Here is a 72,089-nt window from a genome sequence, read left to right as displayed (position 1 = left end):
TCCCCCCAAATGTAATAATTAACACCTAAGAATTTATACTTGAAACAAATCAGCATCTTTTCTCTAACAAAGTTACCGTCCCAGAGATAAAATATTTTACAGATATAGCCAAGCTGATACCTAATTAGCTCTTCGTTTTTTTTTGGTTCTAATAAATTATTTATTTTCTCCAAACTTATTAAGGTATGACTTACATAAAATAAAATTCACTGATTTTAAGAATGTTGTTTGATAAATTTTAGCAGTTGTATAAAATTGCATAACCTTCACCAAATGACACAAAATCTTTCTTTTGATGCTTTGCCATCAATCTCTTCTCTATTGCCTTTTAATAAATCTAATAAATTATGTATAAATGGAATAATATTATGTAGTCTTTGGGTTTGACCACTTTCACTTAGCATAATATTGTTGAGATTCAGCAATATTGTTGCTATATCAATAGTCCATCGTTTTATATTGCCAAGAAGCATTCCAGAATATGTGAATAGCACAGTTTATTTTGTTTATCTATTCACTACTTGATGAACATCACATTAATTTCAACTCTTAACAATTATGAGTATTGTTTCTACAAGCATTCACATAAAAGTCTCTGTGTTGAAATAGGCTTTAATTTCTCTTTGAAAATGTCCTAAGAGTGAGAATGCTGAGCTGTATAATAAATAATTGTTTAACATCAAAATACTCTGCCAAGGTACTTTCAAAGTGACTGTACGGGGAAGCCTGTGTGGCTCTGTTGGTTAAGTGTCTGACTCACTTTCAGCTCAGGTCATGATCTCACTTTTCTTGACACTGAGCCTCATGTTGGGCTCTGTAGTGACAGTGAGGAGTCTGTTTGGGATCCTCTCTCTCCCTGTCTCTTTATCCTTCTCTTGCTCATGCTCTCTTTCAAAATAAATAAATAAGGGGCACCTGGGTGGCTCAGTCCGTTAAGCGTCTGAGTTCAGCTCATGTCATGATCTTGCAGTTTGTGCGTCCGAGCTCCGTGTGGAGCTCAGTGCTGACAGCTCAGAACCTGGATCCTGCTTCAGATTCCGTACCTCGCTCTCTTTGACTCTCTCCCCCTCACCTTCTCTCTCTCTCTCTCAAAAATAAATAAGCATTAAAAAAATAATAATAAATAAACCAACATTTTTTTAAAAAATGGTTGTACAATTTTGCATTCCAAACAGCAACATATAATGACTCTGTTTGCCTCATATTAAAGAAAGTGAAAAGTGTTATGCCCAGAATTCGTGATCCCCAAAGACCACCAGGGAGCCGAGTCCAATGCAAAAGCAAAAGAGCCTTTATTCGAGCCAGCTCGAGCTCAATCCCCTACCTGCACCGACGCAGCGGTGAGATACCAGGGAGAGAGAGCGAGTTTCAAAAGGACAAAGGTTTTATTGGGGCCTAGGGGCAGTTGGTGAGGTAATGGCTATGGCCTCAGCCGATTGGCTGGGGAAGGGTCCGAGTCCTGTTAGGCAGGTTGGGGGGGGGGGGTTACTCAAGGGTAGGAGGTGTGGTCAAGGTGAAGGACACAGAACAAGACGGAGTCAGGCCGTAGGCCCGCCCTTTCAAAAAGACAACCTACATATTGGCAGGAACATTTGAAAATTATATATGTGATAGGGCTCTATTATCCAGAATATATAAAGAACTCTTACAACTCAACAGAAAATACACATAAAGCAATTAAAAAATGGGCAGAGAACTTGTACAGATATTTTTCAAAGAAAACATACAAATAGCCAACAAGAACAAGAAAAAGATTCTCGGCATCATTAATCATTAGTGAAATGAAAGTCAAAATGTCAGCGAGATACTCCTTTACATCCACTTGAGTAACTATTTAACAATAACAGTGATTTAAGTGAAAAATGACAAACATGGCAAGGATGTGGAGGCACTGATTGCAACCTAGTATGTACCAGTATAAAATGGTGTAAATGACGAGGGAGCATAATGCAAGCTGATAGGCCGCAAACACCCCCCATCCCCAGGTGGGATGTGTGATGTTCTTCCTGCACTCCTGGCTGCCCAAGAACAATGGAAAGGGGAAAAACAAAGGGTTAACTGACAGGGGTCATAGTCTTGTAGTACCTGAGTCTCCATCTACTTGCAAATATCCTAGTAAATTACAAGAAAAAGGCAATCTTATCAATAGCCTAATCTCCAGAAACCTGTAGACTCAGTTTCCAGGAGGCCCAACATCACCCCGCCATAGTGATGTTGGAAACAAAGGCAGAAGGAAATGGCAGATAAAATTAAATTTCCTTATTACCTGCAGTGCATTGACAAATACTTGAGGCAGGCAGAGTAAAACCTTTCTCCAGGAACTCCCTACTGTCTTAATGCTAATACTTTGCTAGAGGGAAAAATAACCTTAGCTTGACAATAGCTAGGCCTCCAGGATTCTGTGAGTCTCCTTCAGCATATGAAAATTTCATGGGAAATTTCCCCTGGACTTTACCTCCCCCAACTCCAGTGTCTGTAACCAGTCTCTCCTGATGGTCCAGAAGCAGCTCTTTCTGCCCATCAGTCCTGTCCCTTGTGCTTTAATAAAAATCACCATTCTGCACCAAAGACGTTTTCAGGAATTCTTCCTTGGGCTGTGAGCTTTGGACCCCATGAACTCCACTATCATCCCCAAAACCTCATCACAAACACTGTTGAAACAGTTCGACGGTACTTAAAAAAATTAAAATAAACATAGTATTACATCTACCTCTGCCATTCTACAGCTAAAAATGAATTAAAGGGGCATCTGGGTAGCTCAGTCTGTTAAGTGTTCGACTTCGGCTCAGGTCATGATCTCGCCGTTCATGAGTTCGAGCTCAGCGTGGGGCTCTGTGCTGACAGCTCCGAGCCTGGGGTCTGCTTCAGATTCTGTGTCTCCCTCTCTCTCTCTTCCTCCCCCACTGGCTCTCTGTCTGTCTGTCTCTCTCTCAAAAATTAATAAACATTAAAATATTAAGAAGAAGAATTAAAAACAAGTACACGAATGTTCATAGCAGCACTATTTGCTGTAGCCAAAAGGTGAATACAATGCAAATCTGCATCAACAAATAAACAGATAAAGAAAATGTGATAATTGGGGCACCTGGATGGCTGCGTTGGTTAAGCTTCCAACTTCAGCTCAGGTCATGATCTCTCCTTCTGTGAATTCGAGCCTTTCATCGGGCTCTGTGCAGACAGCTCAGAGCCTTGCGCCTGCTTTGCATTCTGTGTCTCCCTCTCTCTCTGCTCCTTGCCTGACCACACTCTGGTTCCCACCCCCTCTCAAAAATAAATAAACATTAAAAAAAAAAAAAAAAGAAAATGTGGTAAAGGCATGCCGCGAAATATCATTCACTGTAAAAAGGAATGAAGCATGGATACCTGCAAAAAATGTACACGAGTGCTGAAAACATTTTGTTAATCTCAAAAAAAAAGACATAAATGAGTACCTATCATACCATTATATAAATATTCAACATACTTAAATCTGTAGAGACAGAAAGCAGCATGTTGTCAGAAGCTCGGGAAAGGGGGAACTGGTGAGTGACTGTTTAATGGGTAAGATTTTCTCTGGAGGCCAGTGACAAAGTTTGGCAACTTGATAGAGGAGGTGATTGTACAATACTGTGAATACACTAAAGGCCACTGAATTGTGTACTTTAAAATGACTAGCTGGATTTGTTCACAGAGCGATGGTCTCAGAGTTTGCCACAGCAACAGAGGGCAAGTGCAATTGCTCAAGAACATTTGGGTCCCATGTTGGCACCGTCTTTGCCAACATCCTGCTGGAGAAAGCAAGCCACTTGAGCAGCTCACAGTCGAGAGATGAGGCTCCTTATCTTGATGGATCAAACTGTGAAGTCACTTTGCAAAGGGGCATGAATACATTTTTTAAAAATCCACCATTTTTTAAAAAAAATTTGTGGCCATTGTTAAAAAATCCACCCACCACAGTAAAATGGTTTTCCCAAAATAAATATCATAATTGCAATACAAATAAAATAAATGTTCATAGTATAATGTATAGAGAACTTGAATCACTATGTTGTACACCTGAAACTAATGGAAATTTGTGCGTCAGCTATACTCAGATTTTTAAAACTACAGGGCACCTAAATGACTCAGTTGGTTGAGCATCTGACTCTTGATTTCAGCTCAGGTCGTGATCTCCGGGTCCTGGGACTGAGCCCCGCATTGGGTCCATGCTGAGTGTGGAACCTGTTTGGGATTCTCTCTGCCTTTCCCTTGCTTACACAAACTCTCTCTCTCTCTCTCTCAATTAAAAAAATGCAATATTGCAAGGTAAATGTCTATAATATCTCCTATTTATATATTATTTTGCAGATCACACACAATCAATTTGGACAAATAACTGTTATTTGAGCAATTTTGCTCATGCATATTATATATAAACAAATCAAACAAATAGAATCTCCTCTTCATTTAAGCAATTTACTCAAGCCGATTCGTTATTAATTTCATTGCTCAACCTAGCTTCTCCTTTCTGCACATCATATATATCTATCCATACAGAAGTGGATCAATAACTGTAGAAAATAGTCAGAAGTTAGGTTAAGAGTATAATAGTTGTGATGGTTAATTTTATATGTCCACTCAACTAAGCCACATGGTGCTCAGATTATACATTATTTCTGTACATGTCTGTAAGGGTGTTTCCAAATGAGATTAGCATTTGAATTGCTAATGTAAATTATCTTCCCTGGCATAGATGGGCATCATCAAATTCCTTGAGGGCCTGAATAAAACAAAAAGAAAGGAAAAGGATTCTGCTTCCAGCTTGCCTACTTGAGCAGGGACATTGGTTTTCTGCCTTCGTCCTGGGACTTATGTACATATACATACCATGTATATTATGCTTATCAAAAATCAAATATATCATATATCTTCTATTCTGTTTCTCTGGGAAACCTTGACTAAGGCAGCAGTTGAGGTCATCTCTGCCTCTTCGCTTATGGAGTTCAAAAACCCTTCCTAGTAACGCTACAAATGAGAACTAAAGCACCTGAGAATCAACTAACTACTCAGATATTTTAGTATTTAATGGGTGGAACAGTTCCCTGAGAAGCCATGTGTGTCAGCCAGTTTATCTTTCTCTCCCAGACTTTTTTATGCTTTGAGTTTTTAAAATTTCTCTAGGCAGGCTCGTAAGAACTGAGTGAAGGTGGCATTTCCTGGAACTTCGTTTATTGCCAGAGATCTATTTTCAATCTTGCATCAAATAGAAGTTTGTTTGGGGTTTTGCATTGCTTGATTTTTACATAGTTTTTGTTTCTTGGGTTGGTTTCCAGTTTTTGTTTTGTTTTGGTTCACCTCGGTCTTTTGTTTGTTGGTTTGTTTTGCTTTCCCAAAAGCATTTTAGTGAGTTCTGAAAGGATTATGCATTGTTTAGAAAATTCAGCCTCAATGGGGGGATATTTATATGAATGAGCCCCCAAATACCTCCTTCTATGATTTCAGGGCCATTTTTGTTTTTTTTCCAAAAGCTCTCAAGGGAAAACAATACGATCATTGCAGAAAGAGGCTGAATGACTTGTAATTTTCTTCTCCATCTTCCTCACTGGGATCTTTGAATGAGTATGCAAATGGCAACAAACAAATAGTATTTTAAAAATTTCCTAATTGTAGACCTTTGTAGAGTACTCAATGACAACGTATGCTCTTGTATACAAGTAGAACTCCTTATCACCAATCTTTACATCATCCAGCCATATGGTTAGTTGCTGCTCATAGATGGACACATATCCATACCTCTTGTCTCTCCTTCTGGGCAAAGTAAACAGGAAGACACAAAGTTTTAGTAATTGGAATGATTTCCCTTTCTCCTTCAGACTGCTCCTGAGGGAGTTGTCTACCGCAGCAATCTTGGCAGGTGCCAACATATCTTGCCAAGCCAATTAAACTTGAGCTTTTCTTAGTCATTCAGGTTGTTCATTGGGAAATATGGAGACAGCCGTGGATGCCAGCTGAGAGCGAGGTGGCAATATCAGCAGAAGAAAGGTCACTGGCAAGGTCAGGCAAGGTACTGTGTATTCAGGAACCCTAGGAGCCCCACACTATATGTAGCTCTAGCACTTCTGCTTGATGATGGAAGGAATGTTGATGGGCACACATAACTTTATGGCTTAAAGGTCCAAAGAAATGCAGTTTATGAAGAGCAGCTCGGACGTTCAGGCCTTATAGAAAGCTGTCAAAGAGGAAGACAGTGATCCTCAAAGGGAAAATAGTTATTTGAGGTAAGGGGCAGGTTTGTGCTCCAAAACCATGGCAGTCTTCAGTGTAATTCTTTATTTTTTTTATTTTTTAATGTTTATTTATTTTTGAGAGAGAGAGAGTGAGCATGATCATGAGAGGGGCAGAGAGAAAGAAAGAGAATCTGAAGCAGGGTCTGCACTGTCAGCACAAAGCCTGACACGGGGCTCGAACCCACGAACGCTGAGATCATGACCTGACCCTGTAATTCTTTAATTAAACCTTGCTACCAACTATATAGAACATTGGATATTGCCACATGTTGACTCAAATGCCAAGTGACAGAGTTGCCGGTTATGCAGACGGGACAAATGGAGAGACTTTCTCAACTCTATGATCACTAAAAAAACCCAGGCAACCTTACTGTTTTCTACAATAAGTGGGCAGGGGAAGTAATTTCTAAATGCGCCAAATTATTTCTTGTGTTTCTTTGTAAAAGAAACCACTATATGTATATATACATATACACACACAGTACACACACACACACACACACACACACACACACAAGGCAAAACCTTGGATTGCAAGTAACTTGTTCTGAGAATGTTCTTCAAGGTGAGCAAACATTTCTAATAAATTTTAACTTGATAAATGAATGATGTCTTGCAATACATGAGTAGGACATGATGCCGAATATCACATGATCACAACTGAGCCAAGGGTTCTTGAAATTCACTTTGATATACAATTATTTGGATTACAAGCGTGTTTCTGGAACGAATTATGCTCACAAACCAAGGTTTTACTATATATTCTATCAACATCCACTTTCACATTTAAGAGATTCATCCATATTGATGAATATAACTTTGGTCATTTGTTTTAACCATTGTATTTTATTTTATTATACATGTATATACAATACTTTTGTTGTCAGGTAGACTGAGGCCACTTATCCAGGGCCCTGAGGCCTCTACCCAGCACATTCCCAGGATGTCACCAGATGTCCTTGGTCTTATTGCAAGAGAGGATTCAAGTACAGACCAGAAACAAGGGTTGAGTGGTGCAATAGGAAAGTTTATTAAAATGAGCGTACTCTTGAGATGTGAGAATGAGTGAGCCAAAGGGAGTACTGTCCCTGGGATTTGGGTCTCTATCTACTATTGACAGTTGTTAACTAAGGGGTGGAAGCTTTATGACATGGGGAGGGGATTTATCAGGAGGAGGGTTTCATACCTTTGTTACCTTACCTGGTCAGAGTCTCTGGCCCTCTTTCTCTTGGGTCTGGTTTGCTCTGGCTTCTTGTAGCTTTGTTTTGGAAGTGCCGTCAGGACAGGTCTCTAATTCTCCCTTATAGTGGGCCATGACTTCCCCACGGCTGGCCTCTAGGCATCCTGTTAAAGCCTAGCTAAGTGCCTAGTCTAACACTGTTATCCATTTTACGGTACATATATATCTGGACTTTTTCCCCACTTCTCTCTAAGCATGGCCGCTCTCCCATCTTTTGGTGAAGAAACAATCTAAGAATTTAATAGGATCATAGGATTCAACATTTTCAACCTTACTAGTTATTGCCAAAATGTGGATGCAATTTATAGTTATTCTACATCCTATACAGCTTCTATTGGTGTTGGAAATTATATTTACCTGTTTTATGGTTGTGAAATGGCATGACACTGTAGATTTGGTTTGTGTTTTCTCAGTATAAGTTTCAGTGAAATTCAAGTATTAATGAACAATTTGTTTTTTCTCTTCTGTCAAATGTCATATTAATCATTGTGCTTTTGTTTTATTATATATTCTGCTTATTACAAGAGGGATTTTCCCCCATATCTTATGCATGTTATCCCTAAAGTTATAGGCACAGATACTTTCATCCATCTCCCAGTGATGCTTGCTTTACTTTTGATCAGCATGAAATCTTATTTTAATAAATAATTTCTCTCATCATTTGCACTGTGTCTAGTTGAAGAAATTTTACTTTACAGTACAATCATAAAGATATCCCCCCACATTACCTTCCAAATGTTTTATAGATTTGAATTTTATATTTAAGACTATAATCCTCCTGGAATTGATTTTTGAGTATGGTATGATGTGGGGTTTCAATTTCATTTTTTTCATATTGTTAACCAAAATTCTAGAATCCTTTATTGAATATTTAGTCTACCCAAGGACCTGGGGTGCCCTCTTTCACAATTCAAGTTCCCATACATACCAGGACCAGGGAATGATTTTGGAATATTTATTATGTTTCATTTGTCTATTTGTTAATCCTGGAAAAAGAGCAACAGTCTTCACCACTAATTATTTGTGATGAGTTTTAATAGCTACAAGGAAAGCCTATCCATCTTCTTTAGGAATTTGTCAAAAAATATTCTTGATTTTGCTTTTCTGGATATGCTTTCAATGCTTATCTCTTTAATAATTCCTGTTGTGTTTCTGGGTGAAATTGCAATGATCTAAATTGTTTTCACAGACCAGACATTTAATAATATTGAAACTTCTAATCCAGAAATGGTATATTGCTGCCTTTGCAAAATTTTTAATGACCACGTTTTCCATAATAATTTTGCACGTGTTGAGTTACACTTTTTTATACATATTTAGTAACATTTTTTCTAAGGTTAAGATATAATATATATATATTTTTTTCTAATATATTTATATAATGTAAGTAGGTATGTATCTATCTAAATATGTCTTTCAAATGGTATTTTATAAAGTTTACTTACTAATGGTTACTGGCATATGGAATTGCAAGTGTACTCAATCTACTTTTTTAATAAAATGTTTATTTTTGAGAGAGAGCATGAGTGGGGAGGGGCAGAGAGAGGGGAACAGAGGATCTGAAGCCAACTCTCTGATGAGAGCAGTGAGCTGAATGTGGTGTTTGAACTCACAAACTGTGAGATCATGATCTGAGCCGAAGTAGGATGTTCAACCAACTGAGTGACCCAGGTGCCCCTACTCAATCTGTATTTAATTATAGATTTTGTATTCAGCAATTAGTTCCGGTTTTTTAAAGGTGTTTTTCTTTTTAGTTGTTTATGTAGTTTATCAAATGTAAATAATGAGTATATATTTATTTATCTTTTCAATTATTAACATTTTTATTCTATTATTACAGTGTACTGGCCAAAATTTGAGCCAAAACATAAATATGGGTGCTGACTTAATGAATCATTATCTTTTTTGAAATCTTAAGAATGTGTTTTGGACATTTCCTTTAAGTATGCTATTATGTAGGAGTTTTATAGATTAACTTTGATTGATTTTTGTTTATTAATAATAATTATTATGATAGGTTGCTGAATTTTGTCAAAAAATTTAATCCTATGTAACAAAATTAAAGATAATGTAGTGATTCTAATAATAGATTTTCTAGTGCTGAAATACCATTACATACTAGGAGAAAATCTATATATGTATAAGATATGCTATATTTTTGTATTGTTATTTTGGTTAAAAAGCTTGTTCAGGATTTGAACATCCGTGTTTAAGTACATTTAATTTTAAATATTTCTTTCCCATAATGTCCTCTAATGGCTTTGATACTAGGCATGCTACCCTCATAAAGTAACTTGAGAAGATGTATTGTTTTCCTTTGTAAGAGTTTGTATGCAACTAGAATTAGCGGTTCCCTAAATATTTGATGAAATATGCTTATAAATCCTTCTGGAACCTTGATTTTTTTTCATAGAGAGTTTTGAACTACTAATTCTATTTGTTTAATTATTTCAAGCTTGTTCAGATTCTGAAATTTTCTTAAGTTTATTAAATAGTAATATTAGCAATTTCCCCATCTATTTTACTTACATTTTAAAATTTGTTGCCCAGGGGCCCCTGGGTGGCTCAGTCAGTTGAACATCCAACTTTGGCTCAGGTCACGATCTCATGGTTCATGAGTTCAAGCCCCAGGTTTGGCACTGTGCTGACAGCTCATAGAGTGAAGCCTGCTTCAGATTCTGTTTCTCCCTCTCTTTCTGCCCCTCCCCTGCTTGTGTTCTGTCTCTCTCTCTCTCTCTCTCAAAAAGTAAATAAATAGTAAATAATAAAATGAAATAAAATTTGTTGCCTATATAATGGTTCATAATATTTGCTTTTCTATTTAGTTTTGGTAGCATCTGTAGTCATATCCCCTTTTTTGTTCATAAAAGTTGTATGTCTGTTTTCTCTCCTTCAAACACTTTGAGGGGTTTGCCTCTATAAATCCTTTAATAAAATTACTGAATTTTCACTTAATTTTTATTATTTTTTTCCTTTCCACTTTTTGTCAGCATATTCTGCCTTACTCATTTGAACTTTGTAACTCAGAGTTTTAGCTAGTTATCTTCATCCTTTCTTCTTTTAAAATTGAGTATTTAAGGTTATAAAACTCCATATATATAATGTTTCAGCTGCATCCCACAGGTTGTAATAACTATTGTGATTTTTAGCATTCAAATATAAATCAGTTACAATAATTGCTATAATTTATTTCTAAATCAATCACAGTAGATGTGAAAACATTTTGCTATCATGGTGAGTATGTCTAATTCATTCACCAAACATTTATAGTGCCTATAATGGACTAAGGTTCTGAGCTGCAACAATGAACCAACATTGGAGGACAATGATCCCTGCACTCATGGGATTATTATAATGAAGAGAGATATAAAATAAAAACACTACCAGGAATAAAATATATCTTGTTAGAAGATGATACCTTTTATGAGGTAAATAAACAGACAAGGTGAGCGGGTCAAGCATGTTGGCCAAGAAGATGGGTTATAATTACTGTACTCAGAGCAGACCTTGTTGAGAAGGTGATAAGATCTATGAAGATGACAGAATAAGCCATTTGGTTATATGAGCAAAAGTCTTCTCAATCAAATAAAAGCAGTGCATAGATCTTGAGGCTTGAGACGTATTTGAAGAATAATAAGGCCACCATGGATGAAAATAACAGCCAATATGGAAAATAATAAGGAACTTGCAGGTGAAGGTGGGGGGGGGCGGGTGGAGGGTGGGGGGAGAGGATAGTTGGCCCAAAATATTTGTGCATTATTTTTTTAGCATAAGACGGCACTAGATGACAAAATAGATGAAAAGCCCCATCATAGAACCTAACCAGAAACTTGAAGACAGAATACAGAACAGAGAATATAGAAAAAAATGGTCATTTGCAGGAAATTCTGGGATCTCCGAAGTTTTTAGCAATACAAAGCTTTTATTTTATTTTATTTTTTAAATAGGTCTGAAATGCTCAAAATTTTGAGAGCAGAGCTGGAGACAAAGTTATCTGAATCTTTTATTTAAAAGTTTTTTTTTTTTTTTTTTTTTTTTTTGGTATCATCAGGATCACATGTTGTCTTGCCCCAGGCAATCAGTATAAATTATTTTATTCAACTGGCCATTTATTGAGAATTTTTTGGGAGAGTTGAATTTCTCATCAGTTATATGCTCTGAGGAGAAGTATTAGCTTGTGCTATCTGGAATGGATGCGAAATCATACATAATTGTTAAATTATATAAGCTAAATCTCACCAATAGTGTAAACACGTCAAGTGACTGGTAGTTCTTAACTTTAGATTTCTCATTTTTCATTGGAATTTAAGTGATTTTAAGCTTACAAAACTGTTTAGGGGTCACTTAAATAATGTGAACGGGCCTTATTTTTTTTTTTAATTTTTCAAGTTTATTTATTTTTAGAGAGAGGGAGAGAGGGAGAGAGAGAGAGAGAGAGAGAGAGAGAGAGAGAAGGAGGGCAGATAGGAAAAGAGAGAGAATCCCAAGCAGGCTCCGTACTGTCAATGCAGAGACCCACTCAAGGGTCAAACCCACGAACTGTGGGATCATGACCTGAGCCAAAATCAAGAGTCAGACGCTTAACTGACTGAGTCACCCAGGTGCCCCAATGTGAAAGGGTTTTATTATTAATTATTACCATGTTATTTTTTTCCATGTTGGCAATATTTTTGTATAAAAACATTTTAAAATATGTATGAATCTGATCACCACTTTCAGCATCAATGTATGAGGTGTCTAGAACTTTATTGCTCTTATCAGATAATCACAGAATTTATAACACTCCTTTTTTCAGTTTTGATTTCAGATAATTACTGTGGTAGTTTTTAAAATAAATAAATGCTTCAAATTTTGCTTTGTAATACATATCTATAACTATATCTGTATCTATATCTATCTATATCATCTATATCTATATCTATATCTATCTATCTATCTCTGTCTTGTATAAAGACAGAGCATATTGTATGAAAATTTGAATGCAGGAAAGAACAAGGTGTAACACCAATATGAAATCATGACTAGAAAAAAAGAAAAGTTAAACTAAAAATTGAATTGAGGAGTCTTTCAAGTGCTTGATGTTTTCCATGATCACAGCCTAGTCTGTTTCCAACTGACTGCTCAGACCAGATTCTTAAGTTTGCTTGCCCTTGGATTTGCAGGTAGATTCTACTGAAGGGAGGCACTGGCCAGAGATTGCAAAGCAGATAAAGGGAGAGGAGAACCTTGATACCAATCCCTCTTTACCTCCATGCCCATGTCTTTCCTCCCAACATAGTCTTACTTTTTGATGTGGCTGTTTTCTTCACCCATGGCCAAGGTGTCTCTCTTAAAGGCCCTCTCCTGGCCTCAGTGCTTGCCAGGTGATATTAATAGCACTCCCTCCTCCTGCTCTGACAACTTGAGGGACTAACAATTTCCTGATGTTGCTGATCCCATCAGTTTTGATTTTCTGAACTCTGCACACATCTCTGTTAAAAGATCTCTGCTATTAAATGTTCCATTTCCCATCAGTATCCTGATGGATACTTGGATCAGTGATTCCCTAAATACAGCTGTTATTTGAAACACTTTAGAAGCTTTGAAATAATGCAGATCTTAAAAAAGATCCCTTCCCTAAAAAAAAGATTCCTTCCCTAAAAAATATTTCAGAAAAAAATTAGCAACAATACTTCTTACTCCCAGAGCAATTAAATCAGAATATCTAGGGGCGCCTGGGTGGCTCAGTCGGTTGAGTGTCCGACTTCAGCTCAGGTCATGACCTCACACTCCGTGAGTTCAAGCCCCGCGTGGGGCTCCGTGCTGACAGCTCAGAGCCTGGAGCCTGCCTCAGATTCTGTGTCTCCCTCTCTCTCTGCCCCTCTCCTACTCATGCTCTGTCTCTCTCTGTCTCAAAAATAAATAAAAACATTAAAAAAATTTAAAAAATAAATAAATCAGAATATCTAGAGCTACTTATACATAGATATATTTTTTAAGTTTCTCCATGCACTATCAGGAATGAGAAGAGTTGCTCTAAATTTTGGAATCTCAAGCTGACACAGATCCTTTGTGTATTAAACTCTGAAGAGAGACCTGAAATCAAATGTTCCTTCTCTTGCTACTCATTTTATCAGTTGAAAGGGGGCTGCTTTATTGTCGCTGAGTAAATATGAATGTGTGAATTGATTATCAGTGGATATACAGGGGATAAGAGTATAAAGATATATAAGTCAGACTTGGCCTCGTTTATCATGGAGTATTATAGCTTATTATTAGAATGATGAAAATTTTGCAGATTCTATGCTGCATAAAGTAGACTAGATGGATGCTGTCTGGGACAGCCAGCACTGAAATGTGTTTTTAAGAATGATTGAAAGCCAGAAGGCATGTGAGGATTAAAAGTTGTAGTCACTATTGGACCCCATATATTAAATGTATTTATATGATTACGCTCAGAAAGTTATCAAAACAGAACAGACAGGTAGTGTTTGGGGTTATCATTTTAACAGCAAATTCCTCTGGGCCCCTCATCCTTCAAATGCACAGCTTCCATGCTTAAACATGTACACAGATATTATGTGTGTATCTCTCCATGCAGTATTCCATTCATGTTTGTGTTTAACATGTGTGCTGCTATGGTACCCCCCTTTCTTTTTTATCTCTCAGTGTGGATGGTAAGATTTTGGATTATATATGCTCATTGAAGATAAAATCATGCTTATTTTTCTTGCTCTGTGCATTGCTTTGCCGTGTGTAAAATACATGAAATGGAAACATCAGTTGCTTATCAATCTTATTTTAACTGAATTATCTCCTGTCTCTGGAGTGAAATAAATGTAATGACTAGTATGTATACTAGCATAATATATAGCATAGCATGTATTATGTAGCATAATATATATTATATGTAGCATTAATATATATGTTTTATATATTATAGATTAGCAATAATTAGCATTAGCAACGATATACATATTTTAGGTACCCGAACCATAAAAATACATCCCACAAAGAAGTGTCTTTGAGTAAAATAGTAATTAAATTACCAATTTTTTATTTGCAGTATTTTAAACAGTTTCATAAAAGAAGACTACAGCAACCTTGAATTAGAAGTGCCCTTCAGAGAGTTTAGTATGTTTTAATGCCTGAAGTTTCATATTGTAGTTAAATGTGCTAAGAATCAAAAAAAAAAAAAAGATTTCTTCCCTAAAAAATATTTCAGAAAAAAAATAACAACATGTGTGTGGGATCTTCTCTGGCTGGTTCGAAATTAAATTTTCTGCATTTACAAAAGCGATTTAAACGTAAAAATAAATTGTCTGATGAGAGATTGATACTGTGAATGGAGAGATGAATTAATCAGGAGAATGTTTACGCGTGACTTTAAAATTCAGGGCACCATTTAGGGCTATAGGTTATAGAACGTTGTGTCCATTAGAGACAGACAGATAGAAAGATTCATATTTCATAATTCCGGATGAGATTACCAGGATAGAGAGTATAAAAATGCAAAATTACAAAAAAAAAAAAAAAAAAAGCAGCAGCATCCAAGGAACAATGAATCTCTGAGACATACTACATTTAGAAGTTAAAAAAAAGAAATAGAACCAAAAAATTTTGAATTCAGAAGGACATTCAGTAAGACAGAATTCAGTAAGACAGAATTCAGAATTCAGAATTCAGTAAGACAGAAGGAGCAACACGAGTCAATAAGCATCACAGAAGGACCAGAGAAGTTGAGGTTTGAAGAAGAGGCTGTTTGATTTTTTTAATGCTTCTGAGAGAGTCTGTAAGGTGAGGAGAGACTCAGGACCATTGTTCTTTAAAACAAAGAGGTCACTGATGGTGGATACATGAACAGCTTCACTGGAGGGCTGGCGCAGAAGTTCAGCACAAAAAGAGAAATTAAGAAAGGTAAAATAGACTATTACAAACTTTTTCTGTGTGAAAAAATAAATAGGACACGTACCTGAAGGTCGATATAATCAAGAGAAGTGGCGAGAGAGACAGAGAGAGAGAGAGAGAGAGAGAGGGAGAGAGAGAGATAAGTTAATAGGACATATGTCTTAGTTTCACAATAATTACACATTTTAAATCACATAAAACTGGAAGAAGTTAATTTTATTTAACCAAAATTAATTAATAAATGACATCAAATTCCTTTACTCTGTTATAAAAAGGAAAATGAGTATGTGGTGGAAAATGCCAGACACAAGTATAGATAGAAATGGAAAAACAAACGAACAAACATCACTTCACATATGTAAGTTAAAGGATACGCTGAAGACTTTCAATTTATTATCTTGCATAAGAACTACTTAAAGCCATTGGAATCAACATGGTAATGAATGAAGGTGACTAATCTAAAAATATTTTCCCTCTGAACGTGCTGTTGCACCTTCTATATCTCATCATGACAACATATACAGAGTTCTATGTCTGATTATGGTCCAACTATTTGTTTAATTCTTGACTTCTGCTACTATATTATGAGAATGTTTACATCAGGAGCATTAATTTTTAATGTAGTCTCTGGGGTTCTGGTTGAATTCAAATTGTGCTATGTCCCTGATTAGCTGTGTAACCCTACTTAAGTAAGTTATTTAACTTACTTAACACTGTTTTCTTTCCTTGACAGTAGGCCTAATATTAGCACATACCTCGTATGATTTTGCAAGCTATATCCTAACAAACAAGTGTCAGGCTTTTACTTCATTGCATATAGTAAGCACCGAATAAAACTGGTTGTTATTATCTGTGGGCCCTTGAATGTGTTTAGCACATAGTGGGCACTAAAATAGTTTTCTTAATTGAACAAGCAATGAATGAATGACATCAGACCTGAAACTCCAGCCCAGAAATCATTAAAGCATCAGACACTGAAGGTGAAGGTAATATTTCCTTCTTGAAGATCCATGCCAGTGTGTCCATTTTCCCAAGAGCAGCACCAAAGGTCTTTGTTGCCCAAAGCAGTGATTCCAAATTGAGAACAAATTCAGGAATATCATAATTTTGCTTACTCTGTTCTTTGATACCTGGTTCAGGACCAAGAAGGAATGTGTGCTCACGATAATTACAACGATTGTGAAATCTTGATCAAAAGAGGAGATGAAGGATAGCTTCTTGTCAAGGAAAGGAATACAGAGCTGAGCCTAGGGATCTAGTAAGGAGTATGTGGTTTTGTTCAGAATATAGCCAGACTTCTGGGATATAAAGACATAAATATTCTTGGGAGCGATTACATGAAATTTAGCCACCAAAGAAATGTAAGTGCATATTTATCATTGTGACAGTTCCTTTTTAAAGGGAATTTAACGTTGTCATTTGGTATCCATAATCTACAAATGATTGATCATAAATAGTAAAAACAGAATATCTGATTTAAAATGCATTTCAAGTCCTAGAGAAAAATAGAATTAATTTTCTTACAATACAATCTCCTTGCTTTCTTGTTCATATGAGTTTGGTGATTCATGATAATATTGCCCACATTTACCACCAATAGGTTTAACTTTTAAATCCATGGGGAGTTTTAAGTATATAAGGAGCACCATAATTCTCCAATGGTTACAAAATGTTAAGTAATGTTGGTACTGTCTTAAGATTTTTGATCCTCTGAGAGGCAATTAAGATTGGATTTTAAAATAAATTTTGCTCAGTCAGTTGAGTGTCCTACTCTTGATTTTGGCTCAGGGAATGATCTCACAGTTGCTGGGATTGAGCCCTGCATCCGTGTTGCCAGTGCAGCCAGTGCAGAGCCTGCTATCACTACCTCTCCTTCAAAAATAAATAAAAAAACATTTTAAAAAATAAAATAAAAAGTAAAATAAAATAAAATAAAATAAAATAAAATAAAATTTGCCAAAGTTGTGAGTACATGGAAAGAGAGTCCGTGGCCTTGACAGAATTACAAAGATGAATCCTGCAGAGGTGGGAAGGAGAGCTTACATTAAACAATAGATACCAATGGCAGTTAAGAAAATTTATTTTTTATTTTTCAATTTTTTTTATTTTAGAGAGAGAGTGTGCACATGCATTTGAGTGGGGGAGGGGCAAAGGGAAAGAGAGAGAGAGGGGGGAGAGAGAGAGACAGATAGAGAGAGAGAGAGAATCTTAAGCAGGTTCCAAGCACAGTGTGGAGCCCAACATGGGACTCAGTTCCACAACCCTGGGATCATGACATGAGCCGAAATCAAGAGTTGGAAACTCAACTGACTGAGCCACCCAGGCAGACCAAGAAACTTTGAAAACAAACCTACTTTTGCTAATTACAAAATGTATTTGATAGATTCACCTGAGAAAATAATACTGGTAAATTTCCCTCTGGGCTTATGCTTGAACAACAAACAAGGAGTGAATTTCCATTTCCACAGAAACACTACAAAATCTCCTTGTTATTTCCTTTTTTTTTCCCTATCATAGTAAATTATTCTTTGATCTTAGCCGCATAATATCTTTGTGGTTGTTATTAGTTCTTTTTTAAAATGTGCCTCTCCACACATGGGTAATTGAGTCTAAATATTTGGAGTCAGTTTGCACAGTTAAACTCTGTCAAAATACCTTGAGGAGTTAGTAAAGAAATTGCATCTTCTCTAAATTAGCGGAAAAAAGCACCGCCTTACTGCTATCATTGGTTGGCTCACAGAGATATAGGCATAAACTATTTCTAAGTAAATAACAGCACTCAGGGCACATAGTACTCACACAGGGTATGACATTGGATGACATTTTCTGGTTTCTATTGGTTTTCTTTTTAAGAGCTATAAAAGTCAGTTAGGGTTTGGTAAATGATTATTTGTCTCATACTGAGAAAATGTATATTCCTTCACGCTACTATTCCTATCATTTAGATGGAAATTACTGTTAAAAAAAAAAAACCCTACAATACCTAGTTCATCCGCCCCTTCTTTTTATTGTTGTTATTGTTCTTATTCCTACTTCTGTTCTTGGCTTTGGGGCAAGGGATGATTGTCGTTTGCTCGTTTGTTTAATTAGGTCAATACATCTTGAAATACAAGTTTTAGGAAAACAAATCAGAAATGAAATTGGAATAATACAAATATTAATTATGGATCTTGTATATTACTTACTTTATGAGAAAGCTTGCACTATGATATTGTAAATATTTGAATCTTTAATTATATGGCAGAATGGCAATGGATTATTTAGGTTTTAAAGTATTCAGCCATATAAGACACTATGTGAATGTCTTTTTATTTATTTATTTTTAATTAAAATTTTTTTATGTTTATTTATTTTGAGAGAGAGACAGAGCACGAGAGGGGGAGGGGGAGTAAGAGTGGGGGGTGCAGAATCTAAATCAGGCTCCAGGCTCTGAGCTGTCAGCACAGAGCCTGACTTGGGGCTCAGACCCACAAACCACAAGATGATGACCTGAGCTGAAGTCTGATGCTTCACCGACTGACCCACCCAGGCACCCCTTTGTGAGTTTCTTTTTAAATAATGCTTATGTAAAATAGAACTAGGATTACTTCAGTTACGGTATTTAAAAATGAAATCCATTGTGCATAGTATACTAGAAGTTTTTTAAATCTATTACAACTTTACAAAATAAATTAGTCTCTTGGATACATATTGAAGGAGGAAACACCCAAAGACAAAATATGTCTACTTTTACAGGAACAGATAAATCTCTTTCATCTTCATGGAATCTCTTTAATTTCTCATAAACAATCTGGAGCCCTTTAACTACTGCTTTTCCTGTTTAGTTTCATATCTCACCTTTGGGGTGTTGACACTTTATTTTGAGGCAGCAGATGTTCATTTAATTTTCCTTCTGTATCCAAACGTTCCATCTTCCTCCTTTATAACGTAAAGACCCAGCTCATTCTTCACCTGTCATATTATGTTATTCCTTGCCCTCTACCTCTCCCTATCTCTGAATTGCAGTGCCCTAATTGTTTCCTGCCTATCATGCTGCCCTAATTTTTAACAGCTTATTTTACTGTCCTGCTTCTTTGGATCTGAATCCTTTCGTCCTTCATCCATCTTTTCATTTGAAAGTGTAGGTGCATGGACAAATTTATTTTGGGATCCAAAATTGAAAAGAATATGAAATGTTTACAAGGACACAAGAAAACATAAGATAATGTGTCCCTTTCCTCTATTTTTATTCTCAACATTTTTTTTCAGTTTTACTTATTTAAATGAAATGCACTATTCTAGAGCTTTCAAATAAAATACAGTATCTTTAGAAATATATAGACTTATAAAGGCAAGATTGAAATACATAGGAAAAAAGATATGCTTTTTAATTATTTTATTGGTCAGGAGGCCACAGTTTCAAAAAATTTTCTGTTATTTCTGAAGGCAAACTCTGGCCAACTGAATTTAAAAGGTATAAGACCATTTTAAAGAGTTCAAGTGTGTGCTTTTTAAAACAAAACAAAGAAAAAAAGGCAGAAACCAGACTTTTTTATGTTTATTTATTTATTTTGAGAGAGGGAGAAAGAGAGAGAAAGAGCACATGAGCAGGGGAGGGGCGGAGAGAGAGGAGGTGGGAGGGGAGAGAGAGAATCCCAAGCAGGCTCCACACCATCAGTGTAGAGCGCAATGTGGGGCTCAAACCCACGAATGGTGAGATCATGACCTGAGCTGAAATTAAGAGTCGGATGCTTAACTGACTGAGCCACCATGTATCCCAAAAAACCAGACTCTTAAGTATAGACACCCAACTGGTGATGATGGAGAGGAAGTAGGTATAGGGTGGGTAAAATAGGTGAAGAGGATTAAGAGTACAGTTTCTGTCATGAGCACCGAGTCATGTATAGAATTGTTGAATCACTATGCTATACATGTGAGCCTAATATAACAATGTATACTATGTGGTTAATTTTTTTTAAAAAAGAGTGTGCTTTTCAAAAAAGTATTTATATACTGATTAACATACTTTTTTATTTTGGTATTAAATAAAATATTATCTTCAGGGGGGTAAGGGAACTTCTCATAAAGGGTAGTGAGTTTTAGAATCTTAGATGTGATTCAAGCTAGTGGTTATTTGATCATACATAGCAAACTTGTTTTCCTGGGCAGGAAAGTGAGTTGCAAAAGTGACAAGAGAAGCTTATGGGAAAAAACTAGGGCTTCTGAGCCTCCTGAGTTCAGAATGTGTTCTTTGCAATGAAGTATGTGGTTGGACTTTATTGCTCTATCTCTGTAATTCACGTCCAAGAAAATAAACAAACAATAAGCAACAATAAACAAAGCCATTGTGGACATTATTTAGTTCCATATTAAATTTTAATATCAGAGTTGATATTTTTTGGGCAGTGACTTACTCAGTGAAGTCGTTAGAACATACTGACACAATTTTACCTCATATTCCAGACCATGGGTGTGTAAACTTTATCTGTGGAAGGTGAGGTAGTATATATTTTAGTCTTTGCAGTCTATGTGATTTCTACTACAACTATTCAACCAGACCATTGTGGCACTAAACCAGCCATACACAATACCTAAACTCATGAGCATGTCTGTGCTCCAATTTTATTTAGGGACACTCAAATTTCAATTTCCTATCATTTCATGTGTCTTAAGGAGTTTATTATCCTTTAAAAAATCTGCATTAGAAAATGTAAAACTCATTCTACGGTCATGGGCCATAGAAAAGTAGTTCATGGATCAGATTGGTCCAAAACAATGTTCTTCCCTGAGTGAAAGACAGTCATATATTGGTGAAAATTGGGGTGTGGTTGGAAAACTCAGTGGCGTCTTCCATTAAAAATATAATCTTAAGGGAACACCTGGGTGGCTAAGTGGGTTAAGCGTCTGACTCTTGGGTTCGGCTCAGGTCATGATCTCATGGCTCGTGAATTTGAGCCCCGCATCCAGTTCTGTGCTGACAGTTCAGAGACTGCTTGGGATTCTTTCTCGCTCCCTCTCTCTCTGCCCCTCTCCTGCTCACATGTCATCTGTCTCTGTCTCTCTTTCTCAAAATAAATAAACTTAAAAAATCTTGTAAAAAAGTACAATCTTTTAAAAACATTTCAAAACTGATTTTATGGTGCAGAAGTATGCAGAGATATTGGATAAGAGAGACTCACTCACTAAACATGCACGATGTGCCAGGGGCTCCTTAGATACATTGCAGGCACATGAGCAGATGTGGTTTGCACAATCTGTGAGTGAGAATTAAGCATAATAGGGCTAATAGGAAGGGGCTGACTAACTTAGCTGGGGACACTCAAGTATTAGGGGGCTGAACTCAGGGCTGTAATCCAAGTCTGTTGGAATTGGAAACCTAGGTTCAATCCACTTACCATACTTAAATAAAGTAAATGTTAAGTAAGAAAACGTATGTGGTTTGACTCCCAAGTAGTACATAATAGTTCTTCACAAAAGTCTGAGATCGATCAGTGGTGACAGCATTTCAGGTATCATTATGCAGAAAAGGCTCCTGAGAATGTCCCCTGAAAAGCAAATACAAGCTTGGGAAAAAGGATAAAAGGATAAGCTTAGCCCAAATCTACTCAATAAAATTGACTTGCACTTTTATGTTGAAGCATCTGAAGGCCAGGCGGTGGTCTGAGTTCAAAACCGCCGCTTACCCCAAATGAAAAGCAGTCTTTGGAAATAGAGGGATCCTTTGCATTTCTATAAGGTCTTGTTTATGAAAGCAGGGAATCGCTGTTCTAGGAAACTGGCAAAAACTTACATTTCTTTAGTTTTGCTGGCTCTGCAAAACTGTGCGCACAGCTGTACTCAAACCCATTAGCTCAACCTTTCAGAAAATTCTCTCACAGAAATTGCTTAGAGGTACATAGCCTGACAGTTGCTGTGTGTTTTGAGAGCTTTACCTGTCAGAAGCCGGCTCAGCATTCTTTTGCTTAATTGGTCTGTAGAGACTGGTCATTTTAGAGAGAGAAGTTCCACACCTCAGAGAGAATGACATCTACCTCAGCCCATAATCAGCTAATTTAAAGAAAGGGAATACCACCAGCTCCAGGGGCTGCTTACCCTCCACTCTATGTTGAGATGGGGTGAGAGCTGCGGAAAGCACATCAAGCAAGTAAAATTAAGGGGAAATGGGGAATAGAGGAAAACAGTTTTCAAAATACATGAAGTCTATTCCTTCAAATTCCAGCCATATAGACCTCTGAACACGTCAACGTTTTAAAGTTTAAAACCGAAGATCTAATTTTGATTACAGACTACTGAATCCCGACATTTCACGTTAAGTTACAGCACTGTCTATCACACAGGGTGATTTTCCTAAGAGCAAGGGCTTTTAGTTGTGGGAAATGATCATAAGGATAGAGCGAATTGGACCTTGAACATATGAACACGCCAGATAATGCTCTAGCGAGTACAGGAGGGAAATGCATACTCACTTCCAAGCAGCTTAGTAAGGAGGGAGCTCTGCCTAGTGTTAGAAGCTTGGACCCCTGTGCACAGGGATGCTGAGTCAGGTCCTTGATATGCCACGGTCTAACATTGCAACTTTGGGGGCGCCTGGGTGGCTCAGTTGGTTAAGCATCCAACTTCAGCTCAGGTCGTGATCTCGCAGTCTGAGTTTGAGCCCTGCATCTGGGCCCTGTGCTGACAGCTCAGAGCCTGGAGCCTGCTTCGGATTCCGTGTCTCCCTCTCTCTCTGCCCCTCCTCTGCTTATGCTCTGTCTCTCTTACTCCCAAAAATGAATAAATGTTAAAATAAAATAAAATAAAACATTGCAACTTTGGGCAACTTACTTGACCTCCCTTTGCTCTTTAACCTAAGCATCAGACTTGATTGGGTTGTCATTTATGGCAAAAGACAGTTAAAATTCCTCATCCTACCTGTCTACTTTTTAAACCAAAACTTTTATTTTATTTGTGATAAACTTGGTACAGGTACATTGACAAGAGCTCATTGCCATGGATCAAACTACAGCTAGCTGGTGAATATGAAGGGAAAAGAAAAGAAAAAGATCAGAAAATTACATTAAATAATATAGTCTTAATGCTTTAAAATATGGCACTTAAATCTTACCATTTTGAAGTAAAAGTAAAAGATAGTCTTTAAAGCATTCTGGTGGCAAATCAGTAATATACGTTAAGATGATGAATACTCAATTGTAATTTTTCTTGATTATAAAAATCTATTATTCACTATGTGATTATGTCAGAGTCCATAATTATTATATAATTCTACTTTATTTTATAATGAATACTCTTTTTGAAAAATATAGCCAATAAAAATTATTAATTTTCACAAAGAAAAAAATATCAACAAGAAGTGTGTAAAATATATGGCTGACTCTTTTTTTTCCAATTCTCACTTTAGAAAATATTATAAAAGCAAGTAAAAATGTCAAAAAAACACTCAGAGAGTTAAGTCCTTATCATTTGAGCCAGGGCTGTTAAAAATTGAAACAGCCAGAGATATTTATAAAATTATAGCACAGAAGAGAATAATGATGGACGTCATTCCAGAAGACTTATATAGCAACGACTAATACAATATAATATGGCGAATGTGAAATGGAAAAAATCAGAACATTTTTATTAAGTGAATATAGAAAACGGAGAATAGGTGCTTGGAAAAATATCTGGAATATTGTTTGAATGGCATACAAATTTAATTATATTTCATCATGTGTATAGTAAGAAGCGTTGAGGTTATAAAATAATATTCTATAATTTGATATAAATTATTATGAAGAATATGTTTACTGTTATTTAAGTGATGCTGGATGGTCTGATATTATCAGACACAAAATAATATTACAACAGTATAAAATCAGCAATGATTTTAAGGAAAAGACATTTTTTAGTAATCCTTAAATTACTACTGGAATATCCTTTAGATGAACATTTGACAAAAATGTTAGTAGAATCAAAACAAAAATTGTTCAGGACGAAGTCAAACAGGCAAGGAAGACTTTATTCAAGCTATTGTAATGTGGTGGGTGGGTCATAGGCATTTATGTATGCTAATAGGTCTTATCCAAAGGAAAAGTAAACTTTCTTAAGATTGTTCCACAACTTGGATCACAGCACCCACTGAAGTTAGGCTCCTACCCTCCCACACAGCCTGGGAGATAGGGTGCCATCTTCCTTGATTACATTTCAAACAGATGGCTCAGAGGTCCTTGGAAAAGACAGTTCTGGGTTGTAAAACTGCCAAGAGACTTTTAAAAAGTTTTAAATCTCAAAGGGACAGAGAATTTTGCAACTACAAGCTTTCTAAAATAAATGCTCAGAGAAAAGGGGGATCAGAGCCCTGGAGATACACAGAAGGCTCTCTAAAGTTTAGTCAAGTTGAGCAGAAACTTGAGACCCCAGCTCCTGAGTGGCTCAGTTGGTTGAGCTCAGACACTTGATTTCAGCTTACGTCTTGATCTCATCATCTCATGGCTCATGAGATGGAGCCCCATGTCGGGCTGTGCTGAGAGCACAGAACCTGCTTGGGATTCTCTCTGTCCCCCTCTCTCTCTCTATCTGCCTCTCCCCACCCCTTTGAAAAAAAAAAAATAAACATTAATTTTTTTTTAAATAAAAAAGAAACTTAAGGCCTTCTTGGTGAGTCCAGAGAGTAAGAAAGTGTTAATTTTTTCTTCAGGAATCCCTTATTGTTGTACAGAGAGGTACATCTTTAGGAAAGTTGCAGGAAATCAACAGCAACTTTGACAGCGTATTAGAGAGTGTCAGCAGGCCAGAGGGCGGTTTGTGGCAAAGGCTCGACCAACTAGAACCAGCATGGTGACCGGCTCCAGAAATCAGTTTTGGTAGAAGAGATACCAATAACTCACTAAACCAGTGGCAGATATAGCTAAGATGGCAACGGTTAAGAACAAAAAATAAATAAATAAAACTAAAAGCAGTTTAGAGATACTAGAGGAAGCAGAGACAAAGAAACGTGGAACTGAAAGATTTGTAGTTTGTATCTGGAAGCATTCGATAATCTGCACACAAGCCTGCATCAATTTTTATATTTAAATATAGTAGCTCTTACTACAATCTATGGAGAATTTTATGGGCCACAGTCATGTATATGGTCGCCCGAAACTTCAAATCCTTCTACACACAGAAGAACTAAATCTGGTTGGCATGCCACTATTTTCGCTACATCTGGGCATTCCAATGTCTTTTTACACCCAAATCCTCTTCGTGATTATGAAGGCCAGCTTGAGAAAAGGTGCCTTGTGCCAAATCATCCTACTGATCAAAAGGTTCATCCAATGGTGAATTAGTTTACCAAAATTACTACCTATCAGAATGGCATTGGGGATTTGTAGTGACGCAAAACTCAGCTCTGTTTCAGATTCTTGAACTAGGATGGTTTTGTGTGATGTCTAAGGAATGTAGTTTATATATGAACTGTGTACATTTATATATTTTATCTATATATTTCATATATCCCACAAAAAGTGAGTTAACTCACATGCTGCAATCCAGAATTTAGAAACCAATGAGGTAACCATCTAACTCCTCTGATTCACGGCAAGAGAATTAGGCAAGGCTAAGGACTGGCCACAAATCAAATTCTGGCAAGACACTGAGGATTCTGACATTAAGTGAGCTCAGTTTTAGGATCTCAGTGTCACTATCTTTAAACAGTCATTATGAGATGATCATTAAGTGAACATTAGAAGTCCTTTAAAAAGATACACAAGACATTATTATAGTCACTGTTCTATCTTTCACCTTAGCTAATCCCTGATCCTCTGCCCTCTCCTGTCAGATCCTTAATCCTTTATGCCCAATGCCAATTGACCTTCCAATAACAATTTGGACCAAAAGCAGCTTAATGAACTGCAGTGCACAAGAAGGTCAATCTGTGAGTTGCAGAAGGAACAACAACAAAGCGTGAGCTCTGTTACTTTCCACAAATAAACTTACATGTAAGAAAAGGCAATCTAAAGGAAAGTAGACTGGAGAAAATGTATGAAACCAACTAGAACAGGGGTTATTTTCTTCTTAATGTGGAAAATAATAAATAAGATATATCACAAGTGAGTGGAGTTTACTGAAAACATTTAAAGTTAATAATTTTATATTTTATGTTACTATTAATCTTTAGCTAACCTAGAGAATCCTCTAGAACCCTGGAAACCAATGCATTCTATAACTGTGCTAATAAAAGTATGATCTGTGAGCCTGGGTCAGTCCACAATGAGAAAATGAGTGTAACTATTATGAATTTTCTAGAAATGTGGAAGTATTGTTTAATCCCTATTGAAGCTAGAAATGAAAGTCTGACTTTATATATATATTTTTTAATTTTATGTTTACAATGTTATATTTCGTAGTATTTTTTTTTAAAAGCATTATACCATGATGGCTTAGAGATAAAATAAAAACAAAAACAAAAAGAACCTGTTCTTCAACAGAAGAACTGAAAATACTGAAAAATACTACTCTAAAGAAATATACTGAAAAATACTACTCTAAAGAAATATAAATAAAATGCTAGGGAAGTTATAAATACAAAAGAAACAAGTTTATTTCCTTTGGGAATCTTCAGAACTTTTAAAATTGAAATGTGCAGTGTGAATCTCCAAATAAAAGTTGAGCAGTTTTTCCCCGTGTGTTTGAGCTCAGGCTTTTAATTTTTCAATTTTTGTGGTTTTTTTTACACCACATTCTATGATCTCATGAGACTAGGAGTCCTCAGAACATATGGGAAATATTTTTCAAAATTAATTAACAGGTGCATGAGAAATGTCTTTTTAGTTAGTACATAGACATGAAGTAAGCATTTTCCAGAAATCCCCTGTGAATTTCATTTTCTAGAGAGACAATTAGATACTAGAAAAAAGTTCCATTCAGTTAACTAGATCATAAGTTAGATATGAAAATACATAAGACAAAAAACTGAACTTGAGTACCCTGTACCTTTACAATCAATGAACATGGGCTTCTTGAAGACTTACTATGTGCTATTTTCTACTCGGAAGCCGCATCTATTCAAGAAGCAACAATTGAAGCAATAAACATAGCTTCCCTCAAGGAAACTCAGTTGCTAATGGAAAATATTCGTGGTGTTACTTTGGAAATAGTTTTATGTGGAAAATATTTGAAAATGTAGGGTTTTTTTTTGTCTTTTACAACTTTGAAGAGTCCTAGAAGATGATAAACTATATATTTTTTTCATGAAAAGACTAGAAACAAATGGACTTCAATATATTTCATACATTTAATAGGATAGAAACAAAGATAATACATTATGTAAGAGAAAAGCTGAGCAGTACTATAGCCTATTGAATAAGGACATTTTCAGTGGTGCTGGAAGGGCCTGAAGGTACTTTTTATCTTAGAACAATTCTCTGGTGCTCTAGCTTGTTGATTTCCTTCACCTGCCTGTTAACTCCCAGGGAACCAAATTACTCTGTTTCTCCCTCACAGCCCTAGCTCTTCAGAGAGCTTTCTAGAAACCATGCCAGTGCCTTATGGAATGTTAAATTTCTAAAATGATGGCACTCAACAAACAAGATATTTGTTGTGAGCTGTATATGTACACAGTAGTTTTCAGAGTATCTAAAAATGTGTGTGACAAACTAGTCATAAGATTTTGCATATCTAGTATGGGGTAGAAAGTAAATACAAATAAAAACAGAAATGACAGTCAATGTCAAGGTAATACATATTGTTCATCACAGCTGACCATTGTCCCTGACTCTGTTGCCTTCAAGAGTTAACTCACCCTGAGGATTATACACTTTGGGGAAGGTATCAGGGAAGAGGAATTTGAACTGGGAATTAAAAGATTAACAGAACTGAGAGAAATAGTATGCTAAGAAGGGAGAATATGTGATCAGGAATGAAGTTTATTTCTTCTTTTAATTTTTTTTTAAGTTTCTTTATTTATTTTGAAAGAAGAAGAGAGAGAACAAGCTGGGGAGGGGCAGAGAGACAGGGGGACAGAGGATCCGAAGAGGGCTCTGTGCTGACAGCAGAGAACCAGATGTGGAACTCGAACTCCTGGTGTATCTTGTGAAGGTGAAGAGAAGCATCTAAGAGACCATAGAAAAATATATTTATAAAAATCAGACTTCGGTTAATAGATTAAACTATACTGTCAGGCATGGGAATGAAACAGAAAGGTTATCATGGGAGACACTTCAACTGGTGTTGAGAATTGCAGCTAAAAACTATAATGGGATGAAGGTGAGGGGTTGCCAGAGGTAACAAAGTTAAATTTATTTCCAAAGCATCAGCCCATCCAAATAAGAGAATCTTTAATGGAACTTTTAAGAAATACTATACGATGATGCCCACTGGTCAATATTTAGAAATACAGACAAGGATATGAAAATAGAGTAATACCTTATAAATGTGGACTAGTTTGTATTTGACAGTGGATTAAACCTTAGGATAAGGTCATCCTAAAAATTTAATATTCAGGAGTCAACTGAAAACAGATAATGCTTGAGGATGTGACAAAGCACGTTATACATGAGTGAATAAGGGCAGATGAAATATTAAGGCAGCTTAGGATTGAATTTTGATATGTATTGAACATATGGGAACCATATAACTTTATTTGGTAAAGGATATAGAAAAAAATACAAGTAATAAGAGCTCTAGAATGATGTAATGCAAAAACAAATGAAAACTGAAATCAGAATTGAGTGAAGCTGTAATATACAGATGTAATGATAGTGCAAAAATAAGAAAGGAATCCATGTGTCAAAAGCAAACAAAGCCTTAATGACTAACACCAAATAATTTTCTGTCCCTGTGTTAAGATTGGCTCTCATAACACTTCCCAGTCTCTGTGTTAAACGATTCTTGGATGAAGCACAATTTCCTGTTCTTTACTAAGCAATACTGGGAATAAGCAAAAAATAACTCAGATGCTTACTGCAGGAAATATCAGTTCCTAGAAAATAAGACACCAACACAACTGAATAGCTTACTTATCATGACTCATTTCAAGTTCCTCATCTTGCTGTGCCCACAAATCCAAAACCATCGCATCATAATAGTAATCCAGCTACTTGCCAATCCTGTAAGAGTCACCTCAAAGTCACTCAATGCAAGCCGTAAAACCTTAACTTTACCATGTCCCAATTTTCCTTTCTAAGAAAACCTTAGTCAGGTATAATTCTCCCTTCCTACGAGAAGTCTAATAAATTGTATGATATTTCATCAACAGATTTTCTGGTGGTCTTCTCCGGAATAAACAATTGGCACTTCTGATCAATAAGCAGGAAGAGAAAGGAATTCATGCTTAATTCAACAAATATTTACACTGGGCCTATTAGATGCCAGGATAGATAGAGCGTGGCAAGACAAAGTCTGTTCTCTCAGGCACCGGTGTTGGAATTGGAAATTACTTATAAAACAGTAAATAAGTAGGTATATAATACAGTGATGTGAGTAGGAGAAGAGTAAAAGAGTGTATTTAGATAGAATTACTTGTTGGAACTAATTTAGATTGGTAATACAGGAGGACTTCTTCAGGGAGATTATACATGAGAATAAAAAGAAAGGTCCAGGGAAATTAAAAACAAAACAAAACAAAAAAAGGTGGCAGCATTTTCAGATTTCTAGTTCTATCATAAAACCCTGGCAGGGGTGCCTAGGTGGCTAAGTCGGTTTAGCATCCAGGTGGCTCAGTCGGTTAAATGTCCAACTTCGGCTCAGGTCATGATCTCGTGGTTTGTGGGTTCAAGCCCCTCATCAGGCTTTGGGCTGACAGCTCAGAGCCCAGAGCCTGCTTCAGATTCTGTGTCTCCCTCTCTCTCTGCCCCTCCCCTACTCTCTCTCGCGCTCTCTCTCTCTCAAAAAAAAAAAAACAAAACAAAACAAAAAAAAAAACACCTAGCACTAAGAAGGAATGAGAGGAGACGAAAAAGGAGAGAAAGGAGGAGAAGTGTTAAAATGTATTACATCCACACTGTATGCCAGCCAACTCCTTTATGTACATTTTATTTTTATACTTTAAGCAATCCTGGGAGGTAAGTACTGTTAGTTAATATCCCCATTGTATAAAAGAGAAAACCAAAGTAAGTAGAGTTTAGTGATTAACCGAGTTACATGATTTGTGAATGACAGCCCTCAGACATTACCCCGAATTACCTAACCAAAAAGCCTGTATTCTTAAGTTCCATGGTGTAATGTCAAGAATGCATTGCCACACATAGAATTACTCTTCAGTCTATAGTTATGTCTTCCATACCAGTTCTTTCTCCACCTTTCATAGGCTTCATTTGATAGGCTAAAGACACAGGAAATGTATGCAATTATTTGTTTTACATTTAAGCAATGGATAGAGAAAACCTACACAAATCAGGAATAATTTTTAAAGGCCTCTCCATCCTTAGGAGTTTTGTCATCATATTTGCCTAACCAATCAAATATCACGAACGCTTCAATTATTCACTTTTAGACTATTGACACTGAAATGTAATTACAAGGGAATAGGGAGGACACTGATTTCATTGACAAGATGCATTTGCCATTCTCAGCGTGTGGTAGCTGTAGGGTGATTGAGTACCTCTGTCAGAGACACCAGTAAACATATTCTGGAACACCCTTTTCAGTTTGCTTTTTTCTTACACTGAAAGCTGACTATTTATGGCAACTCCTGCCTTAAGGGCTATGTGGAGCAGTTGTGTTCATTGATTAAAGAAGCTAAAGACATATCAAGACTGAGTGAAACACAAATAAGGGCTTTCAAAGGCATCTAATGATGAGATTTCTTCAGGGCACATGCAGTATCTTAAGCTGCTAAACTTCACATAAAAGATCTTTAAATAATCTCAACCTCATTTAATTTTTAGAAGTGACTATCACTCTTTGTAGCCTGCAATGAAAAAAAAATGGAAGTTTGCCTAACCTAAACTGAACAAAGAAAGACTATTCTGGTAAGAATGAAGCCAAGATTTACTTTGGTTTTGCCAATAAATATAAATATGACTAGTTGCAGTGCCTTTGTTTTATTTAACCCTGCAGGTAAATCAATGGTCTCATTATTAGAGAATACTGGATAAAGATTACTCATCTCAAAAAAACCTGGCTTAGAAACTAAGACCTCCAACTCACCCTAGCGGCTTATCCAAATTACAGACTTGAATTCAAAATGACTTCATCAGTCTTATGGATGGACTATTACCATTTTTTAGCACAGATTTAATTTTATATCATTGGTTCACCACTTCTTAGAGAACAAAGCTGAATCCAGGGACATTAAGTAACTCGTGTGCGGTCTATCAGTCAGATGATGGCAGGTAGTAGTATAGGTAGGAAGCTAACGCACTATTTTTTTCTTGAAAGCAGTGTTGGGAAACAGTTATTGGGGGGGGGATGGCTACTTAAAAGTGCTAAGCAAAGAAATGACATCAAGAAAAGTGTGATTTAGAAATATTACACTGGGCATCTGGGTGGCTCAGTCAGTTCTGTCCAATTCTTGATTTAGACTCAGGTCACGATCTTACGGTTTGTGAGGTCAAGCCCCACATCAGTCTCCATGTTGATAGTGTGGAACCTGCTTGGGATTCTCACTCTCTCCCTCTTTCTCTGCCCCTCCCACACTCATGCTGTCTTGCTCTCTCTCAAAATAAATAAATTTAAAAATAAAAGTAATATTACACAAAATGATGACATTCGTGAAAAAAATGTAAATAAATATTTTCTACAGTGTGGTCATTCTGTGGGAGGGTCATACTTCTGATAATATATATGGCTTATATCATGGCAATTATAGTGGTTTGGGTGTTCCAGAAAGAAGATTAAGAGGAAGCGAAGGAGGGGGGGGTGCGGCAGGGATTTTACTAGAGTACACAGCAGAAGGAGAGGAAGGAAGCCGATGTGATCAGGGAGAAGAGTTGTGAGATGGATTCCAAAGACTCAGTCAACTGGTGTTAAATAGCCTTCCAGAGTAGCCCCACATTGAGCTAAAATGCCAAGATATTTTGTATCCTTGTTTCCATCTATTGGCCAACCCAGAAAAATGTCACTGTGAGACAGGCATATCTCTCATGAGATCTGGGATCTGAGATCTCAGATGCTGATGCATCCCCAAAGAAGCTAAGCACTGAAACTGTCTGCTGCAGCACAACAGCAATAGAGGCAACAAGTCCAACACTGAATGGAGATCTCCTGGCCCATCAGTCAATCTCTTCTGCCATTTAGATCCACTTCTCTTTTACCCAGTGCAATTCCTCTAGGATTCTTGAAAAGACTTAGAAAAGGAAGGGTTGAGGAATGAGCTACAAGTCTCAACTCTGCAGTTGATCTCTGGAATACAGCTTATATTTATCACCTTTCCCCCCTCCCCACTATCCATTCTAGATTCCCCTCACCATCTGTGAACACCTCTGTTAGTTTCAGCTTACCTCGGGGGATGACACTAAGAGAATCTTCAAGGTGTCTGAGCCCTTGGACACATGGTCTTAAGGTTGGTTCACTTAAATACCATCACAATCAGATAAGAGAATATCAGGAGAAACACAAAAGGATTGTGGGGTTTTGGCCTATACTTCCCTGCTCTCTGACATGTAAGAGTGGCAGTCACCTCCTCCTGTCACACTAGCTCCTCTTCATGGCCACTGGTCTCTGCATATGAGGCACCTACCAAGTCTAGGTGGCAGCCAAAGCCAACCGTTCTGTGGAACTATGGCTTTATTCTCAGGCATAGGTTTTCCTTCTTTGAGAACTTCATGGTCCTTTATGGAATCCTTTATGATTCCATATATATTCAACCATTTCCCATGCCCCTTTATACGTACAGTAGGTGATGAGGACTGCCATGAAAGCTCTGCCTGTTTTGGAAAGTATTCTTCATCTATGTCTTTCAGAGTCATCGTGAGTAACACAGCTGCCTTCCATGTTCAGCTTACACAGACTATGAGCTAACCAATATGTAAATAACAGCCTTTGCTTCCTCTGTTAGCTGATCATATGTGATATTCTACAGAGCCATGAGTGTGAGCTAAAGGAGAGGATATGGTAGATGCGAATGGGTTCAAAGCAACTTATTTACGCAGACTGCTTTTGCTGTCTGGTCTTGCTTGAGCTTTCCCAGAGGTACTGATTCCACCCGATAAGGGACTACTGCTTGTCTTTCCCAAACGTAATGACTTGAGGAACAGAAATAATTTAGCTCATAGCTAGAATTCCAAAGTTATGGTCACTTAAAGCACTATGTTCATGTGCTACATTTACACTAAAGCCCAAAACATGTCAAGGGTTGTTTTTTACAAGATGGTACAAACTTACTCCAGATCTCTGGGGTCCTGCATCAGTGTTCTGTCACTAGGCTTGCCATAAATGTCACATATATTTTTCCACCACTGATACATCTACTCTTACAGATTTGGGCAAATCACAAGTCCCAAGTAGGGGAGCTGCTTGCATCAAAAAATCGACCTGAGCAATATTCTTTTTTTTTTTTTTTTAATGTAGTCTTCACACACCCAGTATGGGGCCCAACACAGGACTTGAACTCACACTCTGAGATCAAGACATGAGCTGAGATCAAAAGCTGGATGCTTAACATCCAGGTGCCTTAGCCATCCTGGCCTAAGCCAGACTTAGCCATCCAGGTGCCTTTGGACTGAGCAATATTCTTAGGCGTAAAATATATTACCTTTATAATGTGAAAAGTCCTGCAGGGAGTTATACACACTTCTTTATAATTATGGGCAAAGATGCTATAATTGGTCTTTATTTTTTTAAAAAAAACATTTATTTGTTTTTATATATACAGAAAGCATAAGCAGGGGATGGGCAGAGAGAGAGCGAAAGGGAGTCTCAGGCTGGCTCCATGCTATTAGGGCAGAGCCCAACGAGTCACGGAGAACGATCTCATGAACCATGAGATCATGACCCAAGCTGAAATCAACACTTGGACACTTAACCAACTGAGCCACCCATGTGCCCCTGTCTTTTATTTTAGACATCATGTGCCAAAATGCCCCTAACCATAGAATTCCTAAAGAAGTAAGTTAAGTGTTAATGTGATGTGATGATTTTCATAGGGTTCATCCTTTACCCTCTAGAGTGGATGTATCAACCAAAGCCTTTAACATGCAAGGCATTTCTTGCTCATGTAACCAAATTAGCATGATGTCATTAAGGGAATGGATCATTTTATTTTTTTTTATTTTTTAATTTTTTTTAATGTTTATTTATTTTTGAGACAGACAGAGACAGAGCATGAACGGGGGAGGGTCAGAGAGAGGGAGACACAGAATCTGAAACAGGCGCCAGGCTCTGAGCTGTCAGCATAGAGCCTGACACAGGGCTCGAACTCACGGACCGCGAGATCATGACCTGAGCCGAAGTCGGCCGCTTAACTGACTGAGCCACCCAGGCGCCCCGGGAATGGGACATTTTAATGTTCTGCAGGATGTCTAGATGGTCTCAATCTCTCTGGTCATTATTGTTATAATTGGTTTTGGAGTATAAAGTTAATATACGCCTCTGTGCTAGGTTGGAAATGTACATTGTTTTCTGTTCCATGTGAGTGCAAACAGTGACTTATCCTTTTTTATGATAAGGATAGAAAAGAATGAATTCACAAAATCAATGTCCACATACCATGTCTTAGAGATCATAAAAATCTACTTTAGCAGTTATCCCATCCAGCAGGGTGAGTGAAATTCATGTTACTAATTTACTAAGTTACTAAGTTACTAAGTTAATAGGTTAGTGGCATCCAAAATTCTTAACTCTGCTGCAGGAACCCACCCGGTGAATTAAGTGGGGAAACCATAGGGATCCCCAGCCTTTCATTCTCTACATACTTCATGATTACATTTAGTTTTACAACTTTCCCACCACACCACCATGATATGATTTTTGTTTTCTTATTTACTATCTTGGCTGCTGAAGGGAGACATTTCTGAGGCTGTCACTCACTTTCACAACTATCCTAGCCTTTACACAACAAGAAAATGATCTAATGGTAGTTTGGGTGTTCTGCCAAATCACAGGTGTGATTATCCTAATTATATATTTCGTATGTTAATTTCTTATTATTGCATAACAAATTACCATAAACAGTGATTTAATGTAACACATATTTATTGTCTCATACTTTTCGTGGGTTAGTATTCTGGGGTTTTTTTTTGTTTTTTTTTTTGTTTTTTTAAGTTTATTTATGTATTTTGAGTCAGAGAATGATGGAGGGGCAGAGAGAGAATCCCAAGCAGGTTCTGTGCTGTCAGGGCAGAGCCTGACATGGGGCTCAAACTCATGAACCATGAGATCATGACTTGAGCTGAAATCAGCAGTCAGACGCCTAGCCGATGGAGCCACCCAGGTGCCCTTCATGGGTTAGTATTCTGGCAAAAGATACTTAGTTCACGGGTCTCACGAGGCTGCTGTCCAGATGCAGATCATACTATATTCACATTTGGGAGCTTGGTTGGGAAATAATCCACTTCCAAGTTCCCTGAGGTTATTGGCAAAATTCATCACCTTGTGGTTTAGGACTCAGTTTCTTGTTTTCTTGTTGGTTGTTTTCAAGGGATAATCTTAGCACCTAGAGGAGACCCATAGTTCCTGGCCATGTAACCATAGACCCTCTTATAACATTGTAGCTAACTTCTTCAAATTTAGCAAGAATGTCTCTCTCTTTTCAGTTTGATAAATTAGGAGTGACGTACCTTAAACTTTGCTGTGGAGCAGGAGCTAATCAAGAGCATGACAGTTTATCATTTTTGTAACTGTCTTTTAGAAAGGGGTAAGTCAGTGGTTCCACCTGCATTTGGGGGAAGGATTCACTAGGCTATAACTCATTAGGGTCACCTTAGTTTGACCTTCTATATTTGAGGACCAAGTAAATTCCCTTTGCCCTGAACAAGACAGTAGGTTTTTCCAAGGGAAGTGACTTCTGCATTATTTTCAAGCAAGGGGCATGTTCATCATAGCCTATCGTACATTGGAGATAGAAGGTTCAGCAGACATATTTCCTCTCTTCTCTGCCCAAGTTGAAAAAAAAAAAAAACTGAGAGATAAATGTATGTTTCAGACAAATGAGATCAAATTTTTTACTTATTGTTTTTGTTGTTAAAAATTACTTAGAAAAAAGGTTAGTTTTAAACCAAGTGGGATGGCTGACATGACCTGAATTGGACTTAGTCCTCCCCAGAAGTTGCAGCCCTCACCCATTTAGTCCTGCTAAATTTACTGCATGCCAGCGAAGCTGACCAGCCTGTTTCACCTCTGCATGTAAGCAGAAAAAAGTACTGGGGAGTTGCCTTTTTCATCTCACCAATAAGTGAATACACCTGTCTCTCCACGGTATGAAGGAATTAAGGGTAAGTAATGAGACAAATGAATAAACGAACAAACAAACAAAAAACCAGAATCAGACCTATAAATACAAAGAGCACAGAGGGGAAGGGGCTGGGAGATGGGCACATGGACATACGGGTGAAGGGGAGTGGGAGATACAGGTGCAGTTATAGAATGAATGAATCACGGAGGTGAAAGACACAGCATAGAGGATATAGTGAACAGTATTGTGATACTGTTATATGGTGACAGATGGTAGCTATGCTGTGGTGAACATGACATAATGCTTAGAGTTGTTGAATCACTATGTTGCACACCTGAAACTCATGTAACGTTGTGTGTCAACTATATTTAAATTAAAAAAAATAAATTAAATGAAATTAAGGTAAGTAGTGAGAAGACAAGCCAAGAATTTTAGTTATATCGATACCTACACAATGAAGATTAATCTAACATCCGAATCATTATCAGTAATAATTAGAATCATTCCTATATGAATTTAGGGGTTTGCATTATCATAACTAATTTTTTTTACTTTGGTCAAGTTATGTACATATTCTGTACATATTCTGTGTCTTGATTTCCTGTACTTGCAATGGAGACAATAACAAATATCATTTACCTCATGAAGTCTTGTATTAAATAAATATAATGCATATAAAAGTTCATGCCAATAATCTCACTTCTGAGTATACAGCCAAAGGAAACTGGATCTCAAAGGGGTACTTTTGTTATTTGCAATAATCAAGACATAGAAATAGCCTACATGCCTGCCAATGTACCAACAGCTAAAGAAAATCTGGTGTGTGTATATATATATATATATATATGCACAATGGGATATTGTACCAACAGCTAAAGAAAATCTGGTATATATATATATATATATATATATATATATATATGTATATGCACAATGGGATATTATTTGGCAGGAAAAAAAAGGAAATTCTACCATTTGTGATAAAATGAATATACTTAGATGATATCATGCTAAGTGAAATAAGCCTGACACAGAAACACAAGCAGAGTAGAGTGGTGTTTGCTAGGGGAGAGTCGGGTAGGAAATTAGATGTTGGCCAAAGGGTTGAAAGTTTCAGTTATGCAGATGAATGCGTTCTGGAGATCCAATGTATGCCATGGTGATAATAGTTAACACTACTGTATATGTGGGATTTGCTAACAGGCTGGATCTTAAATTTTCTCACCAAAACACAGACACACACACACACACGTACACACACACACACACACACACACACACGTGCACATACACACAGTAACAATGTACAGATGATGCATAAGTCATTTAGCTTAATTACGGTGATCTCTGAATAATGTATATATATGTATCTAAATATCAAGTTGTGTACTTTAAATATGTATATAATTTTTGTATGTCATAGATGTCTCAATAAAATTGTTTTTTAAAGAAGAATAGAATTCTGAAAATGTTGGCAAGTGGCTATGATTATTGTAGTTAATTAAAAAAAAAACTGGGGCCTTTGATTTCTGTAATGATATACTGCTTGCTTCTAGATCCATATCTTGGATGCATCTTCATTTTTTTCTCCTTTTTATCACTTTCTCACTTTCTAAATTAGGGTGTGGTGAGAGGGACTAGGCATCACATTTTGTTCTTTCTCTCTCAGAGAATTTAGGTAGTCTCACAGCTTTGACTCTCCCCTCTATAGAGAGAAATCTTACAACCGGAATCCGAGCATCTCTAATCAACCACAAAGTATCTGATTCTAAAGATTGCTTTATGATTGGACATTTATCATACTGCAGACAAATTCTCCATCTTCCTCTATAAACCTTGTTGCCTTCCCAGTTAAGTCAAAGACAGTAGTACCATTCTTTCTGTCCTCCATTTCTGAAACTTAAAACATCTCTGACCCTACCTGCTTCTTTTCCCATTTCTAGATAATTTCTTTGTATATTCTATCATTTTCAAGGCTTCTCATTTTCTCAGATTTACTTACATTTTCTTTCTATTCTCATAGTCACAGCTATAGTCCATCCTTAACTGTCTCTGTGGACTATTGCAAAAATTTCCAACTGATGCCAGCCATCTCTTCTTTTTAGATTCTCTAGGGTTCTTAGGATAATATTCTTAAGACGCAGCTTAACACACGTTAAAGCATCATGTAAAACTTATGAAACATCCCATTTATAATAGAATAAATTCCATACTTCCATCTGGCATTTGATACTCTTCATGAGCCATGTATAATTAAATCAAAATTATCAGCAGCTTTTCCTTTAAACAAATTCTCCACTGGTTATTACCATACGTAAATTCAAACATGACATACTTTCCCATCACTTTACTTCTGTCATGAAGCATTTCTGACTTTTACAATGGCTTTTCCTTTGAGTTACTATGCCATCTCTTAGTATTACTATAGGCATCATGCACATGTTTATCACATGTCTGTTTCCTCATCTGAAAAAAATTAGATGGGGAACTAAGACCTATATTACAAATGGAACGATTTCTGTAAATTTCAAAGTACAGCTCCTTTCATATATTGAATACTGACAAATAGAGCCTTCACCTTTTTTTTTTATATTATATGTTTCGACCAGTGGCAGAACAGAAAATTATATGAGTGACCAGAAAGTTAAGGGATATAAAATACAAAATGGTAAAACAGAGAAAAATAAAGGAAAAAAAGAGAAATATAATTGTTGATTTTGGTGTCAACTAAAATAAGCTTTTCTTGCTCTTATAGTTTGGGCACACACTTTCTATACTGACAAGACCAATAGATGTTTATTGCTTTAGGATGAATACAGATCTTTTATATTTAAATGCACTTGGCATTTGCAACATGATGAATTAATAGGAAGTATTATGATCATTACATAAAACATGTTTTAGAAGGACAATTGAATGCAGTAAGTCAAATGTAGTATATGGATCAATATGAATGCGCAGAATGAACTCATCTATAATATATTTCAGCTTCTTTTTAAGGATTCTTAGGTGATAATTTGTGGGAGGTAGCCTCATCAGAAATTTAACAGTAGCCATTTATGTTAAAAGAAAGGATTTATGATAGGTATATTTTTATTCATGAAATAAGATAAATTGGAATTATCCATCTTTACTGTCTAGAAGAGTTTGGTTTCTTGTAATTTATTTTATAAAGTATTCTGTAGGAAATAGAGTTGGCTAGCTTACATTTTATTATTAGATTCACATCATTTTTATTCTATAAGGATCAGCTGCCAAAAATGTAATGTTATGAAAAATAGACATAGAATCTATTAAGAAAATCTTTTACTTTAATATTTCCCACTTTGTGTATTAAAAATCAAATTTAAAATATCAACTCAGAAAACACAGTTCTGAATTATTTTCTTTATTGTCATGTCATTAAAACATCAAATCAAACCAGTGATTACTATGTAACAATGGCTAGATATAAACACAACGATCTTTTCTAATGGCGATAATTTGTATGGCATTTTGACTTCATTGTACCAAATATCAACATCATGAAACATTAATCATTCACTCATTAATGAAAGCAGGCATTTGTGAGCATCTGTAATGTGCCTAACACTGTGTTAGGAACTACAAACAAAAATTTAAAAATTAATAAAAATAAAGACCTTTGATTCTTTATTTGAAGAGATTTTTATCTAGTGGTCTAGAAAAACAAACAAATAAAATATACACAGATACAGACATGACATACACACATACACACTGCCTATGTACTAAAGTATGAACCTTATGCTATGCGTTGAGAACCCGTCTTGTTCTAACACATGGTGACATCTTCCAGCGAGAAATTAGAAATGGTCTTTCTGAGCAGAAAGAATTTGTTCAAAGACACAAAAACGTGAAAGACACAAGAGATCCTAGGAGATGCAAGATATTACATATGGCCAATGCAAGTACTTTTTTGGGGGGAAAATGAAGGAAGGAATTAGTAGCAAGATCTGGAATAACCAGTGGTTAGAATAGATTTTGATGACCTTCGCTGTCATGGTGTTACTTGCAAATTAAGCATTATCATCTGTTTTTGGAGACAGTATTATAAAACTCCTGAGATTGTTCTGAGAAAGAAATTGAAATACCATATTTGATTTCTACCAGAAAGGTGGGTAAGTGCCACTCATAATTGCATAGTAAATGCTAGCACAGTTATAAACCAAAGATGTCTTCTAGTCAAAAGCAATATAATTATCATTTTAGAAAAATGCTGAGTAAATCAGTAGTGATAAAAGATGGGCATGGAAGTTAGGGAAACAAGTACAACAAGTTCCTTGTAGAGTGATAATATAAAATGAACATAAAACTACCACGGTGTAGAAAAGGTGTAATTTTCAAGGGGAGCAGGAAGAATTGATAGGAATATAAAGAACAAATTACTCCCTTGAGGCTGAATCGATGGCAATCTTGTGGGTTTTTTTTTTTCAAGTTTTTATTTAAATTCCAGTTAGTTAACATACAGTGTAATGTTCATTTCAGGAGTAGAATCTGGTGATTCATCACTTACATACAACATTCAGTGTTCATCATGACAAGCACCCTCCTTAATCCTTGTCATCTATTTCACCCATCCCTCCACCTACCTTCTCTCTGGTAACCCTCAGTTTGTTCTCTATAGTGAAGAGTCTATTTTCTGGTTGATGGCCATGCTTTTTAAGATTATTTTTTAAATGTTTATTTTATTAGTTATTTTGAGAGAGACACACACAACATGAATAGGGAAGGGGAAAACAGAGGGAGAGAGAAACCACAAGCAGGCTCCCTGCTGTCAGTCAGTGCACAGCCCAACTTGGGGCTCAGTCTCATGAACTGTGAGATCTTGACCTGAGAGGAAATCAAGAGTCAGCTGCTTAACTGACTTAACCATCCAGGCACCAAGCCTAAATTTTTATAGCAACAGTAATAATATTACTTTATTAATATTTAAAATCATTCATTGAAATACTTAAATGCTTTATTATAATAAGAAAAATAATACTATTTATATTGTTCTTGGCTGAATGTAGTATGTAATGTAACCCTTGCAAAAATCCTGTGCAAGAGACTCTATTATTGACTCCATTCTTCAAACACAAAATATAGTGTTTAATGAGCTAGTAAATGATGGAAGTACACTCTAATCCCCCCACAAGTGTGTCACATTTTCAGAACCTGTGTCACATTTTCAGAACCTGTATTCTTAACCCCTACTTTACTGCCTGTGCACTAAACCCCATTTAAAAAAAAAAATTATGATGAGCTTAAAATTCAAAGGCTAAAAATAGCGAATCCTAATTAATTTCTATTTGTTGTTCACTAATCAATAAAACACCATTGTTATTGAATCACATCATATTGGTACAGTCTAATTATTTTAGACACAAAAATGTCATGAAGTCATCAGGATTTTTGTGTTTGTTTTGGGTGTATATATTGATAATGTCTTTCCTTGTGGCTTAATTTTGTCTCATGATGGTCTTCTTGGGCTCGTTTATGTTTCCAATCTCTTTGTTTTAGATTTTATTATATTTCTACTTTTTAAGATTAGAGAGGGAGAGACTTCAAATAACTTTCATCCTTCTGAAGGTGACCTCCTTTCTAATGGGTATTACCCTGAAAATCTCCCAGTATCGCCATGGCATCTTGAAGAACTTGACAACTTTCGTAGTGGTTACATGCTGTGCCAGTCATGATCCTCTTGGCTTGGAAATTCTAGTGTCAGGTGTGATTAGGTACAAGAGGGCAAAAATTCTCTGCCTTTACAGTTTGCATTTAGGTGATTGATTAAGGAGCAAGGATGCCGATAAATGATGTGACACATCTATTTTTATAACCATGTCAAATTAGAGAAATATAGGCCAGTATGTGTGATTTATAGAAATATATTTTTAGGAATATTTTACTTGAGTTTTCCTTAGTTTCATTTTGTTCCTAGAGCACAGCAGTTGCATTATCTCAGATAGATCGAGATATTTTGGTAGTATATTAAAAGAATGGAGCACTAATATATACTGAAAATATAATAGAAGTACCAGAAAGGGATGGCATGAGACCAGTTCGCCCAGTCTATAAGAAGGTACAGATTATTATAACTTGACTCAATAGAAACAATTACAGTTTATAAAGTGGTTTCCAATCGTTTGCATTTGTGATATGCTTATTCTGAATGTCTTTACTGTAGATTCTTGTGTACCAGCTCCCTTCTTCATGTAAATACCACTCTCCCCAAAGCCTCCAGATTCTCAAGATAGATCTAGAGAAAAAGCTTTGAAAATGGAACTTATGGCAGAGTAGATGACAAAATTCTAATTAAAATAATGCATGGAAATATTGATAATTAGCATCCACTTATAATTTGATAGTCTACTATGAGAACATAACCTTATGATGACTTCTTCTCTCTTTCTTCCTCCTTAGAACTTGGAATCAGTGAGTCTCAACCAACAGTAAAATATGAAGGAATTGGCAGTCTTGACTACCTTCCCTGGAGATAGAGAACGAGATAAGATGAAAAGTGAAGTTGGGTAAAGAATGGGAGAAGGCAATTCAAGAACAGACTACACTGGTGATCTCAGGGGTGGGAGAAGACAGGTAGCAAGTAAACACAGCGGATATCAATGATGAAAGCAGAATCAACCTCTCTCCCTCTGCCTCTTTCTCTGTCTCACTCTTCTTTTCCCAAGAGGAAGTATAGAATTGTTTTAGATAATGCAAATTTAGAACAAAACTATCTGTGTTTGTCTTCCAGTTTCACTACTTCTTAAAGACTTGGGTAAATGCATAGCCTCTCTTTGCCTTGGTTTTCTCATCTATAAAATGGGTAGAATATCATACTCATAAAGTTGTTGCTTTAATGAGTTAATGAGTTAATATTAGTAAAATATTTAGAATAACACCTGGCAATTGTAAGTATTATAAAAATATAATTATTATTTTGTGCAGTTTTTTCCATTTGTTTGTCCAGCTTCTAATTTTTATATTCCCCTACATATTTAGAATTTCATAGTATTTGTGACAAGCCTGCACAGTCATGTCAGGTAACAAGTAATGTTGCTGAGGGTCTGATAACTTTAAGGCCATCAACTATCTGAGCATTTGGATTTCCTGGGATCATAAATCATGTAGATATGAACAATCCTAGAAAATACTCCTTGTGTTATGATTTTTTTAATGCCCAAGAATTTGGCAGTCTTCTCTCTCAACCATTTGCTATTGTATTTGAAACTTCCATCATTAGAAGCGCTTTTTGGAATACAGAAGGTGCCCATTTAAATTTACGGTTGGAAGGGGGCACTGTTGAGAGTAAAAGGGCTTATTATGTAATTACATTGGCACAACTGTACCTATTAAATACACTGGAAAAATCAAGATGTTTGGTATGGTTGCCCTAGGATTAAGTTTCTCTGTCTAGAGGTCCCTGTTAAAACACAAATATGGTACCTGTAAAGGCAACATAATAAGCTCACTTATTCACATAACTCAACAGACTGACTCATCAGTGAACAGAACCTAGGAAGAATAGAATGGAGTAGAGAGGCTTGGTAAGAATAAAGTGGTGTCTTCTTGAGGAGGTAAATTCAATTAAGGTGTTTATGTGAGGGGTCATGAAAGAGGAGAGGAGTTGAGGCAATAATGTTGAAATAAAAGACCCTGAAGTCTGCCTCCATAATTTCACAATTTAGCCTAGAGAAGGACACAGATTTGGTTGGTGCTCTCTGACCAAGATCTGCCTCTGAGTCCAGGCTTCACTTAAGTTCACTTCCAGATTTGTGCCCCTCTGACTCACGGTTTGAATAAGTTCTTTTCTAAGTGGGTTAACTAATTTGTATTTTATGCAACACATTTTAGGTCAAGTCTGAGAAACTCAAATTGCTTTCCTCATTTAAACTGCCTTCAGGCATGTACTCGTATGTATTTCCGATAAACTTACAGTTCCCATAGCCTTATTTAAAGATCAAAAAAAATTTTTTTAAGAACTTGGTTTAAAATAATGATGAAGTAAAAAAAAAAAAAAAAAGACAGTTGTTCCATATATTTTACTTGAAACTGAAATTAGACAATATGAATACTAATCACCCCAAATTAGGAAAATATGAAGTAAGGTAATACAAGTGAGAAAAAGAATAAGAATGGTGACAGATTTTGTATATTTCTTGGACTACTGGCTTTGCACCTCCTAAGAATTCTGAAAGAAAAATGTATCAGACCAACTAAACAGAAAAGGAAGACTTTATTCAAGACTATCACAATCAGGGAGAGAGATGGAATTCAACTCCACACACACACAAATATGGTTTTTAAAAGATGGGATAAGATAATGGAAGAGTACTGGAGACTATTAGGTGGGAGGTTAGTCAATGTGCTGAGGCCATTTGTGTTTGCTAAATGATCTTTATTCAAGTTAGGTCCTGCTCTCCCAGAGTCTGGGGTGTAAGGACTCTGTCTTTCATGAGTCTGGGGTGTAAGGACTCTGTCTTTCATTATGAGTACATGTAAAAGGGACAGTTCATAGGTCTTATCCTAGGTCCTCAAGAAAGACATTTCTGGATCACAAATGATACACATCTCAAAGAGGCAGAGAAATAATTTATGACTTAAAGTTTTCTAAAGCAAATTCTCTAAGAAAAGCAAAGCCTGCCTGAAATTGAGCAGAGGCCATGGAATTGTAAGACCATCTTGGTCAGACCTTCTAGAAGTATGATTACATAATAAACTAAACATTTATGAGTCTGTATTGCCTCGCCTTTCTTCACTACTGGACCAGAAAAATCGGAAGAGAGGGTCAACGAATACAAATAATCATATAATCACACTCAGTTCAAGAACTATTAACATTTTATATCATTTTAACTCTATCCATATTCTGTGACCCTCTCTGAAAATTGCTTCCCTTTTTAAGCTCCCAAATCATCTTTTTCTCACCCTGCCTATACAAACTTCAGTAGTATCCTCTATTCTTTATTACCAGGTGGTTGTGCTTATGAATGGATGTGAAATATAAAGACACCCTATAGTGACCCTCTCATGATAAAACTATTTGTCAAGAAAACACAGCACACATATTTCACTAACACAAACTTAAGCTTTCATAAGTTTTGAAAATAAGCAATTTATAAATAAAAAACGGTAACACTCTACAAAGGGATGCTAAGATAGATATCATACACAAAGGGATCTCAAAGATAAATTAATATGTTATTCCATATGTGGGTAAGATTTGATTCCAAATTAAGCCATGCTTGTATTTTAATATTTAGATTTTACATAATAATATTAGATCGGAGACATATATTATCAAATAATAAAAAAGTGAAACATGTCAAACCCTAACTTTGTATTTTACATTAATTTATGACTACAAATAGTCCCAGTTGCATTTATGACTATAAATAGTCATCTTCAATAAAAGTACCTTCAAGTATCTTTAATTTGAAATTTACAAAGCATCAGGTTTGAGGCCTGACATCTTATATTTTTAGACAGAAAGGGTACCTTTTTTGTTTCCAGCACTAATGTAGGCCACTAAGGAATATTAAATGATGGTAAGTCTCTATCTTATACTGACCTTTTCTTGTAAGATTTTAAGTGTGCCCGAAAATAAGACTAATATGTAATTATTCAAAACTCGTTGAGTATTGAACTTCAGAGTTAGATGTTGTGATAGATGAAGAAGAGAGTCAAATATGAGATACTTCAGTCTAAATGGGTCTCTGTGATTAAGAAAAAGAAAACTAAAACTAAAGTATTAGATGTCTCCTTAAGTGATATATATAATTTGGAGTCAATCACTTACTGAGTTTCTATATATACCAGACATTGTGTTAGGAGCTGGAGATGTGAATATGAATGTGATCCCTACCTAAAGAAAATCTTAATCTTACATCAGAGAATTCCACATATGCCGATAAACATAAGACATAGAGGGAACATGAACTTTGCATAAGGAGTAAGGATATCTATCTCAGATTAAGGGTAGAGAAATTAGCTTGAGAAATTTTCCCAACTGAATTGATTTCTCAACCAAATTTTAAAAGATGTTTACATTTTTTCTAGTTGATAAAAAACAAAAACAAAAAAAAAACATAAAACATAAAACAAGAAAAGGAAACCGCATACTTTAGGAGCAACAGGAATCCAGGGTAAGAATCTGACTTTGCTCATGGCTAAGTAGCTGACATGTTCCATAATGGTATCTACATAATAGATAATTAATGTGTGATGGATGAAGTCCTACATGGATGGACAAATAGATCAATGAAGTGACAGCATCTGCAGAAAACTTGAAGACATGTTTTGATACTAACCTATAATCTGTGAGGTAGTTTCTGGTGGGGATGGGGCTGGAGAGGAAGATAGAAGCATATCACTGACATTCCTATGGGAATTAGGTTAGGATCTACTGGAGAAGGAGGAATCAGTATAGAAGAAGGATATCTGAATGGTCTGTTCCCGGGTGACTAAGTTTCAGTTACATCCATAAAGTGGAGAAAGCCTTCAATGAAATTATTGAGGATTCAAATTCCTTGGGGTGCCTGGGTGGCTCAGTCGATTAAGTATCCGACTTCAGCTCAGGTCATGATCTCACAGTTTGTGCGTTCGAGCCCCGCGCCGGGCTCTGTGCTGACAGCTCAGAGACTGGAGCCTACTTCAGATTCTGTGTCTCCCTCTCTCTCTGCCCCTCCCCTGCTCATGCTCTGTCTCTCTCTGTCTCAAAAATAAATAAAAACACTTAAAAAAATAAATTACTTTATTGGCAATGTCAGGAAGTTTCCAGAGGGCATAGCAAAAGGGGATAGGAATGAGTATCAATGGTCAATGAACCAGGATTGAGTGAATCAGAACAGTCTGGTGGTGAGATTAAGATATTAATAGTAGATAGAAGAAAGAGGAGATTGTGCTTTTCTTTCCTTAGTGATGTGGTGTGCAAAGAGAAGATGAGTTTGGGACTGATCTCGAAAATACCCAAGGTAGTTCAATTCCTCAGTGTTCAAAAGCTAATACGGGTCAAGCTATAGAGAATGTTAAGTGACAGAATAAGGGACTTGGACGCAAATAGGAAATATAAGGTCAAATTTTGCAGGGCATTAAAAAATGATTAGACAAAAGAAGAGATGACATTATTCTAATCGCAATAGCTAAGCTTACTTGGCATTTACTACATGGCATCCTTTTTTTCAATTATTTTACCCATATCCATTCGTTTCATTCTTGCCACAACCCCAGGTAATATGTGTCATTATTTCTTCCATTTTACTGATTGGGGAATTTAGGGCAGAGCTGAAGAGCAACCGGGTCAAGGTTATACAGGCAGCAAACTTTAGAGATGGAATTAACCACCTGGTATCTGAATGAACACATTGTACCTTTGAATATTGCCCCTTGCTGGGTTGGGAAGAAACTTTAACCTACCTTTGTTTTTGCTAGTAAAGACTCAAAAATATTAAAATTACAAAAAGAGGTTTCACTGCCTTCTATTAAAAAAATTCTTTTTCCCCAAACTGAAACCTGGAAGATATATTCCCGTTTACTGTGCAAGCCCCACATCTTGGAAGTCCCTTTTACTATAATGATGTTTTTAATATCTAGATCTACATTCCAAATCATGCATGCACAAAATCTTTGCTTGCTTTGCTGTTGAAAGGAATCAATAATAAATAATATAAGCATTGGACATTACGGCTGCAAATGGAGGATTTCAATTGCAATAGAGGACTATTTCCTAATGCACACTCTCACATACAATATGGGATGTATCGTGCTTTAGGAATTGACTCTCCTCTGTCACACACAGCAGCTGCTTGGGGTTATGCCAGTATATTATTACCAGCATTGCTGCAATAGCTGTAAGCATGAAGTGCACCTTGCTTTGCAATAAATTTTCCACACTCTGTGAGGAAGTCAGCAGTGTAGTTGAACTCAGACTGGTGGGAAAAAGATTGGCTTTGTTGACAGTGACTATGACAGACAGCGAAACTGGAGCAAAGCTGCAGCTCATGGTACATGACATTTTCTAAAACAAAGAAAACCAAAAAAAGTTATAGCCTTTAAGGCAGCACTGAAAATGACATCTGGCATATCATGCTACCCCAGAGATTATCTTTGCTTTCTTTCCTTTCTTTTCCATGTATCTTTCTATTTCTATTCTCTTTTTCAGTGTGGTGCTTAGATCATCAGTTTATCCCAAAGAACACACAAATATACATATTTGAGATTTTTAAATAAAATATCCACTTCTCCTGAAAAGTTACTATTGTTTTTGTTAGTTTGTTTCAATTTACTTATAATCTTGCGTATTTTGTCAGGTTTCTCTATTTATATTTAACAGCAAATTATAGAGCTTTAATTTAAGGTCTTTGTTCATTGCCTAAACATTTTCTAAATCATGCTTTATGTTTTCTTTGTGATTTATTAACTAAGAGACGATTAACTTTTTGAAACTGGGAAAAAATCTGTCTGTAGCATCTATTGAACTTCATTGTACTAAACGAGGAAAAATTTAAAACAAAATAGTTACTGAAACAATATAAGTCTGTTTTTTTTAACAAGGTAGCTTCTGCTAGTGTGTTTTCATTTGAGAAAGATGTGTTGGCTTTTTTAGGAGTAGTAAAATACACGTCAATACTTTAAACTTCCATCTTTACAAGGGAATGTATTAGAAAGAAGTCTGAACGGTCCTGTTCTTTCTCTTCAGAGAATAGGTGCTTATTTGAAAGTTGTATAATCCTATTGCATTTGATTTGTGGTCTCAATTATAATATAAAAATCATATGACTACCTTTTGAAATTTAGTTATGTTATATACATGGTGCTTCATGTGGCACAACATTAATTTATATCCCCGTCTCTTCTTGGGCACAAGTGGGTATTACATGCCCTCACACCCTTGGAATAAGTACTGTCACACATTTTCCTTTGGGCACTGAAGTCTTCCTACCAGTAACAGCCTTCTCTCATCCCCTTTTGCCGTGGTCAAGATAGCACCTCTTGATAGAGAGTGGCCACAAGGTTCAAACAGTTCAGAGTGCTGGGCCATAAAATGGAGGTCAGCTGTCCTGAAGAGTCACTCAAACTTGACATGGGATAGCAGAAGCAAGAAATACATTTAGGTTGTAAAGCCACTGAGATCTAGTATTTCTGGCTATCAAAACATAACATAGCCTATTACAAGATAAAAAGTAAACCGTTTCAAACTCACTTTAAATGTTGCATACAAATCTAAAGCATAACAGCTATATTTTGTTAAGGTAGTTGTCTATGACTGATATCAACAAATGTACTTGTTAAAATATATATTCAGACATACTTGAAAAACACTTAAATATACAAGTAATGATTAATATAAGGTGTGAATATTCTTACTTAAGGGAAAAGAATGGAACTACAGAGAGTACAGAATCAAATGGTAATTTGATAATTAATGAACTAATTATTTCACACATGTGTGCACACCACATACATATACACTTTTTTTTTTTAATTTTTTTTTTCAACGTTTTTTTATTTATTTTTGGGACAGAGAGAGACAGAGCATGAACGGGGGAGGGGCAGAGAGAGAGGGAGACACAGAATCGGAAACAGGCTCCAGGCTCCGAGCCATCAGCCCAGAGCCTGACGCGGGGCTCGAACTCACGGACCGCGAGATCGTGACCTGGCTGAAGTCGGACGCTTAACCGACTGCGCCACCCAGGCGCCCCTACATATACACTTTTTAATGCCTAGTACCTAAGCAAAGAAAGGACAACATCAACTTCAGTAAGTGGTGGTAACTGTGTGTGTGTGTGTGTGTGTGTGTGTGTGTGTGTGTGTGTCAGAGACCAAGAGAAAAATGAGGCAATAATTAACACCATGGAAAGGCTTCTAATCATATCCCCATACCTAGAAGTCACATTGGTACATAGAAACAAATTCTCATGAATAGACTCCAACCTGAAAATCAATAGTCTTCATGGATATCATTAGGCAGTTGAAACAGCTGTGTAGAAAAAACTGGTAAAACATGAAAAGTGAATAGCTGGGACTAATCAATCTTCTAAGTCAAAATTCTAGTGCCACGGATTGAGTTGTTTCAAATCCAAAGCCTGGAAATGCATATTTGAGTAGGATACACATAGTTCTAACTAAACAGATATATCCTTGGCCTAAATTATGTAACAAATCAAAAGGAAATCACCGATAACATAATGAAGAGTGAACTGTGGCTGACAACAGAGAGCTCTTCTTGCAGGGCAAGATTCAAAGCAAAGCTCCAAACATCAGAATACATTATTGTTAAGATTTTACCAAACATAAACAAAAAAATGGGACAGCCAGCCAGAGGGAAAAAAGAATAGAAGAAAAAGACAGAAAGAAAGTAAGATAGACACTTGCTTTCTCTAGGATTCTTTGTAGAAACCCAATTACAAAAGATAACAGAAGAGTCAACAAAATTATAAAGACCAAAAAAAGTCCAAGAATATTATGCCTTAAAAGTTGACATTCAAATAAAAAGGCAGACATTCTGAAATTTGAAAACACTCAAGAATAGAAAATCTACAAGTTCTTTAAACAGAAACAAGAAGTAATACTTACCAATTAAACATAGCCAAATATGACAGAATAAGAAAAATATTTTTAAAAATTTTAAAGTCTGGAATAGTAAAGCTATAGTAGAAAAAAACTTGTGGTGAATGAGTAAGCAATGGAATACAAAAAAAGAAAACAAATTAATCTTGGTAGAGGGAGGCAGCCTGAGTAAATATCGAAAGGTAGGAATAAATGACAAGGTCGGAAAGGACATTGCAGTGCCTATGTCCAAGATCAGTTCTGTAGAGTTCTGGGGATTACTGCTAAATTTGGAGAGCTGTATATACAGAATATATTAAGAAAGAAAACATAAAAAAATATTTCTGAGCAGGAACATGAAATACATTTTTGTTTATAATAAAACAAAGCAAAGAGAAGAAACAGAATTAAGGAAACTATGAGCTTACTATAATAGTCTCCATGCTGAGGGTTAACAAGAGTAATAAAGATAAGATGAATGGGATACAATGATAGACACAATTAATATCTTGAATTGGGAAAAGAAAAACAAGGTGGAAGGAGTGTTGTACTAATGAAAGAGAGAGGGCACAAATTTGCTTCATTTCACAGTGCTGTGTTGGAATTGTGGAACATCCAAGTAGTAATGTTTGAAATATGAAAGAAGTTTGAAATATGAAACTAGAGCTCATTTGGATTTGAAAATTAACATTCAGAAAAACAATCAATAAACAAGCAAACAAAAAGCAGAAGCAGACCTATGAAAACAGAGAGCAAACTTATGGTTGCGGGGGGCGGGGGAGAGTGAGGGAAAGGCTAAATGGGTGAAGGGCAGTGAAGGATACAGGTTTCCAGTTATGGGATGGATAATTCATGGGAATAAAAGCTACATGGTAGGGAATACTGTCAGTGATACTGTAATAGTGTTAAATAGTGTTATATGGTGACAAATGATAGCTACACTTGTGGTGAGCATAGCATAACATAAACTTATTGAATCCCTATGTTGTACACTTGAAACTAATATAACATCGTGTTTCGACTATATTCAGATAAAAATAAAATTTTTTAATAAATAAAATTTAAAAAATTGAAACTTGAAACTCAGGGGTTGGATGAGTTCCTTGAGGAGGAAAAGGTAAAGAGGAACAATGAGCCAAAATTCATTTGTACTCAGAGTGTATAAAGAGAAAGAGATGTAGGCAAACAATGAGAGTAAAAGCTGCTAAAGCAGTGAAAAAAGCAAGCAAGGAAGAAATAACAGAAGGAAGGAAAGAAGGAAGGAAGGAAGGAAGGAAGGAAGGAAGGAAGGAAGGAAGGAAGAAGGAAGAAAACAGTGTAATTTAGGGCTCAAGTAGGGAAGCAGAAACTCTATAAGCTAAATGTAATGAATTTTTTAAAAATAGAAATTATCCTATGCACAACTGTGAGAGATAAAATTGTAAAGGTCTGAAAGGCTTAAAAGAATCACCAGCCACTCATTCTGAGAAGCTAAGCAAGACCAGCACAACAGTATAGCTCCAAAGTTTCTAGAAAAATCCATAGGATGAATCTATGGATCCAGAGTCAAGTGTTTGGTTGGAGCTATTGTCAGTTATCAGAGTCAGCAATCAGAAGAGCTGGTTGCAGAGTAGAGGTGCCCTGTGTCTATCTGTCACTACAACGGTATACCTACACTTTCATGATGCAATGACCACTACTGTTTCACTTCCATTTTCCCAGTGTCTTACGAGTATACGTATAGAGTAATGTTCACCAGAACTATTCAAGGAAGAGGACTATGTTACTGACACTTTTATTGGTACTGATATCAATCCTAGTTTTTACATTCAAATTGATCACACACACACACACACACACACACACATAGCAAGCCTGGCTTTATTATAACTAAGAATTTATCAGATTTCAGAAGATATATGTGGTTTAGATCAGTATAGGTTCATTGAATATGCCATGTAACCATATCTAAACTGTGGAGATATGTGGTAGCAATGACTTGAATCAACCAATTGATAACAAATTAAATAGGGAAAAAAGTTACAAATATTGATGAGAATAACTCTAGATGTATGTTATATTTGGTAGAGACATGATAATAACTTGTCTGCTTTGGAAAAAATCCTTATTTTCATATAATATAAATTTAATATCACATATATTATATCCTAGGACTGTGTTTTCCTCCACTCAGTTCTTAGGATATTCCCATGGATGCCTTCAAAATCTGGGGAGATTAACGAATTCATTAAGTCTAATAGTATGAGATCTTCCTTTCTAGCAACTATCTTTTAATGTCTTTTTTGGTTATTGTTCACATTCAATTGATGATAATTCTAGAATATTTGGGGATAAACAAAACAGTGATATATTATTAGCAATATTAATCAAAACCAATTATATTGATCTAGCACTCTATGATTTCAAATTGTTATGTACTTTATTTCACTTGATCCCCACATAGATACTGTGATGCAGTCAAAATATATATTTTGTTAATGATAAAACTGAACAAGAAAATGCAATCTCTAATGAAGAATATCTAGACATTTAGAAATAGCATTATGACTAAATGTTATTCTGGGTTTAGAATAGCCAAAATAATCTTGAAAATCAAGAACAAAAGTGGATGACCCAAAGTTCCTGCTTTCAAAACTTACTACAAAACTACAATAATAAAGACAGTATAGTACTGATGTAAAGATAGACATATGAGTAAATGTAATAGAATTGAGAGTCCAGACATCAACCTTCTTGTTTATAGTGAGTTTATTTTCAATATAGGTGCCAAGACAATTCAATAGGTGCTGAAATAACTGGATGTCCAATGAAAAAGTATGAAATTGGATCCTTTCCTTACACAATGCCCACACGTTAATTCAAAATGGATCACAAATCTAAATGGAAGTGCTAAAACAATAAAACTCCTGGAAGAAAACAGGAATGTGTCATCCTGACCGTGGGTCAGGCAAGGTTTCTTGGATGTGGAAACCAAAAGACAAGCAATAAAAAAATAGATAAATTAGATTTTGTGAAATTAAAAACTTCTGTGCATAAAAGGGCACCATCAAGAAAGTGCAAAAACAGTCCACAGAACTAGGCAAAATATTTCTAAGTCATATAGATAGCAAAGGACTTGTCCTGAGAATTTATAAAACACTCTTACAACTCAGCGAAAAAGTCAAATGGCTGAATTTAAAAAGTAGTAAGTTATTTAAATAGAACTTTTATCTAAATAAGACATATATAAATGGCCAATAAGCACAAGGATAGATGTTCAACCTCATTAGCCATTAGATAAATGCAGATCTGAACCATGATGAGAGCACTTCACACTCACAAGGCTATAATCAAAAATACAGACAATAACAAATTTTAGAAAGTTTGTAAATTGTTGATTAACTTATACATTCCTGATGGGAATTTAAAATGGGGCAGCCACATTGCAAACAGTTTGGCAGTCTCTCAAAATGCTAAACGTGGAGTTACCATATATGATCTAACAATTCAATTATTACATGTATATCCAAGAGAAATGGAAATATATGTCTATACAGATACATGTACAAGAATATTTATAACTGCATTATTTACAATGGACAAAATGTGAAAAAAAAACTAAATTCTTATTAATTAATGAATGGATAAGCAAGCTTTAGTATATACATATAAGGAAATGGTATTTAGCAGTTACAAAGAAATCAATAACAAAATATTACTATGTGTTACCTCACCTTAACATGGAAAACATTCCATTAAATGAAATAAGTGAATCACAAATGATCACATACTATATTACACCATTTGTGTAGAATTTTCAGGGCAGGCAGATGCAAGGAGACAGAAATTAGCGTTTCCCTTGAACTGGTGGTATGTAGGAAGAGGGGTCAGAGAGGGGAATGAGAATGATGAATGACTGCTAAAATGTGTAAGATTTCTTTTGGAGGTTTTAAAATATTCTAAAATTAGATTATGGTGATGTTTGTGCACATCTGTAAACATACTAAAAAACATTGATCTGTGTGCACACCTTAACTGGATAAATTTCATGTATGCTAAATATATCTCAATAAAGCTAAAAAATTGTCATTGTTAGGGCTATTAAAGAAATTGGTTTATTTTCTCTTATGGCTTTTTAACAGTATACCCTTTTCTTCCCTCAGTGTGTATGTATGCGTTTATATAAAGTAAAATTTCACATTTAACTGACTTAGTCACTTATACCTTAGTTCCTATTCTTACCACTATCTCATAATCTTTTTAGATATGGTCCTTTAGTCTTCTTAGGTGAATACTTTGTTGTTGTTGTTTTGTGTTTTTGTATAATTACATTCTTTGTTTACTTTAACTAAAAATAATATGTAAGTAGAATGGAATTAAAAAACACATGTCCAGTTACTATTGGGTTATTATAGCCTGTTCTGAAATTCTGTTATAATCCCCAGGATCATTTAAAGAGCATTCTTATGATAAAAGCCCATAGGTAGCAAATTTCAGATGTGCATAGTAATATTACTCAAGTAAAGCTGATCTTGAAATATATGAGTTAATAATGGAAGTGTTAAAACAAGTTGTATATAACAAAATTTCACATATAATGTTGTGTAGCTGTCAGAAATAGAAGGTAACATTTAAAGTTTTCTTTAACAAGTTATGATTTATGGAGAAATTCTAATTAGTAATTTAAAAGTGCTGATGTTATTTTCCATTATAATGGAAAGCATAGGAAAATATGAAATTACACATATTTCTTATATAATTGATTCTTACATTTAAAATGATAATATAGTCTTATAATCCATAAGACTTTATGAAAAATTAAATAAAATGCCACAATATTACATTTATCTGCATTTTTAAACATTTCTAAAGTCAACTGAGTTGACATTTTTATATTTACTAAATTTTTCATAACTATAAGCTCACCAAAATAGGTAAAATGAAATCGTTACCCTAGCATTCTTTAACTATTGCTTTTTTTAACTATTTATTTTCTTGACCTCACTTTCCCTCCATTTACTCAGCGAATCAGCCCCCACTGTATTTTTATTCAGTTTGAATGGACTAGCATTTCAAACTTAAATATAATTTATAATCTTTCCAGAGTAACCATCTTACAATCATGTGGTGGCAATTAATCTGCAGATTATTAATGACCCTGGATGCATATAACCTTAATTAAAAATGTTCTTTGGCATACAGAAATGAGAGTAATAAGAAATAGTAGAATTTCAATGAAGTTTTAAAAATGAGTATTTTGGAGTATTGAATGGTTCCTTCATTAAAATAAAGGGAAAGTATCTTTAAAAAGGAGTAATATTTTATTATGTGTATGTATAATATATATGTATAATACATGTGTATATATACAAGTGTATTACATGTATACCATGTATGCAAACATATAAGCACACAAATATATTCATTAACATATGTATAGCAAAAAATTACATTCCAGGTATTTAATGTTGTGAATGAATAAATGTATGCATAAAATTAAGTAGGCTTTTCTAATTGAAGAAGACTGCTGTCTTTGGATTCCTGACCTAGCATTTAATGGGAAATTGAAAAATAGGAACAGATAAAAAGACCAGATGGTTACCAAAAAAACAAAACCAAAACCCAAAACAAAAAGGCTATTAAATCCTAAGAGCTCTTCTTTGAAATAAATGATATGATATACTTTAACGAAATTTGTTTACAACTGTGCTATATTTTCTCAGTGTCTCCAGTTTTGAATAAAGTCCAGGATTTTTTGAGAAATTAAGTGCACTTATGTTGGTCAAATACTTGTAATGGGCATCTATCAGTCCTGGGTTCTTTATTAAGTCCATGAAGAAGTGAAATGATGTTTTTTAAAAAGTGCTTATAACCTTACAGAAAGATGCCCAACACACACACACACACACACACGAACAAAGCAGGAGAAAACATTCTAAACAGATCTGGTTCTGTAAGAGGTCGATTTTCTTCCTGTAATCCAAGTTTTGTAACACAAAGTAGTTTTTTTCCTTCAGTTATCTAAACGCAATAGAGAGGGTAATAAAAAGAAATTGATTTTTAAAAATCCAACAGAAATATTGATTGAATTTAAGTTGAAATTTTTTAGAAGCTAAAATACAAAGGCACATTTAAGATTCCACTAGAAAAAATTTTGAGCATGGTAATATTTAAGTAGTTTGCGTTACAGTTTAGTCAGGTCCAAATTTTTCTTTCTTGAAGTAGTGCCCTAGACAAGTATTTAAGGACCAAAAACAAGTAAAGACAACATCATTTTCCTTAGTCAATCTCTTACTTTATGAGTGGGTAATGACTATTTTGTATTTTAAGGAACACTCAATATAGCTTTATTTCTTTTTTTAATTTTTTTTAATGTTTATTTTTGAGACAGAGAGAGACACAGCATGAACGGGGGAGGGTCAGAGAGAGGGAGACACAGAATCTGAAACAGGCTCCAGGTTCTGAGCCATCAGCACAGAGCCCGACGTGGGGCTCGAACCCACAGACCGTGAGATCATGACCTGAGCCGAAGTCGGACGCTTAACCGACTGAGCCACCCAGGCGCCCCTCAATATAGCTTTAGACATGACACCTAATAAGTTATCAAGCAGAAATAAGTACAAGTTCTTATTAACACTAGTTCTACTAGTACATATTCATTATGATAATTACAAGTAGAATAAATTTGTCATATTATAACCTGTAACTTTTACCTCTTCAAGATGAGCATTTAAACAGAATCTTCAAATCAAACTTCATTTGGTTTACACTACCCATATCTAAATGGTATGTCTAAGAAACCATGTGGAATAAATGAAGAAAGTACCCTTATTTCCAAATCACTTATCCACACACAAGTGGTTATGAAGTAAGCTTATTATCACAGGAGACAATAAGGCTACTGAATATCTAATCTTTTGGCATGCTTAAGCTCTCCCTTCCCTTATCAGAAGAGCTGAGGATCAACGTTTCATACACTTTCCAAATTTTGTAAATATTCTTAATATCTGTTACTTGCACAGCAGCTACAGAAACATACAGGTACTTTTTTTTTACCTGAATCGCCAGTTCTGTCATCAGATTACCTTTCTTTACAATTGATATTCATCAGCATGCTTAGAATGTGATTTTTGTTTCTTGATCTTCACATAACTTTCTAAGAGTGTGTGTGTGTGTGTGTGTGTGTGTGTGTGTGTATTATTCTCCTTTATATACTAACATGTCCTTTCATGGTAATCTGATCTATTTTCTTCTTCCTACTTTTCACTTTCCCATAAAGTGCTAGGCCAGAAATCCAAAAGAGAACAGACTTCCCCAAGAATGTTGGCACTTTTAGAAAATTTAGCAAATCAGTTTTGATTTGAGACCCCAGTAAAAAGCCTCCCCTTGCATTGTTAATCAATTAAAACTGAAGATGCATTAGCCTTCACTTATAATAAAAGAATATTCTTCCACAAGAAAACTTTTTTATAGATTCATTAATTTTTTTTTAAATTGGGTTTTAAAAATATTTTTAAATCTTTCTAGGTGTCAGACACAGTTGAATTACAACAGAATGTGGCCTGTGGGGCTTTTTCACTTTCAAAGAGATGTGAAGGAGAAACCTTTTAACAGGTGTCTCATGAAATTTGGCTCAGCAAGCTTGAGGTCTCTCAAGAGCCTGCAGTATGTAGACAAAGTAGAATACTGATGGAGAAAAGAAGGAGGGAAAGGAGAAAGAGTAGAACTGGAGCTTACATGCCTGTCTGCTCTCATAAAGGAACTAACAGCTTGACAATACGTGTGTGATCAGACAGCAAAATTCACTATGGACCTTTAATTTAGTTTATTTTTTTTTAATTTAGTTATTTTAATGGAGTAGTTTTGCATCATCATTCATTCACAAAAATTATAATAAATTTAAAAATATAGATATTGTCCCCTTTATTATTAGAGAACTGCCCCTACCCACTCCCTCCCCTGAACAATTATAAAGTTATATGGTCCATATGCATCACCACCCTTGGGGAAGATCCGTTTCTACGGAACGATCTTCATCTTGACCCACTCAGTAAAAATTGATTTTTACTGTATTACCATTCACATTTTATGGGCACAGAAACTAAAAAGCAATTATGTCAAGCAGCTGAAAGTAGGGCTAGGAATCAGGTCCTCTTACCATGATTTAGAATTTGGAATTATATAGAGGGAATATGTAGCATAAATGTTTATAATATATTATACATACATAAAATAGGCTTATTGATCTTGGATGAACTGCTTATCATGCCGCAGAACCACAACGAAAACATAAGTCCTCATGGACTGAAGCTATGTATTCCTTGTTTCTGTCACAGTCCAGCTTTGGGACTAGATCAAGGGGACTTGCTGCTTTAAAAGCTTTAGTTGTGCTGATGGGAAAAATCTAATATTTATGAAACAGAAGTCATTTTTCTAGTTTTTAAAATACATTCCTAATGCTTAGGCCAATGTTTTCGCTACAGTTGCAATCAGTACATACTGGTTTAATAAATAAGTACATCATCAACCCATTCTTTTTAGTTCTGGCTAGAGTAATGACTGGCTAGAGTAATGGACAGCAAAGTATGATCCACAATGCTCTCTCTTCAGCAGTATCTCCATAGCCCTGCCTGCAGTGCTTTCCTCAAAGCACTGCCTCTCATCTAGCCCAGGACTGTGCTTGCGTATTAGTTTTGACAGCCAGACACAAGCTAAAGAAGGAATCAGAACTGCCTACATTTTTTTTTTTTTTTTTTTGAGAAAGAGAGAGAGAGAGAGCAAACACAAGCAGGGGAGGGGCAGGGGAAGACGGAGAGAATCTTAAGCAGTCTCCATACTCAGTGTGGAGTCCAACATAGGGTCTATCCCAAAACCCTGGGATCATGACCAGAGCCAAAACAAAAGTCAGATTCTCAACCAACTGAGCCACCCAGGTGCCCCAGAGTTGCCAACATTTTTTTATTTCCTTCCCATTTCACTGCACAGTATTTATCCCCTGGAGGGATCTTCAAACGAGCACAGTAGTTATCATGCAGTATTGTTTTTAATGTTTATTCATTTTTTGAGAGAGAGAGTGTGAGCAAGGGAGGGGAGAGAGAGAGGGGAACAGAGGATCCGAAGCAGGCTCTGTGTTAACAGCAGAGAGCCCAATTGTGGGGCTCAAACTTACAAACCGTGAAATCATGACCTGAGCTGAAGTCAGACACTCAACTGAGGAAGCCACCCAGGCACTCCACACACAGTATTCTTTTAAAATCTGAACATGTTTGTGTCGGAGGAGATAATTGAAAGGACAGGATCAGCAGCTGACACTTGAGCTGGACCCATACGATAGGTGTCTCCTTCACCCTTCCCCTGTGCCTGGAACATGTGCCACCCTTGTCTTTCGTGCACTAGAAGGACACAACCCAAGGACACAACCTTGAGAGAACAATGTGTTGCTGAGACCATCTGGATGGTAAACATGACTGAGCCCAGTTAAGGCCTCTATATCAACTTTTAAGATTTTGGCAGGTGGGTGTGGAAATATACTGGTCTTGCAGCTGTCCAAGACAAGCTTCGTATAGAAGTCTCCTTATTAAAACCTGCCATCTACCAATCTAGAGTGACCTGCCTCTTTCTTCAGTCCCTTACTGCCATGCCTGTATGGGGCCAGTTTGCAAACTGACAGGCTGATACAGTGATTAGGAAGAAAGAAAGAAGAAAAAATATTTATAATACCAATAACTGATATTCATACTATAATGCATTATAGTAAAGCCAGATCATAAAATTATTTCATAGTAAACATGAAGAATCACATTTCTTTATGAGAAGATCGTTTTATCTCAAAATGGCAGTAACAGCAATAAAAATACAGCAAAAGTCTACTAGAACAAAATAGTAACTTAATTTATGACTATTTTAAACATACTCTCCCTTTTGGAATTTTATTATTGTTCTATAGTTTGTGTTCATTTTTATAATATTTTAATGTTAATTTCAACAAAACATAGTTTATTAACTATAATAATAAGTTAATATCTACAGTTATTTTTGGAAAAAAACTTTCAATGGTCATTATATTTATGGTTTACATGTATTGTCTTTCACTGGATTAACATCGTGAGATTTTTTTTTCTGTCTGAAGGCATATCCTATTTGCCTTCATCAGAAGAATCACACAGTGATGCAATTAAGTGAGGCAATTGTTACCTGGCTAAATGAAACACATACCAATGCTCAGTGAACTTCATAAACCATGTGGTCAAGTTTCATCAGCTGAAGGAACTCATTCAACACCTTTTGCCAGTCTCACCGATACATAGCTTTGCGATCTGCATTACTTTGATACTGTAATAAAAGCAGTCTCTTGGGTGGTGAAGTTCATGTAAAGTTTATAAGTTTTTATTCTGAAGGTTAGAATATCAACGTCTCTCAACACTAGATTTCCATTAAACTAATTTAAAAAAGAAAAAAAAAAGGCACAGTCTGAGGATTCCGTTTAGAGAGGAACAAAAATGAATACACTAAGGATGGAGAATCGTTCACAAACGTTTGAATCGATCAGAGGAAAGTAGATGGAAAACTGGGGAGATGAAAATAGGAATTTACAATGAACAGGTATGAAATAGCTTGAGAGTGGCATTTAGGTTGGTAAAAATAGCATGAACCACAGTGTTAAGTTACTAATGAAAATAAGCAGGACTCACCTTCCCAGTTTCTGTGTCTTCTTCCTCTGACTTCCTCCTCTCCTGCTACCACCATGACATTAAGTTTCTGCTTAGTTTCTAAGCCAAGATGAAGCTGGGGAGTGACTTACTGGGCTTACATAGCCCTAGTCATATTACACTTCAGGGTTTATCTCAGCACAGTCTTGCGGCTCTGGACTTGTGAGCACTCACTCTCCTGCGCTACTTTTGCAGGTTCCTGGCCATTGTTATGCAGGTTTTTCTTATAAAATTCATCTTCTGCTTTGATTAATGGAGGCATGCTGGTTTCCTAATGAACGGGGGCTTGTGGGCATTCACCGTTTTGTTTATTGGGTAACTTATTATGAAAATATTAATGAGCAACTACTATGTGGTATCCTCTGTTCTGGGTGCTGGGAGGTGATGCTGAACAGGACACTGATCTGGCCCTTAAGGAGATTAGGACGGCAGCTATCAGGAAACAGGCATTTGTATTGTGGTGTGAGAATAACTCTAGCAGGGCTGAGCATCAAAAGCAATGGGAACAACAATACCAACAACGAAGCAGATATCTGATCCAATCAAGGCATCAGAGGACTCCCAAGTATGAGCTGAGATGTGTTGTAGGAGGAATTATTTGGAAAAAAAAAGGGAGAAATGAATTTGCGGGCTTTCCAGTCATACTTGAAAGTATGTGCAGTAATAGAAATGTAAGGGAAACACTGCTATACTTGGATTTGCTACTTATTTAAAGTGGTTACGGAATTTGACAAGAAGGCAAGTGAGACAAGAGATTCATGGGGGGTAAGAAAGATAATACAGATCCATTTTTAGGAGTGTCAAAGAAAAATAAGTCCAGAATAAGAAAAGTGAAGCTTCCTTCATTCCAAGACTATTGAAATAGGGAGAATACTCTGATCTTAGCATTGGCAAGGATCACAAATGAAACAAAACAAACCAGAAAGAGACATCTTTCATAGGGAAGCATAAGCAAGGATGGCAGGGCCTTTGAGGGGAAGCTGGGCCATTGAGGAGGGGCCAGCAGACAGCCCGACGGGAGCAGTTCTGCAGCAAATGTCGTTGTGCCCAGCCAGTTCTTGGAGTGAGTCTTCTGCACCTTAGTGCTTGCTTACAAGCCAAAGTTTTGAGATGAGCCAAAATTCAGAGGCCCTTGGGAAGGAGAAAGGCCCAACTGAAGAGTGGTCAAGCCAAGTCAGTGGGTAAGGAGTGGACAGTTGTGAACTTGGACAAGACTCAAGCAACCTGCCTGTCCATTATCTGCCAGCCAGTTCCCCTCGGGACTGAGTCCTGTTCTCCTACTTTACTTTAGGGAGCTCTCCGATTTGGAAGAGACTGGTTCCTCAGGTGCATCATTCCACCACCCATACAACTGTCATCTTCTTGCGGTTGAGCTCTGCAATAATTGCTTTGACAGGTTCGCATGTCCTTGTAGCACACTGCGCCTGAGAGTGCGATGCGTCCCATGGCAACCGGTCTTTTCCTATGCCACCTGGCGTGACGCCTCTTCCTTCAGCTCTAGGCCAGCCCTCACTGCTAAATTACTAGACTGATTTGAGTCATGTCAGGGAATTTCATGCTCAGATCAGTTTCTTATCCTTCTCTGTAGCTCTCTATTTTCAAATGATTGTATTCTGAGCAGTTTGGGGAGACTCTAGCATGATTCTTTCTGGCTGCCAAAATTATTTCAGGATTAGCAATTATAACAGCAGAAATTATTGAATGCATTGAAATGTGATGATTTCATATTTTATATATGCATTTCGCATATTGGTCTGGATTATAGCCGGAAAAGAAAAATCCAGAAAAATGCATGTTAGCAGAGTCACATTTCTTTACATTATCTATTATGGTAAAAATACATTTAAATCTTAATTATTAAAACTACAGATGTACCTTAAAGGCACATTTTGCACAAACCTCAGGCTATACTCCAGGACAAGGTAGTCAAATTTTGATCTTAAAAAACTTGTAACTTGAGATTTTATTCTTAGTTATTTTTTAAAGAACTAGCTTTTTACAAACGTCAGGTCTAAGTAATTAAATTAATGAAAGTCTAATTTAATTTTTCTAATTTTAGCAAGGTCTATTCCTAGTTAAAAAAACAATGACAGAATAATAGGCCATATTTTTTAAAAATTCAGCTTTATTACTGCACACTATGGCTAAACTAGGCTAACAAAATATTGCCTAGCAGAGGGAAACTGCTTTAATGATCAAGTAAGAAAGAATTGCAATTAGCTCTGAAGAACTTTTACATTATTAATTTGCTTAGCAAACCACTTTTTCCAAAGGAGAAAAAAAAATCTCTTCTCAGTCTTTCATATTCCTCATCCCGGTAGTCAGGCGTTCCAGATATTCTGCCAACCCAGTTAAGCCTGATACACTGACATATTAGACAAATAACGATGAGCAACCTAAATGTCAATTTATTGCAATTGTGATTAAGAATAGCTGATATTTTTCTTGCCTTTTTATTTGAAATTTGTACAGGGTAAAAAAATAAAACTGAGTTTATCAATTTTTCTTTTCTCAAAAGGTTGTAGAAGCAGTGGTTGCAGAACATGAACAGAGAAGAGTCACTTGAGGACAGAGGCCAGGACAGAGGCATCATTTCCAAGGACAAAGGCAGAGAAGAGGCCAGGTGTCAAGGACAAGGGCAGAACAGGCCCCGATCTATAGTAGAGGCACAAGATCAGCAGGGGGGGCAGGAAGCTGCTTATTCGAAGGGCATCTATATCCTTGCTGCTGTCTTCTTTTAAAACCTCACCTTCAGGATAGAAAGATAGGAAGAAGGCAGAAGCAGGGCTGGAGGTGTTGTTGCTATTATTTTAAATTGTAATATCAAAGAGGTTCCTTTCTGTGTGATCCTTATAAAACCACTGCGCAATAAAAATACCAAGTGGCCCCATATGTACCTTTATGCTGTCTGGTAGCTAGATTTTTCAAAACAATTAAATAAAAAATATTCTAAGAATGTATTCTATTTAAGCCAACGTATCCAAAAATTTTATTCTTTCAGAATGTAATAAAAATATTAACTTACATCATATATATATTATTTTTCTTTAATAATAAGGTTTTTTTTAATGTTTATTCTTGAGAGAGAGAAAGAGACAGACAGAGCTGGAGTGGGGGAGGGTCAGAGAGAGGGATACACAGAAGCAGAAGTAGGTTCCAGGGTCTGAGCTGTCAGCCCAGAGCCCAACACCGGGCTGAACCCAAGAACCGTGAGATCATGACCTGAGCTGAAGTTGGACACTTAACCCACTGAAAAACCCAGGCACCCCAATAATAAGTCTTTCAAAGGATGTTGGTGTTTGATACTTGGAGCACATCTCAATTTGGACTACCTACATTTTCTTTGCTCACTGAACCACATGACCATAAAGACAAATTATGGAAAGATTTCCCTCCCCACATCTCTGCTCTACAATGTGAGCCATTTCTGGGGTCCTATTCAGTCAAATGCTAAGAAACAAAGCCAAAGGAGGACTAAAATTCAGTAAGACTTTAGTAATTAGCAAGTTAGTAATCTGATCCAAAATTCTCTGGAGTATTCTACATTGTTTGATGACCGTGTTTTTTGGTTTTGGGGGGCTTTTGTTTGTGTGTGTCTTTTTACATTAAAGGAATGTCTCATTGTATTTGCAAAGAAGCACATTTCAAAACCTCTTCATTTTGCTCCCCGTAGATTCATTTCCCACATTCTTTCAACTTTTTTCTCAGGTTCAATTTTCTGCTAAAATATTCCAAAAAGATTCTAATATTAAACTTGCAATTGTTAATTATTTTGCGTGGGGAAAACCACCTGTTCATGTGATCTTTTTCTTTGAGGATGGTGGGATTACTGAGATTGTTCAAACTATGTGAATAATTCCATGAATAATGAGTTATTTAGCTATGTTATAAAGATTTTATATTAAGTTAATATTATATTAAATTTAATATTAAGGAACATTATAGTTTGGGATTATCAAATACTCAGAAATAACAGAAGTAAAATCAGTGAGTCACCAAAGTAGTAATTAGCAAGAGTTTATTTTGCACATACCAAAAAGGCGGTTTGCAGAACTGAAGCATTCAAACTGAAACATGCATTGAAGCTCAGAAGTATACTGTCATAGAGCAGCCTAGATAGTGAGAAATCATTGACTGTTTATTCTTCACTCTGATAGGCTATAACATTAGAATTTTCTTAAAAGATCAGAAATTGATCAATGGTTATTTCACATCAGCCTTGGGAAACAGTTCAAGCTTCGCTTACAATTTCCAGAGGCAGAAGCAAGAAATGACCCGGGTCGAATTAGTCTTGCAAAATAAGCTAAATTAAGCTCTGTTTGTATGAAGAAACTGGTTTTGTCTGCTCAGGGAATTTCCAAGACTGCTCTCATTGTTTGTTTAGTTTGTTTATTTATTTATTTATTTATTTATTATTATTATTTTTTTTTTATTTTAAGAGGATATTACAGAACCTGTATTCCCCGAAGAAATTCTACACATGTTTTAAAAGCTTGCCTTCAAAGCTAGGGCATGAATAGGTAACTGTGGTTACCTATGATGATACAGGGTGAGGCGTCATTGAACTGGATAGTCCATTTGTGTCTGCTTCTTTGGGGTTGTTTAAGGGGGTAGCAAATAAAATGTGTTATTAAGATATCATTCTCCTCAATAAGGTGTCCAGGTTCCATTGAGAGTCAAAGTAGAGAATCAATCTGCCAAAAGATGTTAATGATATCCCTCCTATTATCACTTCAAGAGAATAAGAATTTTCCAGAGAGGATGCAACTGCTAAAAAGGGAAAAAAGAAAAAAAAAGAGACAAAAGCATAGCAGAAATCTAGTGTTTTTTCTCCCCCATCCAAAACATATTGTCTTCAATCTACCTGAAAAATTATAGTAGCTGGTTGAGAGAAAGACAAAGAGAGAGAGAGAGAGAGAGAGAGATTGATTCCTTAGTATCAGAACAGAATTACTGAATCAGATTCTCTTGCCATGAGCCTCTGTAATTTGCATTTTAAATGATTCCCAATTGATTCCTATGTGCTTTAAGTTTGAAAACCTCTAGTTAAAGAGACTATTCAGGGGCATCATTCAGCCATTTTTTTGCAGGTCCAGAGAGGGGTTTAATTTAAGTAGGCAGTTGTAATTTGCAGAACACATTTGAGTTAACAAAAACTGATAATTGATTCTGTACTTACAGTACTTGAAGCACTTGTGTAATCAAAGACTAAAGAATTAAATGGAGACACCATGGTACAGGCATATATGGGGCTTCTCAGAAGAATTTCCAAAAACTTAAGGTAAATATTTTGGTCAGTACATAATTCTTTAATAATATTGTTTTATTTTCCTTTGTCCCTCATCCCCTAAAACTATTAGTAACCAGAAAAAAAATATTTAAAAATTTGGATGTTTATTTTTCAGAGAGAAAGAGAGTGAGAGAGAAAGCCGGGGAGGAGCAGAGAGAGAGAGAGAGAGAGGATCCAAAGAGAGCTCCGTACTGACAGCACAGAGCCCGATGTGAAGTTTGAACACACAAACCATGAAATCATGACCTGAGCCAAAGTCGGACTCTTAACCAACTGAGCCACCCAGGTGCCCCGATAAAAAGATTTTAACATACAAATGGAAGCTGGCGCCTGCTTCACCCATACTTGCTGCTGTGAGAGAACAATGCTTCCTCTTTTCAGGGAGTACAGTACAGAATGCTCAGGAAGTTAAAATATATTCCATATAAAGCCTTTGGATGATACCTATCATCTGTGGAATTAATCTTTCCTAACTTTGACATGTAGTTCATGCAATCAAGTCCCAAACTGTCTCCCTAGATTTTCTCTTCGCTATTCTTCTCTTAAACCCTGTGTCTGCCTAACAACGCAGGCCTTGCCCTGTCCCAGTCCCTCAGTATCCTCATGCCCTGTTTTCTTCATTTAAAGTCATCTTCTTGAAGAAAATTTTAAAAAGTAGGATACATATTTGACAATAGTGTGGATGCACATTCTAAAGAATCAAATAATTCTACCAAGATTTAAAGTTTTAAAAATCAATCTTCTGTGGTCTTCCTCCATTTCCTGCTCTCCAGAACAACCACATTGAACAGTTTCAGCTTTATTCTTTTTGTTATGTTATGTCTCTGTTTTCAAACAACGTGACTATTGTTTTTTCATATTTAAACCTGGGAAAATAATGATTTTAGCACTCCTTCACAAACCTTAGGATAGACTTTTAATCAGGCTCTACGTTCAGCATGAACCCCAATGCCGGGCTTGATCCCAAGTCTTGGTTGGGGATCATGACCTGAGCCGAAATCAAGAATACGATGTTCAACCAACCGAGTTACCCAGGCACCCTTACATTAAAAATAATCTAAATCTAGCATTGTACCTTATGATTTTACTGGGATTCCCTTTATAAACAACATAATTGCAGTCATTCACAATGCAAAGTTCATTAAGTATTACAGAAACATTTGTTCCTCAAGAGAAAGTAGCATGATGTTCCTAAAGGTCGGTTTCTGTTTTGGCACCCCATCCCATATCCCTGGGAGTACTGCATCTAAGGTGGTTTCTAACAACAGCAAAAAAAAAAAATAATAATTTTTTTTTTTACCTTTATTCATTTTTGAGAGACAGAGCACAAGCGGAGGAAGGGCACAGAGAGAGGGAGACACATAATCCGAAACAGGCTCCAGGCTCTGAGCTGTCAGCACAGAGACCGACACGGGGCTCAAATTCACGGACTGCAAGATCATGATGTGAGCCGAAGTCGGACGCTTAACCGACTAAGCCACCCAGGTGCCCCGACAGCAAAAACTTTGTATTCAAAATTTTCTATTCAAAAATTTCTATTGAAAATTAATATATATGTATAATGTATATACTAATTACTACTTCAAAGTAGTTTTTTTTAAGATTTTTTTTAAAAAGTTTTTTAAGAAAGTCTCTCTTATTTTAAGAGAGAGAGAGAGGGAGAGAGTAAGCGGGGGAGGAGCAGAGAGAATGGGAGGCAGAATCCCAAGCAGGCTCCATGATATCAGTGCAGAACCTGATGTAGGGCTGGAACTCATGAACCCCAACATGATGACCTGAGCCAAAAACAAGAGTTGGATGCTTAAGTGACTGAGCCACCCAAGCACCCCTAATTGTTTTTTCAGTTTATTTTTTTATTTTTAGAGAGAGATAGAGTACGAGCAGGGAAGAGGCAAGAGAGTAAGAGGGAGAGAGAGAGAGAGAGAGAGAATCCCAAGTAGGGTCTGTGCTGTCAGCAGGGGTCTGATGTAGGGCTCAATCTCACAAACCATGAGATCATGACCTGAGCTGAAACCAAGAATTAGATGCTTAACTGACTAAGCCACCCAGGTGCCCTGAGGTGGATATTTCTTTTAATAAATTTATTATTATTATTATTATTATTATGACTACTATAGTTCACATGACATACTTCTAGGCAACATAGTCCTATTTCTTTTTGTTTCTGCCAGTATCATTAGAGGAGATAACAATAAATAACAACCCTTTTGATGACTAGTTATAAAAATCATAATATCATATCATAAAATAAAACACAAATGCTAAAACATCTTAATGTTACTCACTTTTGTGCATATTTTACATTAAAAACCTTGTCATATAAAGAGCAACCATATATGTAGCTAATATTAGATATGTGAATAAGAGATAACAGAATGCCTTGGAGTAAAGCTCTGAGTTATGCTGATGGTGCTTAAATCCTGGACCCACCCCACAATAGCTGCCTGATATAGACAAATTGTTTAATACTCTGCTCCTCAGTTCCCTCATGGAACTGTAAAATGGAAATAGGACCAGTCAGATAGGATGCTATGAGCATGAATCCAAACACATGCTCGAAACTGCCTGGCAGATAGTAAACTGAAATATATTTATTAGGGGTATTATACAAACTTGGATAAGTGGTGCAGACATGTGCCTTCCAGAATGTGATACTAGCTTGTATGCTAATGTAATAATATCAGCACTTAATCTTGAAGAGATCATACTTTATGAACTAAAGAATGCTCATTAATTTCTTGGAGATTTAACACTTGAATTCAGTATCTTTGCTTTTATAAGGCAGTTTTAAATCACTCATAAGTGGATGCATTACAACAATTGCGTAGAGGGCTTTGGAAAATTATCTGTGATGAAGTGAATATGTCCAATAAGACATATGGGCAAAAAAGTTGGGTGATTTTTTTTTAATGTTATGAATGGGAATCCAATCGACTTTTCTTTATATACATAAATCAATAATCAGAGAAATGTTAAAATACAACAAAATTTACACTTGAATTTATATGTTTAAAATACATAAGTACTAAAGAAGGAATGTGAGGGAAGGAGGATATGTATTCTTTGGTCATTTCCAATTCATTATAATTTCTAACTCAATAAAGGACAGAAAAATACTTGCCTGGCTTTACACAGCTCAATAAATATATATGCATAGCTTTTGAGATCTCATTTTTAAAATTCTAGAATCTAGGTCATATGCCTCATCAATGTTACGTTCTAGCGATTTGAGGGAAAACAGGTTTAATTACAGGAGGATGAAGAAATGGAATAATGAAATGTTAGAAGTTACAGCAATGTTAGAGATCATTTAATTCATATGCTGCATTTTACAGATAACAAAACCACATCCAGAAAAGGTGCTGGACATACCAAGGTTCATATTAAAATTTTAATGGAAATTCTGAAGCACGTATGTGGTTAACTGGCATAATATTAAGGAATTAATAGCAGGACTGGTTTCTTATTATACACTATCATACTTCAGTATTTCTAGAAATATCTTGTACGTTTTCCAAGAGATGAAATTTTTCTGGTTAGATTACTGCCTTTGGTTAGGACTGATCATGAGACAATGGAGAACTTGGGAGGCACCATGAGAAATTCACGGTAGCCACACAACCAAGCCCTGTGGTGGGCTGCATCCTCCCAGTAAGTGTCTGGATTTAATAACGACTCATGTATGTAACTGACCATTCTTTCAGCCCACTGCCAAATTAGTGGCATTGCTAGTATGTTAGCCTCTCAGAAGCACCATCAAATGCTCTGTGACCGTGTTCATGACTTATGTTCTCCCTCCACCTTTTTTACCCTGCTTCTGCTACCGTTGTCCTCTCTCTGTGCTTTCGCTTTCAAGTCCCCTGAGTGAGGAACCGGAAGGACTGCGACTATTTAATGACATTTTTGTGCAGAATTCTTATGCCCGCCCCTTAATTTATTGATACCCTGAGGAATATTGAATGGGGGATAGCTTCAGTTGTGGCCTGAGTATAAATAACTGTGGCATAAGTTAGAAATAAATAATTTACACCCGTAAACATCTATGGCTGCTTCCCACAAAAAAAGGTGATAAGAATGGGGGAAGCTTTGAGAAACTACAGGAGACAAACTACATCTCTGAGATAATCTGACTCAGTATTACACACTTCCTTTTTTCAAACATAAGCCCCTTAATACCACTTATGATCTCAGCAGCTTTACAAAACGATTTTTTTAATTTATTTTTGAGAGAGAGACAGAGAGAGCAAGCAGGGGAAAGAGGGGGGGAGAAAGAATCCCAAGCAGGCTCCACGCTGTCAGCGCAGAGCCTGAGGTGGGGCTCGATCCCATGAACTGTGAGATCATGACCTGAGCAGAAACCAAGAGTCAGACGCTTAACCAACTGAGCCACCCAGGCATCCTAAGAGACCCTTGCCTCTGATTGGAATGTAGAAAGTCACAAGAAACAACTCATAATCCCAATTTAGAACCCAGAGCAGTAAGTTGAATGGGATGTAATGTCATGGTTTCTCATATTTAACCAACGATGGAGCTGAAGGTGTAAAAACATTTAACAATAAAATGTCAGGGCGCCTGGGTGGCTCAGTCGGTTGAGCGTCCGACTTCGGCTCAGGTCATGATCTCACGGTCAGTGGGTTCGAGCCCCGCGTCGGGCTTTGTGCTGAGGCTCAGAGCCTGTGCTCAGAGCCTGGAGCCTGCTTCGGATTCTGTGTCTCCTTCTCTCTCTGACCCTCCCCTGTTCATGCTCTGTCTCTCTCTGTCTCAAAAATAAATAAATATTTAAAAAAATTAAAAAAAAAATAAAACGTCACAAAACAGCACTACAAGTGAAATGAAACCTAAACGATAACAAATCCAGAGAGTGGCATGCACTTGCTAGGAGAGAGAAGAGCCACAGCTGCTTTCATTCCCGGCTAAGTGGTGG

At 36.2% G+C, this 72,089-nt stretch overlaps 1 long non-coding RNA gene across 1 annotated transcript; it reads left to right on the top strand.

Annotated features, from left to right (window-relative positions):
* The first annotated feature begins 15,169 nt into the window (after positions 1-15,169).
* On the top strand, positions 15,170-43,272 carry LOC125923942 (uncharacterized). Its single transcript, XR_007458203.1, has 2 exons — positions 15,170-15,381; positions 43,064-43,272. It is a non-coding gene; the product is annotated as an uncharacterized LOC125923942 (long non-coding RNA).
* Positions 43,273-72,089: the final 28,817 nt, after the last annotated feature.

The sequence above is a fragment of the Panthera uncia genome, chromosome B1 (assembly GCF_023721935.1).
Source record: "Panthera uncia isolate 11264 chromosome B1, Puncia_PCG_1.0, whole genome shotgun sequence".
NCBI lineage: Eukaryota > Metazoa > Chordata > Mammalia > Carnivora > Felidae > Panthera > Panthera uncia.
Note: the sequence above shows the minus strand (reverse complement) of the source record. Positions and strands in the feature narration are given on the sequence as shown.